This window comes from Chenopodium album, chromosome 2 (assembly GCF_948465745.1).
Source record: "Chenopodium album chromosome 2, dcCheAlbu1.1, whole genome shotgun sequence".
NCBI classification, from domain to species: domain Eukaryota; kingdom Viridiplantae; phylum Streptophyta; class Magnoliopsida; order Caryophyllales; family Amaranthaceae; genus Chenopodium; species Chenopodium album.
Window position 1 is genome coordinate 80,405,706 of NC_137835.1, and position 71,358 is coordinate 80,477,063.

Here is a 71,358-nt window from a genome sequence, read left to right on the forward strand (position 1 = left end):
TGGATTGATTGTATTGTTATGCATATGAGTCATCACCAAGTCTAAACCTGTAAATCACGTAAAGTGCAAGATGGATGAGCAATAAAACTCTGGATTGGTGCACTTCTGGAGTAATGACAATCAGGGGTTGGGGTACATGGGGTATTAGCCGTGTACTTTTCTCGAGGCCGTCTGATCTACGAGTCTCTTATTTCAAATATTTTTCAAAACTAGGAGTTAGGTGAGATCTCATACTAACTACGGTCACGGAGTCACGCCCGTAGTCGTTGGATGTTTATTGATGTTTCCAAAAGGAGGCATGGGGTTTTTCTTTTATTGATGTTCCAAATGGAGCATGGGTTGGACAACCTTGTCTATTGCGTAATCCAATGAATAAAAATAATGATTTACCTATTATTAATTAATGGAGTCTTAGTAATATAAATAGTTGAGTCGTGTGTTGAGTCTATAATTTAATGATGCATGATGATTGATTATTAGTAGCATGTTATGGATTTCTTAATTTCATTTGCAGCTTGTATGTACTCAGCTTTGCTGATTGCGTGCTTTGTGTGTCTTTCTTTGGTCATGGCCTTCGCCTTTCAATGACCCTGTGATAATCCAATTTTTACACTTGTAATATTGGGGAGCAGAATTACCACAGGTTCTTACACATGCAACATTCATCAGGGTTGTGGGATCTTGAGTAGAAAGTTGGTTGTTTGCATATTATTTCTTTTGCAAGTTTGAATTTATTTTAATTCGATTTTATTCGACACTATTTATTTTGGGTTTGAATTTATTTGAACACTGAATTTAATCACTTACTACTTTTATTGGGTTTTGAATAAGGGCCTTAATGGTTCCAAGTTGTATGACTTAATTTGGTTTCATTCGTTGGTTTTGAAACTTATTTATAACTGATTTAGTTTTTCCGCTGCTATTTTCTGATAAAGCCTTAACGTTTAAACACGTGGCGGTAGCACGCCAGTAATTCTCTTGAATATTGTTCAGGGTCCTCACAGGTTTAAACAGAGAATTATTGGGGTGTTACAATGGAGGTTCATATGGACTCATTGCTACCACCTGTCTCGATTCCCCCGGACGTGGTGGTGACGGTGAGTCCTCCAATTGAAATTCAGCGTTTGCTGAGATTGCTAAGCCATTCTTATATGACCACTTTATCTTCAATCCCGATTTCTATGGAAGATAGACTCCCAAATTTAGCTACTGATACTTTGCCTATTACTTGCATGATATGGAATGTGCAAGGAGCTGGTAATTCGAATTTTATTTCTGCTTTGAAAGAGGTTGTTAGACTAAACCAACCCAATGTCTTAGCACTGGTCGAGACTCATATGGGAGGGGAACAAGCCCTTAAAATTGCTACTATTCTGGGATACAATGGTCATGAAAGGGTAGATGCCATGGGATTTAGTGGTGGAATTTGGGTTTACTGGAAGCCAGAATTTGTGACAATTAGCCCGATTATAAAACATAATCTGCATATCACAATGGAGATAACCCGAGTTGGAGCTACTCCTTGGTATTTCTCGGCAATATATGCAAGTCCAGACCCTATGAAAAGGAAGGAGTTGTGGGAGGAATTAAAAAATTTTGCTGCCACTCATAAGAAACCTTGGCTTCTAGCTGGAGATTTCAATGATATGAGGTTCCCCTTAGAGGGCAATAAATCATGTCATGAAACTAACCGTCTATCGGCTATGTTTAATAACTGGGTCGAGGAAATGGACCTTCTTGAGGTGGAATTTGCAGGGTCAGCCCACACTTGGGCTCGAGGAAGAACTTCAGAAACTCGGCAGAGTGCTAGATTAGACCGAGCTTTGTGTAATGATGAATGGGCCATGCGTTTTGAACAGGCCTCAATGAAACATCTCCCTGCAGTGCAATCTGATCACTGTCCAATCTTTGTATCTCCAAATGGTTTTGTTCCCCTGCAAGCCATTCATAGACCTTTCCGCTTCCAGGCAACATGGATGACTCATGAAAAATTTAAAGATTTTTGTGGAACAAAATTGGGACTCACAGAGTGACTTGATGACTTATCTTTCTAAATTTTCATCTGAGTTACAAGTGTGGAATAGAGATGTATTTGGGAACATTTTCAAGCAAAAAAGACTGCTCTTGGCTCGGATAGCAGGCATCCAAAAAAAAATTAGCAGAGAAAGTTGATAGAGGCCTAATAAAGTTGGAGTCAAGATTAAGGAGGGAGCTTGATGAAGTTCTTGAGAGGGAGGAAATTCTCTGGTATCAAAAATCGAGAATAGAGTGGCTCAAACATGGAGACCGCAATACAAGCTTCTTTCACCTGAGCACAATTGTGCGTAGGTGGAAAAATAAAATTGTTGCTTTAAAGGGTGAAAATGATCACTGGATTCAAGATAAAGAGGAGATCAAAAATCACATTGTGAACTATTTCTCGACTTTATTTACAGAGGAGGGCGAACCAGATTATTTCGATGTTCCACAGGATATTTTCCCAGAGTTATCCACAAGTGACTGGAGTGGTCTGGTAAAGCCATATTCCAAGATGGAAGTGGAGGCTGTAATAAAGGAGATGGGATCCTTGAAAGCACCGGGTCCAGATGGCTTCCAAGCCTTGTTTTATCAAAAAAATTGGGAAATAATTTCAGACACAGTGTATCGAACTATCATGCCTATTTTAGAAGGTAAGGGATTGCCCGATCATCTTAATGATACATTTATAGCACTTATCCCTAAGCTTGAGAAACCGGAACTTGCCTCACAATTCCGGCCGATCAGTTTGTGCAATGTTGCTTACAAAGTTATCACCAAGGTTATAGTCAATAGACTAAAACTGGTTCTCCCACATTTGATTTCAAATACTCAAGCTAGCTTTGTGCCGGGTAGACAAATAACGGATAATATTGTCATTGTCCAAGAGGTTATTCATACTATGAGGAGAAAGCAAGGTGCAAAAGGATACATGGCCATTAAGATTGATTTTGAAAAAGCTTATGATAGGCTACGTTGGTCTTTTATAAGGGATACAATGGTGCAAATGAATCTCCTAATTTTTATGATTGAACTAATAATGGAGTGTGTGACCTCAGCTTCATTACAAGTTCTCTGGAACGGTGAACCGTCTCAAAGCTTCAAACCTAGCCGTGGAATTCGCCAAGGAGACCCCCTCTCCCCCTACTTATTTGTCATGTGCATGGAGCGTTTCTATTAAACCATTCAAGAAGCAATTATTCAAAATAGGTGGAAACCAATCCGTGCAAGTAGAGATGGACCATCCTTGTCTAATCTCTTTTTTGCTGATGATATTGTCTTAATTGCGGAGGCGAACATAGAGCAAGCCGAGGTTCTTCATGAGTGCCTTGATCGATTTTGCAAGGCCTCGGGTCAAAAAGTGAGCTTTCCTAAGTCACGAGTGTACTTCTCAGCCAATGTTAGCAGTGAGGATCAGCAATTGATTAGTAATGCCTTGAGAATGGAAACTACGCAAGACTTTGGTATGTATCTTGGCATGCCAACTTTGACAAGTAGAGTGACTAAGGAGACATTTAGCCACCTATGCGAAAAAATTGATAGAAGACTGGCGGGATGGAAGTCTAAATATCTTTCTTTAGCAGGAAGACTTACTTTGGCTAAATCCACCATCTCTACTATGGCATTATACTCTATGCAAACTGCTAAAATACCTCGCACAACTTGTGAAGCAATTGATAAAAAAACCAAAAAATTTATCTGGGGAGGACAAGAAGACAAAAGAGGGATTCATCTTCTCTCATGGTAAATGCTCCAAAAACCAAAGAGCCAAGGTGGGATTGGAATATATTCAGCTAAACAAGCAAATGCATCCTTTCTCACAAAGCTAGGTTGAAGAATGTTGACCGAACCGAATGCCCTATGGGCTAGGGTGTTGAGAGCGAAGTATTGCAAAGGGAGATGCGTTGTAGACATGTTTGAGCCTAATATTGGAAGCTCTAACGTTTAGGGTGGAATCTCAGGAAATGCAACCTTTCTAGGTAAAGGGATTCGGACTGCAGTTGGAAATGGTGAGAAAACCCTCTTTTGGGATCATTTATGGTGTTCTGACGAGCCTTTGAGCAACTTAGTTGTTCAACCCCTGCCCATGGAGATTGCGGCAGTTACCGTTGGTGAGATGTGGGAGAATGAGGGAGGATGGCGGTGGGCTATTTTTTCTCCCTTTCTTCCTACAGATGTGCTGAAATTTTTTCAAAGTTATGAACTTAGAATAGACCCGAATGCAGGGGATCTTGTCTATTGGAAGGATAATAGTCATGGCAAATTCACTATTAAGTTTGTACTTAGTATTATGCGCCATGAGACTGAGGTTATTGATGATGACTGTTGGGAAACAATATGGAGAGCTCCGGTTCAACAAAGAATCCGAGCTTTCCTATGGCTTGCTTGCCACGATCGTATCCTGGGGAATTTAAATCGGTTTAAAAGGAATCTTACAGATGATGCAAAGTGTTTTGTTTGTGGTGCAAGTGAGGAGAGTACTCTGCATATACTCCGAGATTGCCCTGCTGCCAAGAGTATATGGCGAAAAATAGTCCCACAGAATAGTTGGATGCAATTTTCCCAAGGCACTCTTAAAGATTGGATCACAGGAAATTTAAAGCAATCCAATTTTATTGATGGGGAGTGTTAGGCTACTTACTTTGGAGTAGTGATGTGGTGGATTTGGAGGTGGAGGAATTGCTTTGTTTTTAATAGAAGCAATGAAATACCGGTTGATATAGGTGCCTTCCTGCATATCAGGTATGATGAGGCTCGTAGGGCCTTGACTGAAGTTAAAGATGAACAACACCGTACCCAGAAAATTCAGACCAGTGTTATCTGACATGCCCCTGAATCTGGTTGGTATGTTTTGAACTGTGACGGAGCAGCTAAAGGAAGTCCAGGACCTGCAGGGGGTGGAGGAATAATCAGGGACCATGAAGGCCGCTTTGTGTCAGCATTTGCAGCAAATTTTGGTCACTGTTCGGCGTTCAAAGCTGAAGTAAGAGCACTGACTAGGGGATTAGAACTAGCCAAGGATCTGCAAATTTCTAAACTGGAAGTCCAACTAGATAACTTGGCTTGTGTTCAAGCTCTACAGAAGCAAGTGGTGCCAAGGGGTGAGAGCACCCATACTATTCAATACTGTCAGCAGTTGCTTAAGGAAACAGGATGGCAAGTCAAAGTGGCACATGTATATCGTGAAGGCAATAGAGCGGCGGATTGGTTGGCCAACCGCGGAGTCAATTTGGACTCTCAGTTAATTATTCTTACTATCGTTCCATCAAAGTTAGGTAGTATTTTAGAGGAGGACGCTAGGGGTGTGGCTTTACCGCGCTTAGTCCCTCCATAGTTTAGGTTTTTTTTTTTTTTTTTTGTGTTAGCTTGCCTTTTGTTTTCTTGCTTGAACTCTTCTGGTTTTAGCTCTGTTTTTTGGTTTTTTAACCTCAGTTGAATCAAAAAAAAAAAAAAAATTATATTATTGAATTTTAGCAATACTACTGAAATTTTCTTATATGGAACATAGTTTAATAAGGGTATAACACTACTATTAATAAGGGTATAACACTACTAATAAGGCTAAAACTAATAGGCCTATGTAACACTACTAAATAACATAGGAAGTATGTAGTATTAATAAGGGTATACGAGGAGCTACATTTTAAAGGGTATAATTAGGGGTGAAAGTTCGGTTTGCGGTTTGGGTTATAGCCAAAACCGAATCCAATCCGAATTAATTCGGTTTCGGAAATCTCAATCCGAATCCAAACCGAATTAAAATTCGATCCAATCCAATCCAAACCGAATTAATTTGGTTTTTCAAATTAGAATCCAATCCAAACCGAAATTTGTTCCCTTCTTTTGCAACATTCAAACCCGAAACTCGAACTTCACCCAGAAAATTCCTACAATCATTTCTTGTTAACTACATTATTTGTGAGAGAGTAAAATATTGAGAAAAGGAGAATTGAGAATTAGGGTTAATTTTAAAGTTTATATATGAAAAGGGAAAGTGGTTGGATAATTTGAAAAAGAAAATGGGCTACAAGTATTGGGTTGAAATTCAGTTTGTAATTCGGTTTTCAAACCCCAAACCGAATCCAATCCGTAATCCATATTCTTTAATTTTTCCAATCCGATCCAATCCAAATTAAAAAAAATCCAAACCGAATTACTAATTCGGATTCGGTTTTAATCCAAATTACTTTCACCCCTAGGTATAATGAGCATAAGTATATAACACTATTTATAAGAGTAATCATGGATTTTTTATAAGGTAGGAGGTAGGACCCGTAAAAAAAAAATAATATTAGGTAGGGATTTCTAGAGACAAAAGCCTACAAAAAAACGAGTGTACTTCCCACTTAAATTTCTTAATACCCGTGAAAAATGCCTAAAAGGGTCGTTCTTTTAGAGACGGATGTAGTATCAATAAACTTATACTAAAGGCGAATATTAAATGACACATGTCACTGTGTAATAGAAAATATTCCCGCCTTTTTTCTCTTTCCAAATTCTTCTTCTAATTATAATTGTTACTATATCTAAATATATTTTGATTTACCATGTTAATGGATGAATCTAATAATTTTTTTCATTTATCAAGAACTATTTAATAAAAGCGAATAAAAATTAACACGTGTTAAATTTAGGTTAGTTGATTTTCCACCAATTTTTTAATTTAGTTTTTTGCCAGATTAATTTTTAATTCACTATAATATTTTGTTTTCTAATTTACCAGCATATATATATAAATTCAAGTTAATTATTATTCCAGATCTTCAATATATTTTCGTTTCAAAAAAAAAAAAAAAATCTTCAATATATTTCATACAATGTAACATTTCCCTCTCAAATTCAATAACAAAACATTTTTGCAACAGCTTATAGCTAGAAAATTTAAGCAAAATATTATTATTAAAATAATATGCATAATTTTTAATATAAATTTGTATGGAGTTTATATACATCATACGGGCATATATACAACCTAAAATTAACTATGAAGTTAGTTTTTTTTTAATTGAATATTGATCTTTGTCATACTTTTTATAAAAAGTAAAAAAATTATCATAAAAAAAATTGTTGAAAAACTTGATATAAAATTATCTTATAAAATTTGGTAAATCTGTGCATTGCACAGGACCATAAGCTAGTATATTTATAAAACTAAAAATGATTTTTATATTCTTCATTTTTTCTTAAATTGAAGGAATCATGACATATATTTGTCTATTTGCTGCACCACGGACCACGGTCCACGAATAATCAAACCAACTAATCTAACTAACTAAGCATAATTTCTCAAAAAAAAAAAAAAAATAATAAAAAATAACTAAGCATAAAACTTGCACAATTGGGGTTTACTGGCTATTCATGAAGTCTGCTTGAATTGGAGCCTTGGAGGTGACGCCATTGTTGTTCTACCTCAGCAAAAATGAATCTTCTTAGTTCTTATCCCATGTCAAATAACATGGTAATTTTTCCTAAATTTTAACATAATTCTGCTTTTATTGTTGTTTCTATGTAGTTATACTGCGATTTAATTACAAAATGTGAAACCCTAACTTGTCTGATTGTGGGAAATCGAGAGGTTCTTTCTCAAATCGTTTAAAAATTAGTACTTTACTAGATTGAAGTCAAGATGAAGTAAAAGGGTAGTGGAGTTGTTGGTTGAAACCGAGTAATTGATATGAAATTGTTCATGAAATTTGGAATTATATGATATGTTCATACTTTCAATAAATATACTTGTATATGTTAAGACCAAGACTTATAATGTTGCCATGTTGGTCCAATTTCACTAACCCACTTAAACAAATTTCAGTACTGTATTTATTTATTTAACTACTCAGCAATGGGTTGCAATCATTAGAAACCAAAGCAATCGTTTGATTGTGTGGTTTTAATTGTAATTTGGGGTTCTGGGTTCTTCTTAAGAAGTCATTTAATACTCCATTAAAATTCAAGTCAAGGTGAAGAATAGGAAATAGTCGGTTAAGTGGGTTAAACACGTTTCGTGTTCTGGAAGTCTCATGAAAGTGTGAATTTTATGGAATTATATGTAATGTTCAATTCATACATTTTTATGAATATGAAAAGACTAAGACTTACTACGTATTATATTCATCCAATTTCACCCACCCACTCAGCAAAATTTTTAGCATATTACTACTCAGAAATGGGTGGCTACCATCACAAACCAAAGCAACCTCTTAGAAATCCTAGACGCCTGAGATTTCTATACAAACTGTATTCGACCTTGGTAACGTTGATTATCGTATTGCCTAATGCCGGGCCTATACGACAACAGTTTGGACAAGACCCCATTCTCTATGGAGATGAATTGCAATGGTGGTCACAATCCAAAGGTAGTTTCATCGCGTGTTGTGCCATTGATGGATGCTGTGGTGAAGGTCTTTTGTGTTAGTTCAAAGCCGAATTATTCTCTTCCGTGGCAGAGGAAGAGGCAGTGTAGTTCCTTAAGTAGTGGATTTGTCATTGCAGGGAGGAGGGTTTTGACAAATGCTCATTCAGTGGCACACTACACTCAAGTTAAGCTCAGGAAGCGGGGTTCTGATACTAAGTACTTGGCTACCGTACTTGCTGTTGGGACTGAGTGTGATATTGGTATGATAGTTTATCTTTCAGTCAATTGGATATTTAAAACTGCCTTGAAGATCTTTATTGGGTTTTTTTTTTTTTTTTTTTTTTATATCGATTGTGTATAATGGGTTTGGTTTGCATGTGGTGTTGCAGCTTTGCTTACGGTCAAAGATGATGAATTCTGGGAAGGTGTTTCACCAGTGGAGTTTGGTGAATTGCCTGCTCTTCAAGACGCCGTTACTGTTATGGGCTATCCTATAGGAGGAGATACTATATCTGTGACAAAAGGAGTTGTCTCACGCAGGGAAATCCTCTCTTACGCTCATGGGGGGTCTGAGCTACTAGGCTTGCAGGTTATTCATACAGAATTCTTGTTTTCATGGGGGTTAACTTTGTCCTTGATCTCATTTTATAAATTTCTTTTGCAATGATGCTGTTTCAGGTGGATGCTGCCATAAACTCTGGAAATTCTGGTGGTCCAGCCTTTTGTGACAAAGGCAATTGTGTAGGCATTGCATTTCAGTCAATGAAACATGAAGATGCCGAAAATATTGGTTATGTTATTCCTACACCTGTCATTGATCACTTTATCCAAGATTATGAGAGGAATAATGCATATACAGGTATGGTTCAGCTGACAAGTTTGGCCTTTCAATTTTGTTGCTCTGATTTTTCAAACACACCCGACAATTGTTGAAGTAACTTCATTTTGGTTTATTCTCATGTCTGATTATGTCTTATCTAATGCAAGATATGTATTCTTCTTAGGGTTTCCAATTCTTGGGTTTGAGTGGCAAAAGATGGAGAATCCTGACTTACGCATATCAATGGGCATGAAACCTGATCAAAAGGGCATACTTGTTACACGAGTTGAAGCTACTGCTCCTGAATCTGGGGTTTTGGAGTCATCAGATGTTATCCTGAGCTTTGATGGGGTTGATATTGGAAATGATGGAACAGGTAACTAAGTTTTATAACTGTCTTTCTCTCCTGTTGATCCTTTGTAGGTTCTTGTCAATGTTAGTGTTGTGTGTTGTTGCATACATATTCCTAAAATATGCTTAGTTGCTCACCTTGTTTAATCTACTTGCTTAAATATATGTCAAGATGTTGGGCTTCACCATTTATTGAAACACACATGTGTTATCCTACTTTAAGTTACCTTAGTTTCCATACACTTGTAATATAATTTAACACAACCACTTAGGTGCTATGAAGAGTCAATGTAATATTGGTGCTCATTCACTTTTACAGGATTTATTTAGTCCTTTGCATTTTGCACTTCCCTGGATCCATCCAAGTTGCATGCTGGCTCAATAATTCTATGCTCACACCTCAAGATGTCTTTATAGTTTTGATGATTGTTGCACTTTGTACCTTGTTTTATATGATGTCTCTCTTTTGTATCCTTCAATATCTCACCTACTGCACTTTTTATTAAATTCTATTCAAAAGTTTGACATGCCACATGCCTGGTTATTCAGTTTTTAAGATCAAAGAAGACTTCTAACCATGCAAATTGTAAAGCGTTAGATGGCAATCCATTCATCGTTTTTTGACCTGTTTTTAGGAGATACTAGATATGGATGTCATTGTTAAGGTGTAATGTATCTTTCTTAGATTGTTTATTTCAAATGCATTTGTTCCCCTATCTCGAGTAATCTGGGAAAATAGTGTAAATAAACAGAATTCAGTGACTTATTTGGTACCGTGCTTTGTTTCCCTTGTGCTAGGATATTCTTATTCTTGTCATTAAAAAAAGTTTGTGTTTTTGACCATATTTTGTGATCAACTCTGGTTTGATGATGAAATGTCTGCTCTAAGTGTATTTAGAGTTTTTAATGTTTGGTGGCCTATTAGTGTTTCACATGTAGCTCCTCTTATGTTATTAAGTTCCTATAATTATGGAAACAAACTAATTAACAGGGCCAACAGAGGCAACTAAGCCCCAATGAAGGTGGCATAACCAAACATTATGGATGTTGAAGTTTGCACAGCTAGTTGGTCCCATGTAATTTAGGTCTTACATATCTTATATCACCCTTGATGTTTGATTGGTGTGGATCTTTATAAAGCACAAAGTTTAAGTTTGTTACTAAAATGTCTGAATGTCAAAGTCAGAAACAAACATTTCGTAAGCTGAATGTTTTTGTCCTAATTATGACTACGATTCCTGCTTCTGTAATCTGCTGCTAACATTTTAAAAACTTTATCTTAACCTGCGATAACTAGTTTACTTAAAGAACAAAGTCCAAATCATGCATTAAAAACATTGCTTGGATATGTTGAACTGATTATTATTTTGTTTATAACATCAAATCTTGACTTTACTTGAAAGTTAACAATTATTATAGTGAATGGCTTATGCAACATTGCATCCACAATTAATCCTATGTCTATCCTTTTGTAGTTCCTTTCAGGCATGGAGAGCGTATAGGTTTTAGTTACCTTGTATCCCAGAAGTATACTGGAGATAATGCCATAGTTAAAATACTTCGTGATTCAGTGATGCACGAATTTAACATCAAACTTGATACTCACAAGAAGCTCATTCCAGTATCTATTGAAGATGGACCTCCATCATATTACATACTCGCCGGATTTGTTTTTACTGTCGTCTCGGTCCCGTATCTCCAATCAGAGGTCTAATTCTGCTTTCTCTCTCTCAGTTTCATTAGTTTACTTCTTCCCCCTCTACCTCCTCATTGTCTTTAGAGACTGCATTTGATGTAAATATTTTATCTGTACTCGAATATTAAATATTTTTGCTGTATGAACTAATAACACTATAACAGTATTCTACTCCGACTGCTGTTCCTGTCGAGCTTCTGTACAAACTTCACTATTCAATGGCACATTCAAAAGATGAAGAGCTTCTTGTTATATCTCAGGTTTAGTATCGTCCTCCTGAACACCATCTTCTTTATATAGATAGTTTATTTTAAGTTTTTTGAAATAGAAGATACTATGTGAGTATGTATGGCGTTAAAGTTGAAATCAAAGGATTTGCAAGTGAGACAACCTAAAAAAATGCGCATTTGAGGAAGTAATGATTTGCAGTCATTTTCAACTTCTCACATCACTTGCTTAAGTTTTCATTCTTGACAAACTGTGTCGAGTTGTGGATTGCATTTGTGTACCTTATCTTTTATTCTCCTTTTATATAGGTTCTTGTGGCTGACATCAACATCGGATATGAAGATTTTGCTAATGTCCAGGTATGTATTAGAATTCCATTATAGCTTACTTAGAAGTACCTTATGTTTCTGCGGGGTCTATGTTATTGTTCAAGTGAAGTTCCTCGCTCTACCTCATTTCTTCAGCTGTGAGCTTGTGAGCCTGTGCTGGCTTCATTCCTCTCTGAAAGGTGGGTGATGTATGCAACTTTATAATTTTGCTGCTTTCTTGTTAGGTTCTTGCTGTCAATGGTAACCCTGTGAAGAACTTAAAGAGCTTGTTAAGTATGGTGGAGTCCTGCACCGATGAATTCTTGAAGTTCGATCTGGAGTTCAATAAGGTCTTATTTTCGCCCTTTTAAGCTCTCTCTGGAATTACTTGTGTGATTATAGATATAAGCATGAACCCATTTGGGAGGGAGGCCTTACACCTGAAAGCAGTTTGCGATTGATAATTGTGTTTCTTATGGCAGGTAGTCGTTCTTCGGACAGAGACTGCTAAAGCTGCTACTGCAGATATTCTGGTGACACACGGCATTCCTTCTGCAATGTCTGATGATCTTAAAACATAAACTGAAGTCTGAAGCTCGCTTTTCACATATAGGTGTTTTACAGTTGTATACTCTTTTACCTGTTTATGGTGAACAAATTTACACCCTATCAAATACCTTAAACACAGCAGTCTGCAAGAGTTCAGTTTGCACGCCTCCATCATGAGTCATGCATGACTCATAAAAAATGTGTGCTCCATTGTTACTACTGTTTGATGTGAAGCCAAATCAGTAATGGGGTAGTAATCAAATATGTATTGTATTTTATATATTTATTATAATTTAGTTAACTATTTCAGCTTTTTTGAGACTGAAAAGGGGTGAATTAATTAATCTGTTCATGAACCAGTTTACCCCCTCTTACATGCATTGATTTCACTCCTGAGTTTACAATATATACATACACATTTCTTTTAGTTTGTATGCGATATATCTTGAATTTGTGGTAAGATTCCTACTTTCCAATGCAAAATGTTGTAAGATCAAGTATCAACCTTTTCATTTAATATCATGTGTTGAAAGGAAAAATGCAATGTTTTGGAGCATTGAGGCAAGGCCCCTACAGGAAGAAGAAAAAACAGAACAGAAAATAGAACTAAAACAATGAACTGCTAATCAGCAACCATCCTTGGCAAGGCCATTCGCGGGATGTCTTCATCATATAAGATAAGAACAAGTTCCAATGGTGGCACTTAGACTAATCATCTCTTCTATTTTGATTCTCACCCTTGTTTGCCAATCCATTTGCAGCATAATTACCTTCCTTGTAGCGATGATAAAGTTCTACTTTTCGATCAATCTTGACTGATGTGAGTACATTCGCCTCCATATTGTTCCGAGCTTTTAAGAGCTATCATTGCGGCTTGATTATCCATCTGTATTATGAGCCTTTTTACTTTCATTCGGCTTGCTAATTGGATACCAAAAGCCTTTACCTTTAGATTGCCCTTTGCAACACCACCTAAGTTCTAAGCAAGCCAATCGTGAGAGGTGGCTTTCAACCTGATGAATACTTTGTGTTGATGTCTTGGAATTTTACTACTTCTAGTGTCCTTATCAAGATCTTGATATCTCATTATCACGATTGTCCCATTTTACCTGGATTACCCTACAACAATTAACACATCTGACGATCTTATGATATCGAATTCTAGCATTTAGTAAACAAGAAGTAGCATCTTTCAAAAAAAAAAAAAAAAAAAAAAAAAAGTAGCATCAAACAAATGATGTATCATAAGTATGTGACTATGTGAGTAGTGAGAGACTGAGAGTTATTGATTATTGGATTAAGTAAAAAGGCAACAAAAAAATGTTAATTGCAATATGTGATGTGATAACAATAAGAGGGAAGAATTGCAATTTGGAATGGATAAACAGTATATGTGGTCAAACAAGAGTGATAAATAGCTAGAGTTGACAAAAGTTGACACGATACGAATCGGACACGAAAAAAAAAATCAAAATAAGGTCAAGGGTTTTAATACACATTTAATTATATGGGTCAACACGACAAGACACAACACATTTAATTAAATAGGTCAGATTAGTGTTGAGAATTCCAACACAAAACTAACATGAATCAGCTTGCTTTTAAAAAATGACCTATATTTTTAGTGGGGCTAATATTTTTACTTATAACACGACAACACGATATAAATCGGACATCATAAAGATAAAGAGGGTAGTGTTAAGGGTTTTCGACACGATTAATTAAATGGGTCAACATGACACAACTCGTTATTAAACGGGGCAAATAAGTTTTGAGATCCTCCATCCTAACTTTGAACACCAACACATAAATAACACGACACGACACGGCATATCTGCTAACTCTAAAATAGCGCAAGAGTCCAATTGTCACAACTTACAAATATTACTTTGTGCTAGACCTGGGGAAGGATTATTTCAGTTTGATAGCGTGCATTTTTGGTTTGTTACTCCGTATCAGTGTTTTCAATTCTAGGGTCAGGTTTGATTTTGGTTTCTTACATTTTCGGTACTGTACTCTACTCGAGTACTCGTACTATAAGTTGGTGATTTTCGGATTTTCCCCTTTTGGGGTGGCAAAAAAAATACTTAAGGGCGGCTTGAATTGAAGGTGACGCCATTGTTGTTCAACCTCAGCAAAGATGATTCATCTTATCGCTTTCCTTTCATCCGACAACGTGGTAATTCTTCCTAATTTTCGACATTAATCGACTTTAATTATTGTTTTGCACGTTTTTATGCAGTTATTTGATTTCGTAAGCTTTGTTTTTTTTCCCACTTTTGGTTTTATTTTGTATTAAAATACCCAATTTGTCAAATTGAGGTGGTGGGTATAAAAAGATCCAGTCTTTGAATAATCCAATAAATTTAAATGTGGTGAAAGAAAAGATAAGAGTCGACACAATACTTTTTGTGATCAGGTGATGAAAGCTATATGATTAGGTCATAATGTTAATTTGTTATTAATATTGACTAATTTGTTATAATATTGATTAAACTTACCGACCAACTGCCACTCAATTGTAGTATATAAGTACTCAGAAATGGGTAATTACCATCAGAAAACAAAGCAACCTTTTCAAAACAGTAGACGGCTTAGCAAGTAGCAACTAACTATTCCTTTTTTGGAATTGTATACGACCCTTGTGGTGTTAATTTTCGTGTTGTGTAATGCCGAGTTTTTTCAAAAACAGTATGAATGGCAATGCTGGTCAAAAACCGGTGGCAGTTTCCGAGCCTGTTGTGCCATTGCTGGATGCCGTGGTGAAGGTGTTTTGTGTTCGTTCAATACCGAATTATTCCCTTCCGTGGCAGAGGAGGAGGCAGTGTAGCACCTCCAGTAGTGGATTTGTCATTGCAGGGAGAAGGGATTTGACAAATGCACATTCTGTGGCACACTACACTCAAGTTAAGCTCAAGAAACGCGGTTCTGATAACAAGTACTTGGCCACTGTGCTTGCTGTTGGGACTGAGTGTGATATCGGTATGATAGTTATAATTTCAATCTTTTTAGAGCTTTGATACTTGTTTTTGGTGCATTGGTAGCTCTAACCTGCAATTCTTAGAGAGAATGCTTTGCAAATGGCTTAGATGTCTTGCTGTTATTGAGTAGTGTTGACTGTTGTAGCTGACTAAGTTTAAAATTCTTCTGGTGCTTTTTCAAATTTCAAGTGTGCATAATGGGTTTGGGTTGCTTGTGGTTTTGCAGCTTTGCTTACAGTCGAAGATGATGAATTCTGGGAAGGTGTTTCACCAGTGGAGTTTGGCGAATTGCCAGCTCTTCAAGATGCTGTTGCTATCGTGGGTTACCCAATAGGAGGAGATACTATATCTGTGACCAGTGGAGTTGTTTCGCGCAGGGAGATCCTCTCTTACACTCATGGGGAGTCTGAGCTACTGGGCTTGCAGGTTCTTCATACGGGATTCTTGTTTTCATGTTTGACTTTGTTCCTGATCTCATTTCACTGATTAATTTTTTATTAATGCTGTTGCAGGTAGATGCTGCCATAAACGCTGGAAATTCTGGTGGTCCAGCCTTCAGTGACAAAGGGAATTGTGTAGGCATTGCATTTCAGTCAATGAAACAAGGAGATGCTGAAAATATTGGTTATGTTATTCCTACACCTGTCATTGATCACTTTATTCAGGATTATGAGAGGAACAGAGCATATACAAGTATGGTTCAGCTGAAAAGTTTGGTCATTTTGATTTTGTTGTGCTCATCTTTCAAAATCACCAGATAGCTGTTGAAGTAACTTCATTTTGGTTTATTCTCATGTCTTTCAAAAAATGTCTTATCTAACGCAAGATATGAATTCTTCTCAGGGTTTCCAATTCTTGGGTTTCATTGGCAACCAATGGAGAATCCCGACTTACGCATAGCAATGGGAATGAGATCTGATCAAAGGGGTATACTTGTTAACCGAGTTGAAGCTACTGCTCCTAATTCCGAGATTTTTAAGCCATTAGATGTTATCCTTAGTTTTGATGGGGTTGATATTGGAAATGATGGAACAGGTAATTAATTTTTAAAAATGTTATGCTCTACCCTTCACCCTTACTGGATTCATGTCAACATTATATTCTTTGAACTGTTGCATATATGTTCTTATAGATGCTCAGCTGCTCACTGTGTTCAATTTACTTGCTTCAAGTATCTGTTAATGTTAGGCTTTACCATTTATTTAATCAAACATGTTTTATAGTTGCTTAAGTGTCCACACACTTGTAATAATCTAACAAAACCACTTAGTTGATATGAAGAGTCAATGTAATGTTGATGCTCATTCACTCTTACAGCATCTATTTTTAGGCTAGTTTTAAGGATATGCAAAATATGGACGCCATTGTTAAGGTGTAAAGTATGTTTCTTAGATTATTTACTTCAACTGGCATTGTTCCCTTATGCTAATGAAACTCTTGTTCTTGGAAAGTGTGTAGTTTTAATTCTTTTTTTTTTCCTCATCAACTCCGGTCTGATGATGACATGTCTGGTCTACAAGTGTTTTTTTTTTTTTTTTTTTTTTTTTTTTTTTTTGGAATTTTAATGATTGGTGGCCTTTAAATTTCTCTCATGTAACTCCCCTGAAACAATCAACATCTTATATCCATGGGAACAAATAGTTTGATAGGGCCAACAGGGGCAACTAAACTTTCCATGGAGGTGACATAACCAAACATTATGTATTTTCTTTTCCTCATGGAATTTGTAGTTTGCACAGCTAGTTACACCAATACATATTTGGTCGTATGTATCTTATATCTTTAATGTTTGTTTTTTGCGGATTTAGTTAAACTGCAAATGTTTGATTTGTTTCTGCAATTTCAAAGTCAGAAACAAACATTTCCTTAGTTGGATGTTTTTGGTCTTTGTTTTGACCATGATGCCTGCTCTGTAATCTGCTGGTGTCATTTTGATATGGTTATCTTAACCTTCAAAATTTATCAAAAATTATTTTGCTTATAGAACAAAGTCTAAATCACGCATTTTGGTTGAACAAACTTTTATTTTGCTTTTATTACCAAATTTCGACATTACATGAAAGTTTTCAATTTTAATAATGAATTGTGTACGGTCTATACGCAAAATAACCCTATGGCTATCCTTTTGTAGTTCCTTTCAGGCATGGAGAGCGTATAGGTTTTAGTTACCTTGTATCACAGAAGTATCCTGGCGAAAATGCCAATATTAAGGTACTACGTGATTCGGTGATGCATGAATTCAACATCAGACTTGGTATTCCCAAGAAGCTCATTCCAGTGTGTATTAAGGATGGACCTCCATCATATTACATACTCGCTGGGTTTGTTTTCACTGTCGTCTAGGTCCCATATCTCCGATCAGAGGTTTCACTCTCTCTCTCTCTCTTTCTCTCTGTGTGTGTGTGTGTGTGTGTGCGCGCGCTTGCTTGCTTGCGTGTGTAAAACAGATTAATATGCGTGCTTGTTCACAGTCTCATGATTAACATGTGACTAATTGATGGTGGACACATTTGATAGTTGCTTAATTTTTATGGAACACAAGCTGTAGCCATGGAATTTGGATTGATAAATTTGATATTTAACGTCTTATCACTCTTACGATTTCTGATTTAGTTTTAACCTAAATTAAGTTGTCAGTCAAAATCTGAACTGATTTGACTTGAATCTTTAAACCCTTCTCCAACTTGCTGATGTATTTTGGCAATAGGTATCCTTTGTCCAAGTTTTATATCTTTGTAATTTGCTCATGACTAGCAGCTGCTGCAGTACTAATTAGGGCGTGAATAATATTCATGGGCCTTCGGGACGCTTGTGGTTTTCTGATATGTTACTTTTATTGCGGTTGAGCTGAAAATGATGTCTGCTAAATTGCTGATACAGTTCTTGCTGGAACTTAACCCGAACTTTTATTGTTTAACTAGATGTCTAGATAACTGATGTTTCTCAAACATATGTTGGTATATTGATTGGCCAATTTAAGTTATTCCATGTCACTGTTCCCCTCTACTTCCCAACTGTAGATGTAGAGATTATATTTGATGGAAATCTTTTATTTGTACACTGGTATTAATTTTTATGGTTGTGTGAACTGATCGCTGTTTTATTTTTCAGAATGATGTTACTGTCGATATTTTGCACAAACTTCAATTTTCGATGGCACAATCAGAAGATGAAGATCTTGTTGTTATATCTCAGGTTTAGTATCTTCCTCCTGGACACCAATAAACAATTGAACATGACTGCATGAACATATGTGTGTTTTGTTAATGTTAGAAATAATTGTCTTGAAATCCTTGGATTATAATTTGTATGTATAGGAGCACTTGAAGGTATTTAGAAAAGAAACAGGATATTTATATGTATAGGAGATCAATGAGAATAAAAAAAGGCAAAAATATAAAATAAAAGGTTTTATTTTAGCTTTTGGTCAGTAGTTGCTTTAGCATGTTCAGGGAATCAGGGATTGTATACAACTTTGTTGATGATTTAATTGCATCAACTCTATACTTAACTATCTTTTTTCAGTTTGTTATTTAGATTTTAGAATTTCTATCTTCTACTCTTAGCTTCGTCTTCATTTGTTGCAACATTTGGTTTTGGCACACTTTTTTGTGTAAATAACAAATTATAGAAAAATGTAAGTGTGGGTTCCAACTTTAGAGAGATAGTAGAGAAAAGAACCAGATGTGATATGCAACTTATTTGGGTCACCCCTAGAAGGAAATTGTAGCAACTAATGTGGGATAAAGGTAGTGGTACAGTATATCAACAATAATAAAAAATAAAAAAAGAAATAGAGAATTGAGGAAGAAGAGAATTTGGGGAAATTGGATGATTGACTGTAATTTGATGCCTTTAAATCATGAAATTGGGCTTTAAGTTGCTGTACACTCTCAACAACAATCTGATGCAAGGTAAATTTCTCTTAACAAAATTCTGATTATTTTCACTCTCACCGATCTCCTCTATATATAGATTCCTCTATGTATGGATATCCAACTTCCTTTTTCTCCCCTCTTCAAAAAAAAAAAAAAAAAAAAAAAAAAAAAAAAAAAAAAAAAAAACTCTACTGAACTTATTCCCCGAGCTACTAGTTATGTTGCAATACATTGCTCTCCCTCTAGACTATCTATTACATTTGTGTTGGCTGAGGCAGGCACTACAAGACTTGCCTGGGCTTTCATCGAGACCCCTGCTTAACTCTTAGATGACTACCCGAGAATCACACTCCCAACTATCTGCTTCACATGTTTACCAACTATCGGTGCCATTTAAATTCCCAGATTTTTTTTTAGTTTGGCTCATATTGGCTTGAAAGTATCTGTTGTATTGAGTTATCTTCTTTTAATCAGTGATTTTCTTGATATATTATTAAGTTTATTACATGGAATTTACTATGTATGGCTTTTAAGTTGAAATCAAAGGATTTGCAAGCGAGACTAGATAAAGAATTGCACATCTGAGAAAGCACCGATTTGCAACTTCTCACTTGTCATTTCACATTGATGGTCCTAGTTATGTTGTCTTTTCTCATTATTGGATATGCTTAAGTTGCAGCAATTTCCCTCATGATAAAATGTGTTGAGTTGCAGATTGCATATATATATACCTTATCTTTTAGTCACCGTTTATGTAGGTTCTTGTGGCTGACATTAACATCGGATATGAAGGTCTTGCTAATGTCTAGGTATGTATTAGCTTCTCATTTAAACTTACATAGAAGTATCTTTTGTTTCTTTGGTGTGTGTGTGTGTGTGGGGGGGGGGGGGGGGGGGGGGTGGTGTCCCTCTGCCACATTCTTCAGCTGTGAGCTTGTGCTGATTTCATTCCTCTCTGAAACTTGGCTTATCAATGCAACATTTTTTTGCTGCTTTCCTGTTAGGTTCTTGCGGTCAATGGTAACCCTGTGAAGAACTTAAAAAGCTTGGTAAATATGGTGGAGTCCTGCAATGATGAATATCTGAAGTTTGATCTAATTTTCAACGTGGTCTGTTTTCTCTCTTTTATAAGCTCTCTCTAGCATTACATATGTGATTATAAATATAAGCATGGACACATTTGGGAATTGGGAGGCATCACAACTGAACGCAGTTTGCAATTGATTGTTTTGTTTCTTATGGCAGATAGTTATTCTTCGGACTGAGGCTGCTAAAGCTGCTACTGCAGATATTCTGGCGACACACGGCATTCCTTCTGCAATGTCTGATGATCTTAAAACACGCATTGAAGTCTGAAGCTCGCGTACCATACATAGTTGTTTTGCAGTTGTATACTTTGTTACCTGTCTGCAAGGATTCGGTTTACATGCCTACATCACGGGTCATCACAAATTCACAATTGTGTGCTTTATTTTTTGATCAGTAATGTATGCTTCATTGTAACTATTGTTTTATGTGCAGCCAATTTAAATACAATGTAGTAGTCAAGTTTGTACTTTATTATATGTATTGTATGAAAGCTGATTGATTCACCTTTTTTGAGAGTGAAAATGCTTAGATTTGTCATCCTTTATTTCCTTTTTCTTTATCTGCACCATTTTTTTTTGCTAACTCATATTTTCAGAGAAACAATTATCCTTAGTTCATTCGATTTCCCTAATTGGCGAAAGTAGAAGTACTCAATCGTATACGATTATAGAGTACAGTATAAAGCTATGGTGAATTGGTGATTGATTGATGATGATAGTGTAGTATTTCATATGGTATGAAGGAAAACATAGTACATCTACTTAACTCATACAAACCAACTAAAGGGTTAAAAACTCGAAATCTCACAAAGTTGCTACGAAATTTCATTGAGGCTTCTTGGTGAACAAGGACAAGGCAGCCTAATCTATGTGCATTCTTTCCAATACCGACCAATTGTTTCTACACTATCAATTGATGTGAAACGTTGACATAGTAAGGACTGTACTAGTTCTTACACAAGAAGCGAACTGTACTTATCGTACTATTTCTTGCTTTCGACCCACTTCCCATGGACCACGGCACAATGCACCAACTACAACTTAATCGGTATATAAGAACCTCAAGGATATGGGCAGTAGTAACAACTTCTACAAACAAAACAACAATCCTAACACAATATGCCTATGACGTTGGAGAAGAACTGTGGTTGTGCTAACGGGTTGCTGATGGACGCGGTGGTAAAGGTGTTTTGTATGCATACAAAGCCAAATTTTTCGCTTCCTTGGCAAAGGAAGAGACAGTATAAATCCACAAGCAGTGGGTTTATCATTGAAGGGAGGAAAGTTTTAACGAATGCTCATTCAGTTGACTACTACACTCAAGTTAAGCTTAAGAAACGTGGGTCTGATACCAAGTACTTGGCCACTGTCTTAGCCATTGGAATTGAATGTGATATAGGTATGTTGTTTAACTTGTTTTGCTAATGTTAAAACTTCAAACTTCAATGATAGCTAGTTTTGTCAAGCTTTTACTTTTGGCATTTACTAGGATCTTTTGGTTTCGTTTATCAATTAATCAATAGAACTCACTCAACTTAATACTTTTTTTTTTTTTCTTCTGGGGACAAGGTGTTAGATCTATATCGAAGGAATATAAAATTAGAGCTTTAATGTGTAATTATAAATAGTTGTATCAAAACCTACTTTTTGTTTATTTGTCTATTTATGCTTGATTAATGAAATACAACCTTGAATTTATGTTTTCTGTACACCATATTTTTCAGATATGACACGTACGTAGATTTAGATGACAATTATGACGTCTACTATATTATATCGAGATTTTAGATATTAATCTATTTAACTTTCCTTTTAATATTTATAACATTTACTATTAATCTATTATCGAGATTTTAGGTATTATTTCGTTTCATTAATGACAGATATGACACATATTCAATAGCTAGATAAATTTATATTGATATAATATTATATATATATATATATTTTTAAATCGCAGTCATTAAATGTTTAGATTTCCAATCTATATATAGTATGATATTTATGAGTCGAGTATTAATCTACGATTAATCAATAGATGAGATGGTAAGTCTTCTAATGCATATTTTTGTGGTTGTGATCTGAGTTCAAATGTCATGATAGACATTTTATTACGTTGCCTACAAAATTTATTTATTACATCATACTCCGTATTTTTTTTTAAACAATTTACTCTATTTGTTATGATTGTTATTTGTATTTTTAGATTCTTTCCCACTCGTATTTTAATTACAAGTACAATTAATTTAATAAACCATGGCATGGCTCGGACTTTTCTAGGTTAAGTATAAATAAATACTTTGGGGACACCTTTGAAGAACTTGGAAACGAGAAATGAAAATGAAAAATTAAAAATAATTACCACTCTTCCTTCTCTCTCTATTCACCGGCTAACCCTGTCGTAAAAACAAACTATAAAACCACCTTCCTCCCTCCCTCTTTTCTCCGCCATTAACAAACCTTCAAAAACCTCCATTTTTCCACCTTAATTATGGGCGACAACAATCGAAAGAGAAAGCGAAGTCGCAAACACCAATCCTCCGAAACCCTAGAAACTTCTCCTCCGGCAACCACCACTTCCGCCGCCTCTTTCGACCAATCCGACGTCGTTCTCTCCGCCGACCACTCCGACCAACCCACTTCATCTCGCCGCCGCCACCGCCGCGGAGGTCGTTCCCGGAAATCTCCAGATAGTTCCGATGAGCAGCAGCAACCTCGGCGGTCCGACGGCGCCGCCATTAATGGCGCGGCGGCGTGGGAGTTAGTTGCGAACGCGGTATCGGCTCGAGTTATGCCGGCAATGGATGCGGTTGTTAAGGTGTTTTGTGTTCATACTGAGCCGAATTTCTCGCTCCCATGGCAGAGAAAACGGCAGTATAGTTCGTCGAGTAGTGGGTTTGTGATTGGTGGAAGAAGGGTTTTGACGAATGCTCATTCTGTGGAACATTATACTCAGGTTAAGCTCAAGAAACGTGGTTCTGATACTAAGTACTTAGCTACTGTTCTTGCTATTGGTACTGAGTGTGATATAGGTATTCAATTTTGAACTTTCTATGTTGTTTGTTTAGTGAATTTGTTGAATTATTATTGTTGTTCTTGCAATGGTTTAGTGGGGTTTATTAGGTTTTCTAAATGTTGTATTATTAATAGTTGGCTCCTGAGAAAATTAAGATTGGGAGATGGTGTAAGAATGGTGTGTGTGATTATGAATGTAGTGAATTTTGTGTTTTGGGATGTTAGCTTGTTCATGTTATTGGGAATGTGCCTTCGAATTTTATAATTGTGTTGCTGATTTAAATCAATTGCCAGCCTGCACTCTTACATGAGTTAGCCAATTACTTTTTTGGGGTAGTAATTGCAATTTTTTTTGCAAAAAAATGATCAAGTTGCACAATTGAATGAGCATTTATATTGGATACTTGTGGAGGACAGGAGGAGAAACATAGCTGATGAAGCAGGAATGTAGGTTGCAGAAGTTTAATTTAGAAAAAGCCACATTAGGTTGTAAAGAATGGCGTACTACAATGTACGGAGTACGGAATCATTGGTTTGATAATTATTAGTGGTGTTGATTATGATGTTCTTGGTTAAAGAGTGTACGGATTGAATATTTGATACCCTTGATCATAAGTTTTGGTGGTGTTAATGTGTTGGGGATTTTCTTTGTTTAATTCCATAAAAGGTTTGTTGTTAATGGTGTCTCTTTGCAGTTAATGTTTAATACTGAGATTTATTTGGAACTTAGCAAAGATTTCTTTTATATTTGATTGGTGAGGGTGATAATAACGTTTGAGGTTAAAAGCGAACGAGCTTGCAATATATCTTTGTCTTGTATTCGATAAAGTCTTGTGCTTTCTATTATTGAAGTAATGGGTCAAAGTTGGAAGATTTCTAAGGCTTTTTAATAAGCAAGTTGAAAATTTAAAAGTTGGTGCTCCCTTTTTTATGTGCATAGGTGAATGATAGTTAAGCTTGTTTACTACTCCCTCTGTTTGCCCCATACTACTTTTGACATGTTTTCCCACTTGCACTCTCTCTATCTCTCTCCTCGTTGATATTTGTGTCAACCCTTGTGCACCAATTTTTGCCCAAAGCCTTAATAAAGTGAAATTATGGTTTGGGGCAAACAATTGGGGACAGAGGGAGTAGAAGCTTGTAGAAGCACATTTGTTTTTGGACTCTGCATGTTGAGAACCCAAAATAAGTATTAAAGGGGCAATTACACTTTCTCGTTAACATTCCTATTTGGCATGGTGAATCCTAAACATCAAGCTCGTAAGCCATCGAGAAGTGCTTTTTTAGATCCTCTAAAGATTTAGTGTTGTCTTTCTTTGGGGAACCAAATATACATGTTTAAATTGCTTTCTTGACTGAGCTATATTTGGAATTTAGTTTGCTTGAATAAAAATGATTTTGGCAAGAACGCATTGGGCTTGTCTTGTTTAAATTTTTGTCAGGGTTATCAGTGATCATAGTAATCCCGAATGCTCTTTTTATCCTCTGCTTTCCATTTTGGATGTCTAAAAATGATCAAACTGGAATCGATTTGTACATTACAATATCCAAATATTCCCAAATTATGAATTTCATTTATTACAGATAAAGCATTAGTCAATAGTCATATGAGAGTAAATATGGTAACCGCAGAAGATTTTATCTTTTTTTTGCCCATAGTATAATGCCCAAACAGAGTGAATAGGGAGAGTAGCTTAAATATCACTTTAATCATTTTGTGTTGTTTCTGTTTCTTTTTTTTTGCCTTTTTTGGGGGAGGCAGGGAGGGAGGGGGTACATGAGGCAGTTTCCTGTCCCATCATTTCTATTTATCCTCTATATTTTTCCATGTGGCTGATGCTTTTGCTTCTGGTAACAAGGATTTAATATGGATCTATAGCTTTTAATGTGCAACTTACTTCCTTTTACTATTACGTGTCTCCAAAAATCACTTCCTTTAATATTAGTATGAATATGTTGATTTGAGTTAGGCACCATGCATGGAATTAGTTTACTTCGGTGTAAGGTTTACTTTTATATGGATACAACAGACCTTGATTTGACCTTGTTTTGCTCTATTGTCATCTCAATTTCATGATGTTCTTGAGAATGTTTTCTGACCTAATCTTGACTGCTAGGCATAGTAATCTTACATTTAGAGCTTCGTAGTTAATATTTGGATCAATTATGAGTGGCTGTTAATGTTGTTATTGACCCAATGTTGCAGGTTACTGCATTAGGAATTATTAGGAGGCCAATATTCTTTAAGCAAATAGGTCACCTCTTCGCTGCTCAAGCAGAAAAACTTCAAATGCACTTGTTCTTGTATTTTTAGGTGAATATAACGATTGTGTGAGTGATGGATGCATTCATTAACTAGAGGATCCGATTTTGATGTATTTTCAAAAAATGCTGACCTAAATTAATTTTTCCTTTTGGAGCTTTGTGGTAGAGCATTGAACTATACTTCTGGATGCTCATATCTGGATGTTGTTGCCGTGTTGGTGCTTTGTCGCCAGTTCAGTAATGAACCTGTAATTGATGCGTGAACTGTCCGGTGGATAGAGATATGAAAGGCTAACCTATTTAAACTTTGCCTCTTGGAGTTTGGAACTAAAATTGAGCTTCTGCGCAAACTATATGATTTGGATTAGATTTTTATTATTAGTTATAATTATCTTTCTTATTTCTTCTCTATTAGGATTTCCAGTCATTTTCTTGCTTGCTAGTTGCTACCATTGGATTTCCCCATTCTTCATATTACTTTAATGATCCATTTTGTTACTTCTTTTGTCCCAAAATAACTAACACAATCAAACTTTGCACACATGTCAATGCACTAGTTTGACCTTATTTTTATATATTTAAATATTTATGAAAATTATAAAAAAGTTATATTACGGAGTATGAAACTTTATATTAATACTTGTCTAACAATATTTGTGATGAAACATGTTATTTATTTATTATATTAGTAAAAAATTATAGTCAAAGTTAATATATGAATGGTGAAAAAAAGTCCAACGACCAACGTCTTAGTTAGTCTGAGACGGAGAGAGTGTTAGGTAATGGAATCAGGATTAGTGATTAAAATTTGTCCTCATATTGGGTAGCCTTGTCTAGTGAACTTCTAAAATTGCATCTATTAATGAAATGATCTGACCTTGTTGTGAGAATGGATGTAGTAAAGCAGTGGTTTAAGTGCCTTAATGGGGTTAAAGACGCATCCAAAACAGTTTCAATTGTTGTTCATGTCTATCTGAGTATCTGTAGGAAATAGTTTTCTGTAACGTAGTGTTATTTTGCCTCCCACTGAGGTTATGTTTCTAAGAAAACAAGCAGATTAAGCCCTTGTATAATATTTATATTCCTTGGAGAACTGGTATAGTTGGACCTTTTTTGTTGTACGTCTTGAATGCTTTCCTTAACAAGGCTTACCCCTTTAAAATCACGTCAATTCCTCTCCTATCTACCTCACCTAATTTTCTAAGAAATTAGTTTCCTCATTTTTGCAATCCACATGTCCTTGTACTTGATCCTGCATCCTACTAGTCACAAGTATATCTTTCATTATACTGGGTTGAACTTGAACCTCAACTACTCAAGTGTCACAAGGAAAGCACCCAAGAGCAGGAGTAGGAGGTGAACTAGAATACTAGATCTTTTCACCATGTTAATATATTGTAGTTCTTGCTAGACTGAAGTTCCTGCATTCAGTTTCATCCTTGCTGGAACATCACTTCGTAGCTGCCAGGCATTTATACGTGCTTTAATAGGAACCTCTGAACTTGAAAATGGTCTAGGAAGGTAAGACATCGTGAAGCTCCTACAAGTATACTGCAAATTTTCTCACTGAAAAAGTCCTCCACTATGACATCATACCAAAGAATAATTAAGGGTAGGTTCAATAACAAGCATAGACATCAAATTAGCTGTTTATATTGTTTCCTCTTCCGAATCATTAAGAAGTTTAGAGAAGAACAAATCCTGTTGCACAACACCACCTTATCTAATAGTGCTTCTTTAAGGGAGGCCATTGGTGAAGAGTTAGGAATTGAGCTTTCAAGTTAAGGGTCTTTGTTATACCAATCATCAAAATTCATAAGCTTCCTATAACTGAGCTGCTTTCTTAATGGAGAATGTCTGAAGCCATTCCATTTCTGAATTTTGATAGCTTATTTTATAAGGTCTTCTGTTTCAAGTGACAGGCCTCGCTTGCCATGCTTATTTAGGCCCATGAAAGCTCTTATGACTATGGGCTGTTAGCCTTCCTCCCCCCCCCCCCCCCCCCCCCCCCCTTCTCTCTCTCTCCAAAAAAAAAAACTTTTTAATACTAGGTATTGCAGTTGATGATGCCAATGACAAGTGGAAAAATGCTCTTTATGTAGGTGTTGGAACTTGGAGCTGGACAAATGGATAGAAATTTACCTCGGAAACCTTATTCTCTGTTCCAACAATCTTATCAACTATATTCTTTGTATCCATTAATGCGTTACAATTTGGAATTATTGATGTTTGTTGGTGGTTTATTTGGCTTTACCCTCTACATCTATTAGAGCTCTGATGTGGTTTTTAATTATGCGAGTGTGTATACTTAGTTTGATTTGAGAGTTTCTGATGGACAATTAACACACATGTTGGTTTTGCAGCTTTGCTTACAGTCAGTGATGACGAGTTCTGGGAAGGGGTTTCACCTGTGGAGTTCGGAAAGTTACCTGCTCTTCAAGATGCTGTGACTGTTGTAGGATATCCAATAGGAGGGGATACAATCTCTGTTACCAGTGGAGTTGTCTCTCGCATTGAGATCTTGTCTTATGTTCATGGGTCCACTGAATTGTTGGGGTTGCAGGTATGTATACGGAATTCTTGCTTTTTTTTTATTTATTTATTTTTTTGCTTCTTTGCTCTCGTATAATTAATTTTTTCAGCATTGATGTTGTTGTAGATTGATGCTGCCATAAACTCTGGAAATTCTGGTGGTCCAGCCTTTAATGACAAAGGCAGTTGTGTGGGCATTGCATTTCAGTCCCTGAAACATGACGATGCAGAGAATATTGGTTATGTTATACCTACGCCTGTCATCACACACTTTATTCAGGATTATGAGAAGAATGGGGCTTATACAGGTAGGTTGGGCAATTGTGGCTTTTTTTTTTAATGGAGCATGGGTTGTGTCTTTTTTTGTCGCAGAGTTGCAGATGCACCTTCTAATTGTTGGAATATTATACTTCTCACTTTCTGATATATCTATCACTCATGATCACTATTCCCCGTTTAGGGTTTCCGATTCTTGGTGTCGAGTGGCAGAAGATGGAGAATCCAGACCTACGCCTTGCAATGGGAATGAAATCTGATCAGAAAGGTGTACGTGTTCGTCGTGTTGACCCTACTGCTCCTGAGTCCAAAGTATTGAAGCCATCGGATGTTATACTCAGCTTTGATGGGGTTGATATTGCAAATGATGGAACAGGTAATGACTCTAACTCCTTCCCCTTGGGAACATTATATAATCAATACATTTATATCTGTGCTATAATGGAAAGGTTCCTTAGCTAGCTTCGGAAAGTAAATTACCTCAGCTAATGGCTATCTTAGAATTTCTCACGCTGTAATATCTTGTTTGGTTTAGATGCTCACCTATCTACTTGGACTTGTTCACAATTAATGAGCATTTAGTTATTGAGGTGTTGAACTTGGCTTTCTCCGAAAGTTAAATAATTTTTCTGTGATATGACATGTCTGAATGTCCATATCCCCGGCAGTCAAATTTCCATCCTGACTGTATGTAAAACAAGAGTTTGTATATTGTGGATGCTGCAACTGTATTTTATTATACCTTGATTTCTAAAATTTGCAGGTTAAATAAATGTTGGTAATGCTCTGATTTTTGTTAGATTGGAATCAAGTGACTCTAAATAATATACTATTTATTTCTCTGGAATTAGTTGAACTGTTGAACTTTCAATAACCCTGCTATTTTGTTTATAAACTCATTGAGATCAGGTATTTTACAGTCTTTGTTACATGTTGGGTCAATCTTCGATAGCAATATGTAAAGTATGAATGTCATTGTGGTCTCCTTTTGTTTTTTTTTTTTTTTTGAGGAAAGATTTTACTTTGGTTGCAATGTATGACCTCTTTTATGTTGAGTAATTAAAGAGATTTTTCAAGACAAGGGAAGTAAGGAATCCATTGTCTTTCCCTTTTTCTTGAAGTTCTTGGTCCTAAATAATTGTTTTTTTGTGTGTAATATTTTATTTTTCTTCTGCCCACCCCCTTTTAGCATTTGAGTTGCTGATCAGTTACTGTCTGATTAAAATTTAATGTGTTCTTACTCTGTGTCTTTAAAAAGATTTTTGGTCTTAAATTGATTCTAGTCTGTAGCTGGCTCAACTGGGAAATGGAGTTTGGTTAATTGCTACTTATGTTATCATTGCTGATTTGAGGAAGGTCCCTTGATAGGCTTTGATTACTCTACATTGTTTTGTGGTCAGAGGATGCAAAGTAGGATATTGGTCAACATTGAATTATGCGTTTCTAGTGCACTATACTGCCTTTTCTGCTCTGTGCTGCTACATATCAACTGAAATTATAGATTGATTGAACCTTTTCTGCTCTGTGCTGTTACATATCAACTGAAATTATAGATTGATTGAACCAAATTTTACTTTTGCTGATAATGTCTAATGTGGCCCATGCAAGTGTGAAAAATATCAACATTAAACTAACTTTTATTATTTTGATAGTTCCTTTCAGGCATGGAGAGCGTATGGGTTTCAGTTATCTTATATCCCAGAAATATACTGGAGATAAGGCTGAAATCAAGGTACTGCGTGATTCGGCAGTGCACACATTCAACATTAAACTTGGTACTCACAGAAGGCTCATTCCTGCACATAGCAAGGGTAGACCTCCTTCGTATTATATAGTTGCAGGATTTGTATTTACGGCTGTTTCAGTTCCATATCTCCGTTCTGAGGTTTGACTTTGAACTTCCTTCTACCTCCCCTGCTCCCCATCAATATAATGCCTCTATATCTTTCTGGTTACAGAAGTAATATTTACTTTGTTTGATGTATCTTTCTGGTTATTTGAAGAATAAGCTTTCCTCAACTGTGAAAAGATCTAAGAATTTCACCCAAATAAATGGTTCATTGCTATAGTAGGATTTGTCAGGCACCTCATATTTCTTTTTCCCCGTAATGTGTGTATGTGTGTGTGTTGGGGGGGGGGGGGGGGGTGGGGGAAGGTGTTGTGCGTTACTTTTGTGTTTTCGTGGCAATACTTATTGAATCTTCCATGAGTGATTTGGTTGGAAAGCAATGATTAGGCTCTCAGTTCTTTTTGGGCTCGAGATAAATATGTGGTTCTTGGCATTTTATCTTTAATTTCCTCCATAATTAAATCTTATCTTAAAGAATGGTAAATGGTGTTTAGTGATTTCTAAAGCTTTTATAGTGATGGAATTTAATTTAAAGTCTTATCCCTCTACCCCATTGCTTTTCAAGATCTCTCTGTAAATTAAGAGGTTTATTTCTCATAAACATACGAAGCAGGTTCAAGTTTAGAGGTTGCTTCTCATTTTACGTGAAAAAGTCTCAGCTGTGTGATTATATGAAGGGCCTGAATTTGTCATTGCTTGATTTTATTGTTCAATGAAAATGTTTATATGATTGCTTGTAAAGTTTGTAATCTCTCATTTATTGTGCTCCTTGAACTACTTATATATGAAGTAATATCTTCGCTAGTATTTATGCTTATTTTATCCTTGCCCATTTCGGTACTTGTACTATGACTGTTATCCATATTTTAATGGTCTTTTTTGCTTCTGGATTGTGTTGGTCCATCTCATTCAATTTGCAGAACTCCTTACATATGATGTGTGATATATGTGAAGCCTGGGGTGTTGCTAAGACATTAGACTACGATAAACTTGCTACATGTTTTAGTCTACCCCTCCATATATATATATATTATTGAATTGCTTTAAACTGAGCTGTTTTTTGCATTTAATTTTCTTTTATATTATGACAGTATGGAAAAGAGTACGAGTATGAGGCCCCAGTCAAGCTTCTGGACAAGCTTTTGCATTCAATGCCACAATCAAAAGACGAAGAGCTTGTTGTTGTATCTCAGGTATTTTCAGTCCTCTGAGGTATAAAAAACTTTGAGATCAAAGTTGAAGCATGTGTAGACCTTGCTTATTATTTTTCTTTGCTATTAGGTTCTTGTGGCTGACATTAATATTGGGTATGAAGAAATCGTAAACACTCAGGTATACATTTTAGCTGTTCTGTTGGAGATTATTGTTTCTAGAGAGGTCTATAGCTGTTTGTGTGCTTTATTTCTGACTTTCTGTTGCTTTTTGCTGTCAGGTCCTTGCCTTTAATGGTAATCCTGTGAGAAACTTGAAGAGCTTGGCAAGTATGGCAGAGTCCTGCAAGGAAGAATTTATGAAGTTCGATTTGGATTATGACCAGGTCTCTTTCTCTGGTTCTCTTTAATCTGTCTTCTTGGTCCATTTAATAACATACACCTGGGTGTACCTCAAAGGGTGCACACACTGGCACGGGAGCACCATTCTGGGTACTCTCGGGCCTATTATATATGCAGCACATGCAGCTGTTTACATTCCACCTCTTCATGACAACGTTCAAAGTGGCTCATTTGCTATCTTTTTCTCTGTCTGCAGATAGTTGTTCTTCGAACAGAAACAGCAAAAGCTGCTACTGTAGATATTCTTACAACACATTGTATACCTTCGGCAATATCTGATGATCTTAAAACCTAAGCCGAAGAAATACTCTTTTAGTTACCAGATGATGCTTCGCGATAATAGGCATCAAAGGGAAAGCTGCAGCGCTGGACCGCTGGTTGAGTGCATGTACTCTCAATGGGAAAAAAGGTATGAACTCATCACGAGGCAGATCTTGTTGCACTCCTGCCTGAATTCCCGCCATTTTGAATATTATTAGGTCCTCATTTTTTTCGGAATTGTATTATTTATATGGAGAAATTTTTTTATTTTTATTTAATTTTTTGGAGAGACCGATATAAGTTGGACCTTGAAAGAAATAGAGATAGATAGTCACAGTTATTAGTTACAGGTGCGCAGGCGGCAGGCCAACTTGTATGTTTAAGCATGACTCGACTAGTCAATATGCTTTGTAATTGCTAGACTGTAACCTTATAAGACGCCATGTTTTTGAATTCAGGTTTATACAATATATTATGTGTTCCTGTGTTTTGCTTGGGATTTACAATCATCCTGACATTAACTATGAAATTAGGAAAAACTAAAAGTGATTTGTTACAATGGACAATGCTTAGGAGATTATTCAAAAAAATTTCCAGCGCGATTTGCATAAAAAATTGGTTTCCAATTTATTTATTTATTTAATTTTATTTTATTATTATTTTTTTTTTATCTTTGCCATTTAGTTTAGAAAACAGTCTGACTTAAGAACCTAAGTTTCTACAGGGTGACAAATTAAGTAAATCTTTTGAGGAATTAATATTTGATTTTATTTTGCTAGGCAATTTTTTTTTTAATTCTATTTATTTTGGGTATTTATTCCAATAATATTACGAATATGTGATTTACTGCCCTTCTTACCTCCATAAACTTGCAAATTATTTACATATAACTAGAATCTGTTATTATTAAAATAAAAAAAATAAAAAAAAAATAAATAAAAACACTGTTATCCCGAGTAATAATAATTTTCAGCCGATTTTTTTTTAAAAGTTTGTCATTAATTACCATAATATCTATAACTTTGCTCTACTGTGTAAGAGTCCTAATTCAACCATGATTAGGATTCTAACAACTACGAAGTATATGGATAAATAAATTACTAATTTAACATAAAACTACTCTTAATTAATCTATTTTTTTGTTAAAATAAAACTTCATAGAGATTAGCCAAGCATAGTCTTTACGTTTTTTTTGTTAGCTTTGATTGAATTTGAATACAATGGCGGAATCAAGCAGTAGCAAGAAGACAACTTTTGACGATAAATTGCCATATTTACCGCCGGAATTATGGACGGAGATCATAGCCAGGATGCCGGTAAAATCCGTAATGAGATTTAGGTGTGTTTGTAAAACATGGTGTTCTTCAATTGATTCCTCTGTTTTCATGTTTATGCATTTCAAAAGTTACAACAACAATCGCAATCAAACTTATTTGTTAGCCTCGGAGTCGGATGAATCTACCATTCATTGTATACATTCAGAAAAATTGATGTATTTTATAAAACTACTGGGTACTGCACTGTAATAGGAAGTTGTGATGGATTGATTTTGATGAAATGGTTTGGAGATATAGTATTGCATAATCCTTTTATTCGAAAATCGTTGGTGATTCCCCCTTGTCCTTTAATTTCCAAGGGATGTTATGGCATATGTTATTGGCTTGGTCTCGCTCCGTCTAGTAATGATTATAAGCTGGTTGCCCACGGGTATGATGAGCATCACGAGTTTGCGATTGCGGTTTATTCATTAAATGATCATATATGGAGGGTTAAAGATAGGTTGGATTCCCTCATTCGAGGGCTTCAGAATTACAATGAAGTATGTGTACATGATTTATATTTTAAAGGAACTATGTATTGGTTAGGATATGATGACAAATCTGGACCTGGTTCTGGTACTATGTATTATTATAATTATTACACTCATCTTGTATCGTTTGATTTTGATTCCGAGGAATTCGACTTTGTGGATTTGCCTGAAGCTGCAGTAAAAAGTTCCCGTAAACAGTTTTGTCTTAGATGAGTCAATTGCAGTTTTCAGTATGACTTATGAGCGTATCTGCATATGGGTTCTGGTGAAAGATGGTGGAGAGAAATCGTGGAATTTGTGGTTTACTGGAGATTCAAATTTATATGCTTATGAGTTTCTTGATACCAGTACTTTTACCAACATTTTCAATGTTGAGAAAAATACATTTTTGATACTAAGTTATGCTGGATTGTATTCTTATGATATTATAAGTCATAAGATGCAATATTTTTATCGTTATAGTGATGGCTATAAATCTTTTGAGCCTTATGTGGAGAGTTTAGTATTGCACAAACGAAACCAAGGGAAGATTTTGAATTTTGACATCTATCATTACCGCAAAGATCCCGAAAAAGATCGACGGATTTCAGACGATTTACAAGCATAATCTCTCAGATAGTTGTTATTATTATCTCCTTGTGCTAGATTCTCTGTTTCAGATTTCCACCTTTCATCTAGTTCGTTTTTTTTTTTAACAAGACTGTTGTAAGGATTAAAAAGTAGTTGACGATTTCTGGTTTCAACTAATTACATTCAAAAGCTTTTACATTTATATAAATGTTTAGTTGTTTTGGTATCTTTGTTTTGGTTAGCTACGGCTTACAATGTTGACTTAGCAAACTGAATTATAAAATATTGTCTTTGATCTTTTCTTTATATTTGTAGTTATTATTATTCCGTATTATTTTAATTTTTTTTTGGTGTTTTACACAGTTCACCCTTTATGTTAATTCAAATTTAGGGCTCAGTTTTAAGTGGCATGTTCCAATCCCCTTCAATTGTTGTTGGAGGGACCCTATCAAATGCAGCCCCAATTACCAGTTATCAATACACTAATAACCAATTAGTTCTCATTATAATCTATGATTAGATTTCTTTATGTTATCAGGTGTTAAAGGAATTTCCTATTGAATTGCATGCTATGAGCCTATGATGCTATTAATACCAATCTAATGTTAAAAAGAAATAAGGGACTTAACTTTTATCCATAGACCATGATGCCAAGAAACAGGGTGATCTTAAACATTTTAGGGCCCTATTCTAACCTTTGAAAACGTCCCTACTCCCTAATCTAAAATACTTAGTAAATTTTTTTACTTCCTTCATTTTTTAGTTGCTACACTTTTTTTTTTTTATGGTCGATCTCAATAATTTTTAAGGGGAGAGAGAAAGTGAGAAAAATAAAAGGGATCCATATGAGTAAAAGAGATAGAAAGTAAGAAATGTCAAAAATGGAAAGTGATGATGCAACTAAATAAGAATTTCTAAAATAAGAAAGTGTAGCAACTAAAAAGAAACTGAGTAAGTACTAGAAATTATTTGTGCAAAATTCATAATTCAATAAACTTACGTAAACCTAATTCAACCATGATTAGGATTCTAACAAATATACGTATATAATTTACTAATTTAAAAATAAAAAAGCTCTTTATAGATTAGCCACATAGAATAGTATCTCAACCTCAATTTGTGACGTTTAATGCTTCAATCGAGTACAATGGTAGAACCAAGCAGTAGCAAGAAGACAACTTACGACGATAAATTGCCGTATTTACTGCCAGAATTATGCACAGAGATCATAGCCAGGTTACCGGCGAAATCCCTAATGAAATTCAGGTGTGTTTGTAAAACATGGTGTTCTTTAATTGATTCCTCTGATTTCATTCTTATGCATCTCAAAACTTGCAACAATCATCGCAATAAATCTTACTTGTTAGCCTCAAAGTGTAGTGAAACCACCCTTCATAGTATTGACACATTCAAGAAAATTGATGTATTTTTCGAAACTCCCGAGAATTGCATTGTATTAAGAAGTTGTTATGGACTGTATTTAATGGATCGATATACCTATTGTTTAAGTACAAACATTATATTGCATAATCCTTGTATTCGAAAATCGTTGGTGGTTCCCCCTTGTCCTTTTTTTGATATTATTGGACGAGATCGTTCCATAGGTTATTGGCTTGGTTTCGCTCCGTCTAGTAATGATTATAAGGTGGTTGCCTTTGGGTATGATTGGTTTCCGAAGTTTTCGATTGCGGTTTAATCATTAAATGATCATATGTGGAGGGTTAAAGATAGGTTGGATGTCCACATTCGAGGGTTTTTAAGTTACAATGAAGTAGATGGGCATGTTGTATATTTAGAAGGCGGTATGTATTCGTTAGGGTTTGATGAGGACAAATCTGGACCACCTGGTACTGTGTGTGAATTACAGACTCTTCTTGTATGGTTTGATTTTGATTCCGAGGAATTCGTCTTTGTTGATTTGCCTCAAGCTGCAATACAAAGTTCCATTAAATTCAATTTTGTACTCGGTGAGTCAATAGCTGTTTTTGGTATGTTTTCTAAGCGTACCTGCATCTGGGTTCTGGACTTCTGGTGAAAGATGAAGGAAGGAAATCGTGGCATTTGTGGTATACTGGAGATTCAAATTTATATGCTCTTGAGTTTCTTGAAAGTAGTACTTTTACTAAGATTTTCAATGTTGGGAAAAATACATTTTTTGTACAGAATAATGGTGGATTGTATTCTTATAATTTTACAAGTCATGAAATGCAATGTTTGAATCATTATACTGACGGTCACAAAACTTTTGAGACTTATGCGGAGAGCTTAGTATTGCATAAGCGAAATCAAGGGGAGATTTTGACAACCTGCCCGGGAGACTGATGAATTTCAGACGATTTAAAGGCGGCATATAGCATAATTCTCTAGTATACATCTTTTTTGCCTTGTGCTAGATATATTACTCTGTCTCAGTTTTCTATTTGTTCTGTTTCTCATGTGTTAATGCTGTTACTTTGCACCAGGTAATAATGATAAAAACTAGTTCACGATTTCTGGTTGTGCATTACTTACATAGTTACATTTCAAAAGCTTTTACATTTAGTAATTTTCGTGTCTTTGTTTTGGTTATAGCCACAGCTTATAATGCTAACTTAGTGCAAATCGAATCATAAATATTGTCCTTAATTCTCTTTATAGTTTATAGGAAGATGTTCTTCATGGGACTATATAGAGAAATTACAAGTTGCTTCCAAATATTTGTGTTCTTTATAGTTTATATATTTGAGGCAAGTTTAGTTTTGAATAATTAGAAGGAAGATATTTATGTTTAGAATTATTCATGGTAAGATATGGTGTGACCAGTTCACATAATCACATATTTGTGATATATATATAAGCTTTTAATTTTCAAAAACATAACAACAACAACAACAACAACAAAAAAAAAAAATAAAAAAAATAAAAAATAAAAAAATTGTGCACCAATTATATAAGTCTACTTAAATCTAACTTTTTATACTCTGTACTTAATTATTTTATCAAAATAAAATAAAATAAAAAATCAAGAGCATAAAGAGTAAATTATAAGCTCTTTTTTTAAAAAAAAAAAAAAAAAAAAAAGAAGAAAAAGGAAAAATAAAAAGAGCACTTGTCAAATTATCTTGGGTAATTTTGATATCTATGATCGAATTGAATCACATCATCAGCCGTAAACTTGTTAAAATTTTCTTTAAAAAAAAAATTGTTAAAATTTATTTATTTATTTTTTTGGAAAAAAGTCCCTCTTAAATTACTATAATAACCCCTAACCCAATTTTTTTTTTAAAAAAAACCCCTAACCCAGCAAAACGTTTCTATATAATAATTGGTATTTTTGTGTCATAACCAACATTCAATCAAATCAAAGAATCTCGTATAAAACCAAATCAAAGAAACCCGAATTAATTTTTCTCCATCAATCCCTCAATTAACCGCCTTGTTCAATTGAATCACACAAATCCGTCAATGACGAATACTCGATCGAATAGCAGGATGAAGAAGACGATAAATAATTCGTTCGATAAATTACCAAGTGAATTATTCACGAATATTTTTAGCAAACTCCCTGTACAAAACATCCTAAAAGCAAGATGTGTTTGCAAAGAATGGAACTCCATTATTACCAATCAAGATTTCACGTTACTTCATCTTCAACTTCAACCTCGAAACCACTTCTTAAGCCGTCAAGTAGAGCAAGGAGCGTTACCCATTCATCGAACCGACTCCTTAGCTCAAGATGATCAGCTCATTACACCACTAATCTTCCAAGATACTGTTGTTACCCGTGTTGCGAGCTATGTTCATGGAGTGTTACTAATGTACACTACTATTCCGAAACACGAAACCGACAACTCAGATATTATACTGTGGAATCCGTCTATCCGAAAGATGTTGGCAATCCCTTGTTTTATACCGGGAGGGTGGGATTATAGGGTCAAGTTCGGGTTCGGGTTCGATTTCGTGAGTAGTACTTACAAGGTAGTATCCTTATGTCCAGTGAGATTCTCGGAAAGAACAAAGGTTTTCAATCTACGGAATCGTTCTTGGTTAAACCCGAAACAGAGGATAGCTCCAAGGCCTATGATTCATTTTACAGTATTCACAATGGCTATGAATTTTGACAACAGTATTTATTGGCTTGGAAGTATTAAAAGTAGCAACACAACAAAATTGACGCATTTTCTGTGTTTCGATCTTGATAAAGAGGCTTTTACTAGCATGAAATGTCCTGATATCGAGGTCGTGGCCGAGAAGCGGTATCTCAAGAGATGCTCGGCAGTTTTGGATAATTCTTTGGCTGTTTTGGACTACTATGATACACCTAACGGACGACATGGTATTGTATGGAAGGGAGTAAAGTCCGGTTCCGGTTCGGGTTTTTATTGGACTAAACAATTTAAATTGGATGTTACAAATAATGTTCCCCAAGGTTTTTCGCGTCATAAGGTTGAGATGTGGTTTCGTAACTTACCTAAGGGATCGATTTCGAACAACGACCTCGAAAATCATGAGGATGAATTGAGGGCGCTCTCTGGTGTTAATTGGCTGAGGATAAAGTTTCTTGATAGGTATGTGGAAAGTTTAGTACTCTTGCTTGAAGGAAATGATATTTGAGTGATCAATCAAGTGATTACAAATTGGTATTTGAAAGGTTCAACTCTAAGCTACTTTTCGTTAATAATGCTGTTTTCTTCTCAATTAGGACTTCAGTTAGGAGCTTATTAGTGCTTATATTCTTCGCTTTCAATTGATTTTTAGACATTAATTTTTTTTTCATCTTTTTGGTACTCGTAGAGTTGTGTAATTGTTGAAGATAGCACAAAATAAACAAGTGCTAAGTAGATGGGTCGCTTCCAATCAATGTATGGTTGAGTTGTTTGTAACATTTTTTTTTATCTCATGTTCCCTATTTTTTTCATGAATATTGATTGCATACTCTGTCTTTTCAATTATTTAATCGACTGAATCTGATTATATATTTTTTAGAAAAATATGCGAATATGTCATGTATTTGGAATGTAACTAAGTAAGTGTAGGGTGTAATTGGTGAATTGGTCGGGCATTAAATGTTAAGGCAATATAAAAGTTAGATGTGAACATATTAGGCAATGTGAAGCAAGGCGTCCGAAGTTCCGAACAGTTCTGAAGTATCTGAACTGAACATTTCCTTTGCTGTCTAAATGCTTAGGCAAAATGACGGATCAAATTGATTTTTGGCAATAAGTCTATTGTGCACCCTGGTCCATCTAGGATAGCTAGACCACAGGCGATTGTTCAGATTTTATTACCAAATGTTCAAAAGTTTGGACGTGGTGCAGTGTTCGGATTTTTGTACAAAATGTTTAAAATTTGCAATTGTTTAGATTTTTTTACGAAATGTTTAAAAGTATAGGCATACATTGAGATTGTTCAGATATTTTTACTAAATGTTCAAAATTTGCGAGGTTCAGATTTTTTTACTTAATGTTCAAATTTTGCAATTGTCTAGATTTTTTTACTAAATGTTCAAAAGTATAGGTGTGGTCAATGCGATTGTTCATATATTTTTACTAAATGTTCAAAATTTGCGATGTTTCGGATTTTTTTACTAAATGTTCAAAATTTGCAGTTGTTCATATCTTTTTACTGATTGTTCAAAAGTATAAGCATGGTACATTGTAATTGTTCAGATATTTTCACCAAATGTTCAAAAATTTTGATGTTCAGATTTTTTTTAAAATGTTCAAAATTTGCAATTGTTCAGATTTTGTTTACTAAATGTTCAAAAGTATCAGGTAATCGATCATAATAGATACGAATTGATCGATCGAATTCACTTCAATAAATTCAATTGATATTAGAACAATGATTTCATCTACAAATTCATCTAAAAATCAAAAAAAATACAAACAAATTAATGAGAACAGTAAAAACAATCAGGTAATCGATTACGAATTGAAATCAATCAAATTAGCTTTCACAAATTCAATTGATATTAAAACAATTATTTCATCCACAAATTCATCTCTAAATCAAAAAATAAATTTATATTGATCACAATGAGTTCATAATAACAAATCTGGATTGATATCTTTGGGAATTTAAAATTGTTCCATCATGTTAAATGCAGAAATTTAATGGAAAAAAAATCATAGAACAGAGGAGAGGGAAAATAATTTTTTTTTTTTTTAAAAGAATGAAGTAAATTCAATAAAGAAATAAAAAGAGATTAGATAAAAAAAAATTTTTAAAAAAAAAAAAAAAAAAAAAAAAAAAAAAAAAAGAGAGAGAGAGAGAGTGTGTGTGTGTGTTTCTGTAAAAAAAAAAAAAAAAGGAAACCAAATTTTGTAAAGATGGTGGAAAGAAGAAGAAGAGAATGAAGTTGTGTTTCATTTATATAGGGTTGTGTTTTAATAGGGGTTTAGCTATTTTAGATGGACCAGGGTCCATAGAAGAATTTGTAGATTTTTGGTAGAATTCGGGCCGATTTAATTGGGTGTTGGGCTGAGTTCAAAATAAGTCAAATTTGGATTCAAGTTGAGTTGAATCCAAATTGGTTATAGACCAGTGCTATATTTGGATAACAAATTAGAAGGGAAATGGAAAGGAGGGAAATAGGAGGAAGGGGAAGGAAGGGAAAGTGGAGGAAATGATGAACTCCATTTTCCCTCCAAATCTCTCCAATTTTGAAGGGATGGTCTTTATTAAAGGAGGAGGGAAAATGGATCCCTCCCTCCCCCCTTCCCTTTCCTCCCCCAACATAATCCAAACAAGGAAGTTTGTCTCCCTTCCTTTCCCTTTCCTTCCTTTCCTTCCATTTTTTGTTATCCAAACATAGCCCAGATACAAAGTCGAGTTAACTTTGAGTTGTTTAAGCCAAGTTGGGTTAAATGGTTGTCGAGTTGTGTTGACATTAGGTGAATTTGAAGCATTGCTTAAACCCAAAAATTAGTAATAGAACAAACAGAAGTGTTGGTTCATGTTTTTTTTTTTTTTTTTTTTTTTTGAAGCAAAGTGTTGGTTCAGGTTTATTACAAACAAAATCAATTATTTAGCAGCAAAAAAACACAAGAAATGTGGGAATGGAAAAAGTACTTAACAACAATTATTTTTTACATTTTTGATCGATTAAATGATTTTTGGCAAAGTTTTTATAGTTCGTATGTAATTATTTTATCAACTTCCCAAATTTTTTTTTAAATAAATAAAGAGCAAAAGAGTCACATTATAAGCTTGTAAAAAAATGCTTGTCAAATTATCTTGGGTAATTTTGGATATCTATGATCAAATCACAGAGCTAACTAGCTATAAAGTTTGGTACTTACTAAACTATTGACTTAGGGCCTGTTCATATTTACTGAACTGAACTGATTGGAGCTGAATTGAATTGAACTGAATAATTTATGAGAGAAGGAAATTAGGAGCTGAACTAAACTGAACTGAACTAATAGGAGCTGAAATGAACTAAACTGAAATTAAACCGAAGTGAACAGGCCCTCAGTTGTAAATTGGGTACTCACCTTTCACTTGTTGCAGTTAAAGTACTAAACTTTATGCTCAAGTTGTTTTTTGATAACTATTTTTTTCTTTAAGGCCCTGTTTGGTTTGATGTAAAAGGTTTTCATGGAAAATGAGTTTTCCATTTTTTTTTTCCTATTTTCCTTTGTTTGGTTTGTTAAGGGGTGGAAAACAATTTTTCCAAGGGTGGAAAATTCCATCCTTAATGATGAAAAACATTTTCCTTCCTAAAACAAGGGAAGCCACATTTTCCTCTCTCTTCCTTACCTCCTTTTTTTACTTCCCTCTCATTCATCCTTACATTTCCACTCTTATTTTTTTTATTTTTCTTGGACTTTTCTTGTATGCAACCAAACAAAGGAAAACTAATTTGCAATTGTGTTTTTTCTTGAAAATATGTTTTCCATGAAAACTAATTTTCCATTGAAAATGTTTTACATTAAACCAAACGGGGCCTAAAAGAAAACCTTGAAGTCTGAGACATTCAAATCAAGTACTAGGCATAATTGCATATTGGAAAATAATATGAACCCTAATTCCATCAAACGATTCAAACTCTAATTATCAAATTAATCTTTAAATCCAAAATGCGAAGATATTAAATTTGGGGTTCCGAGAAAAGGGGAGGAATTCATCAAAATTAGGGTTCATAATTTACACTCAAATTCCAGAAAATTGCAATTAGGTGACCTTAAAAAAAGTATGAGAAATCATATCTTTGAAAAGAATACCGCGACAAAATGAAGCAAAGCAAATTCTTGAGCGCATTGCTAAACAGGTTCAATCCATTATGCGCAAACATAATTGGCTAATTTCTATTCTGAAATTGCTCTAAGTTTGCACTTGTCTCCGGCGAAACCATTGGAGGCCTCCATAAAAATCTCAACGAAAACCGTGATGAATAGACTGCTACTCCTCCTTAGACTCGGTATTACGCTCAACTAAACTCCATTGCCAAATCATTTTGTAAAACTCAATTTTCACCTTTATTATTTTCTCACTCTAAATCTTCTAAGGTCCAAAGCAGTCTTGAGATAATCCATAATCTTCTTCAATTGATTATTTACCCACTAATGTCACTATTTAAGGTGATTCCCAACTTCTTATTTTATTATCTTGTATTTTATTTTTATTTTTACTCATTAGTGAAAATCAATTGAAGTTGAATTTGTTCATTTTATGTATTAAAAAAAAAAAAAAATTATCCCAGAATATATAAAACAATTTATACCAAAACTTGATGTTTACGAAATATTATGGATCGAAATCTGAAAATATATATATTTTTTTAAACCGGTTACAATCGGGCAACCCAGGTAATATGGCTGGAATATTCTCTCCAGCAAGTACTATTCCATATCTTGAGTACCCAATTTACAACTTCTATAGTTGAGTAACCAATTTACAACCAATGCAAGATTTTTAAGTATCCACTTCTATATATTTCACTTTCAAATCACATCATCAACCGTCAACTTATTAAATATTACGAGAAGAGAGAATAGAGAATATAGAAGAAATATAATTGCTTGCCCTTTCTTATTCCACCACCATAAATATTTATACACCACTTCTCCTTGAGCAACAAGGAAAAGATCTAAACAAATCATATCAAGCTTAGGAAAGTAATTATCCCTTCCTAAGATAAGCTAGAAATAATATCAAATAATATATTGCAAAAGATACTATCATATCTTTCCTAACAATAGCACAAAATAAACAAGTTCTTAGTAGATGGGTCGCTTCCAATCAATGTATGGTTGAGTTGTTTGTAAGTTTTTTTTTCCATGTTTTCTATTTTTTTTCATGAAATATTGATTACATACTCTGTCTTTTCAATTTTTTTATCTACTGAATCTGATTATATCTTTCTAGAATAATATGCGTGTATGTCATACTTGGAATTTTAAGTGTAGGATGTAATTGGTGAATTGGTCGGGCATGAAATGTTTAGGCGTAATGAATGTTAGATGTGGACATTTTAGTCTTTTAGACAATGTGAAGCAAGGCGTCTAAAGAATTTTGAAAATTAGATGTGGACATTTGAGGCAATACAACGGGTCAAATTCAAATCAGCTTTTGGTAGAATTGGGGTTCCGTTATTTGGGTGTCGGCGTATCGGGTTGAGTTCAAGTTCATTATAGATCGGGTACAAATTCGAGTTGAAGCATTGCTCAAACCCAAAATTAATAATTTGTACAAATTAAACAAGTGTTGGTTTAGGTTGGTTACAAACAAAATCAATTGTTGGAATTTGATTGGTATCGGAGAGAATATTTAACATCCAAAAATTTTTACATTTTTGGTCAATTAAATAAATTTAGCTGACCCTAGTGCACCAGGGCAATAAACCAAAATTTGGGTCAAATAGACTAAGGTCTCAAGTGATGCTTATAAGTGTTCTCAAAAAAAAAAAAAAAAAAAAAATGATGCTTATAAGTTTTAATAAAAAAAAAATAAAATCCGCCCATATATTTTAGAAAATCCAAGTTATAGTATAACACTGTCAGTCTGTCAGTATGTTTATCAAGCATTATTCGTAAGCGGTTTCCGTCCAATTAAACCACCCGGTTTTCCACATCAATAAAATAAATTGCCAAACTTTGGTCAAATAACTATTGACTCCATTACTTAAAAGGGTGTTTGGTAAATGGGAATTGAGGGTAGAAATGGGAATTTTAATCCCAAATAAAACAAAATCTCTTGTTTGTTAAATGGGATTGGGATTAAAAAAGGGAATGAGATTGAGAATAAATGGGTGAATTCCCACCATTTTATTACCTAGGGAGGGTAGGTAATAAATGGGTGGGAATGGGAATAAGTGAGAATTGACATTTTTGCCATTAATGAACAAAATGGAGGAGAAAGATTAGTAAGGGTAATTTTATATTTTTGTTATTTATTCCCCATCTATTCTCATCCACTACCCAAACAAAGTATTGTCATATTTTTCTATATTCCCAACAATCAATTCCCACATAAACGTGATTGAACCAAAAGATTTGTCAAAGGATAATTATTTAGTTAACAAAAAAGGTGGACCCCTTGTACCAATCATAAACGTGATTGAACCAAAAGATTTATCTCAATCTTCTATTGGAAAAAATAAGCCAGGGAAAGAAAATACAAGTTTCGAACAACCAAAGAAGAGTTTACAGAAGAACACAGAGGACATCCACGAAGTAACAAACAGAGACCCTAACAATGAATCATCACAGGAGATCACCCATATTTCCTCCACCCTCGGATATCATCCAACTAATGATCCCGACTGAGAAAATTCTATGTGTAGGACAACCGATGGAGATACCATACTTGGGCATAGCAGACCCCCTGACGAATGTTATGGAAGTAAGGATGGAGTCTTGGATGGAGCCGATTCCAGAGCCGATGGAGTTGGTGGTCACCTTGCGGATTCCCAATGAAATAAGTCGGTTGATGAGACTTATATCCGAAGCATATGTAAGTTCTTTGCCTCATGTTCCTAGTTTAATGGAAGATACAATTCCGAACTTAGCTCCGAATTCTCTGCCTATTTCTTGTATGGTCTGGAATGTACAAGGGGCGGGTAGTCGTACTTTTATTAGAGCAATTAAAGAAATTGTTAGAAATCATAAACCAAATGTGATAGCTCTTGTTGAAACCCACATGGGTGGACACCAAGCAGAACGTATTTCTGAAATTTTGGGTTACTCGGGACACACTAGAGTTGATGCCCAAGGTTTTAGTGGTGGGATTTGGATGTATTGGAAACCTGAACTAGTCTAAGTTGAGCCAATTATGCAACATAATCAACACATTACTATGAATATTATACGTACGGGAGGTGACCCGTGGTATTTTACCGCTGTGTATGCAAGCCCGGATTCTGTGAAACGTAGTGATTTATGGCGTGATCTCAAGGATTTTGCCGCAACTCATAACAAACCTTGGTTGATCGCCGGTGATTTTAATGATACTAGATTTACTCATGAACGTAGTTCTAGTTGCCCTGAAACGTCAAGACGTACTGCAAGGTTTAACGAATGGGTGGAGGATATGGATTTGTTGGAGGTAGAATTCAGTGGGCCGAGTCACACTTGGGCTCGTGGTAACTCGGTGGAAACTAGGACTAGTGCCAGGCTTGACAGGGCACTTTGTAACGGTGAATGGAGCCTCAGATTCCCGAATGCAGGAGCAAAAAATTTACCGGCTATAGCCTCTGACCATTGCCCAATTTTAATCTCACCAAATGGATTTGCACCTATCTCTTCTATTAATAAACCTTTTAAATTTCAAGCTGCATGGTTGATGCATGATCAGTTTCGGGGCTTTTTAGAGGATAAATGGGATAAAAATTGCCCACTTGTCCCCTTGCTGAAAATGATGGGTAATGAACTTCAAGAGTGGAACAAAGAAGTGTTCCATAATATTTTCAAAAAGAAGAGGAATCTGCTTGCTAGAATTGGTGGAGTTCAAAAAAATTTGGCGCAACAAAAATCAAGAGATCTTATTAAGCTTGTAGCAAAACTCCGGAAAGAATTGGATGATGTTCTTGAGCAAGAAGAGTTATTATGGTACCAAAAATCAAGAGTGGAATGGATTCGTGATGGTGACCGTAATACCTCTTATTTTCATCTTAGTACGATTGCTAGAAGATGGAGAAATAATATTCATGCAATTAAAGAAAGTGTGGACGGCAATTGGCTATATGAGAAGGAACAAATACAACAAAATATTGTAGCATATTCCATAATTTATTTTCTGCAGAAGAAACCAATTCCCTTGGTCCTCTTCCAACTGATGTGTTTCCAGAATTCACTACAAGAGACTGGGATATGCTTTCTCGCCCTTTCGTTAAATGTGAAGTTGAGAGAGCTGTTTTTGAAATGGGTGTAATGAAGGCCCCGGGGCCGGATGGTTTTCAAGCTTTGTTTTTTCAGAAACACTGGGACTTAGTGGCAGAAAATGTGTACAAGGTGGCTCTAGATGCTCTGAATGGTAATGGCCTCCCGGAAAGTCTAAATGAAACTTTTATTTTCCTCATCCCAAAGATCGATAATCCGGAGCTTGCCTCTCAATTTCGCCCCATTAGCTTGTGCAATGTGGCATATAAGATTATAACAAAAACCATAGTGAATAGAATCAAGCCAATGATGCCTCACTTAACCTCTTGTACTCAGACAAGCTTTGTTCCCGGAAGACAAATTACAGATAATATTGTCATCGTTCAGGAAGTTATTCATACGATGAAAAATAAAAGAAGTGGAAAGGGTCTTATGGCGATTAAAATAGACTTTGAGAAGGCCTATGATCGCCTTAGGTGGGATTTTATTCGGGATACCTTATATGAAATTCGGTTTCCCCCCCTTATGCTAGATCTTATAATGGAATGCATCACTACTTCCTCTATGCGGGTAATGTGGAACGGAGAGCCTACACATGAATTCAAGCCGGAACGTGGTATCCGTCAAGGTGACCCTCTATCACCATATATTTTTGTATTATGTATGGAAAGGTTGAATCAACTTATTGAGGAGTCAATTATTCAGAATTTATGGAAACCTATCTATGCTAGTAGGAACGGTCCTAAGCTCTCGAATTTATGCTTTGCTGATGATATAATTTTATTTGCGGAGGCTACAATTGAGCAAGCAATTATAATCCAAGAATGCTTGGCGCGCTTTTGTAGTGCATCTGGGCAGAAGGTAAGCTACTCCAAATCAAGAATATATTTTTCCCAAAATATGTGTACGGAAGAAATCACTCCTATCTGTCATGCTTTGGGGATTGATGAAACTGATGACTTGGGAACTTATCTTGGCATGCCTACTCTCACAAGTAGGGTGACCCGAGATACTTTTGCGTATCTTTGTGAGAAGATTGACCGAAGACTTGCAGGATGGAAATCAAAATATATTTCTCTAGCTGGTCGAATTACTTTGGCAAAAACTACTCTGACTACTATGAGCTCCTATGCAATGCAAACGGCAAAAATCCCCCGTTCGATTTGTGATGAGATTGATAAAAAACGAGGCGTTTCATATGGGGAGGGGATGAAGAACACCGCAAAATTCACCTTCTTTCATGGGATTGCCTCCAAAAGCCTAAAGAACATGGAGGCTTGGGGTTAAGATCTTCAAGGCAATTAAATGCGGCTTTTCTCACCAAGCTTGGTTGGAGGGTGTTAACGGAACCAAATGCTTTACGGGCTCGTGCACTCCGAGCTAAATATTGCAAGGGGAGGTGCGACATTGATATGTTCGAATCCAAGGCAAATATGTCTAATGTTTGGAAGGGTATTTCGGAAAATGCTAAATATATAAGTGAGGGCTCAAGGGTAGCTATTAATAATGGTGCCTCAACTCTTTTTTGGGACCATAATTGGGCTATGCCGAGTCCCCTAAGGGCTGCTGCCATTAAGGATATTCCAGAGTGTTTGGATGGTGCTACGGTTGAAGAATTGTGGGATGAAGAGAAGGGATGGAAATGGGACTTTTTTGCAGAATTATTACCGGCTAACATCTTGAGATTAATTGAGGCACATGCTCTTCGCAAAGATCCTTCAGTTGGAGATATGCTTTATTGGGGGAATGGAGTTAAAGGAAATTTTACAATAAAGTCAGCTATGCAAATCATCAAGAAGGAAGATGATATAGGGGATGATGGTTCTTGGAAACTCATATGGAAACTAAAAGTGCAACAAAGAGCAAACGTCTTTCTATGGTTGGCTATGCACAACCGCATAATGACAAATGCTAATCGTGTTAAGCGCAACTTGACAAACAACCCCTGGTGTCTAAATTGCCACAATCATGAAGAAACTACCCTGCATGCTTTGCGAGATTGTAGAACTGCTCGAGAAGTATGGAGGCAAATTGGAGGTCCTGCTGCTAACCCGGGATTTTTCCATGGTAATTTGCAACAATGGATTGCAAGAAACATTAAGGTCCAGACTCGAAGTGATTTGTCACCAGAGATTTGGCCTACTTACTTTACAATTACCATTTGGTGGATTTGGAGATGGAGGAACAATGTTGTGTTCGGTCGGGCTCAAGAAAATCCAATTGATGTTAATCAATTCTTGCTGGCACGGTTTGAGGAAGTTTGGCGTGTGCTAGGAGAGGATATTCACAGTAGCAACCGGACTACTAATGTGCGAACAGAGGCATATATTAAGTGGCAAGCACCCTCAGTTGGCTGGCTAGCATTGAATACTGATGGAGCAGCTAGAGGAGCCCCTGGGCCAGCTGGTGGTGGAGGACTGTTACGTGACTCTACTGGTAAAATGTTGTACGCCTTCTCGCTGAAGCTGGGTGATTGTAATGCTTTTATGGCCGAATTGAAAGCAGTTGAATATGGGTTGGAACTTGCTAAACGAATGAGAGCAGCCAAGATTCAAGTTCAATTGGATAGCCAAGTAGTAGTGGCTGCTTTACATAATGAAGAAAATCACCGAGGACAAGGTTTTCATGTAATAAGACGATGCAAGCAGCTTATTGATGACAACAGTTGGCAAGTACAACTACTACATATTTATCGAGAAGCAAATAGAGCAGCGGATTGGCTAGCTAACCAAGGTGTCGTTCAGAACAACAATTCAGAGTTGATTCAATTCCCGCCTATTGAACTAGGTCGAATTCTTCATGATGACATCGTTGGGGTGGCCTTGCCACGTTTAATTATTGTTTAGCTTTATTTTTGTTTGTTTCCCGGGGTTTTTTGCCCCTCATTTGCATCAAAAAAAAAAAAAAAAAAAAAAAAAAAACAATCAATTCCCATATTTTAGTCCCCAAACTCCCATTCCCACATTCCAAACGCCCCGAAATAGTCAAATGAATGAAATACCTAGTGCTCCAAAAAAAATAAAAAATAAATAAATAAAAAAAAGCCTAGTTCTCCAAGAGTACCAACTCTACCGCTCATCATCTCTTTGGCTTAATTATGTGTTGAATGGCCGAATTGAGTTGAATGGAGGGGGAATTCTCACGGGACGACAATTTGCCGGCGGAATTATTGTTGGAGATCTTGACATGGCTACCTTCAAAAACCCTTTTAAAATTCAGGTCTGTTTGTAAAACCTGGTGTTCTTTCATTGATTCCTCCAATTTCATTTCTTTGCATCTTAATCGTTACAACAAAAATCCCCAAAAATTAGGTCATCATCTGATAGCAATTGAAAGATCTGTAGGCGAGGGATGTAAATTCACAATTCGTAGTAGTGACAAATTGACTACGATTGCAGATCTTGTTGAATTTCCTGAAACACATTCAATTTCTGGAAACTGTAATGGGTTGATTTTGTTGAGATACAATAGGAATGCCGTTCGATTGTGGAACCCTTGTATAAGAAAATCATTGTTTATTCCCCATTGTCCTTTTGCGACTCCGTGTTGTTCTGTTGCCTATGCTTTTGGATTTTCCCGTTCTAGTAATGATTATAAGGTGCTTGCCATTAAGACTTTTATTCATAGGTTTAATGATGATGCCTGGATTGCTGTATACTCACTCACTGATCACCTTTGGAGGGAAAAACCGAATCCGGTCAGTAAGTCGGGTTGGGCTATATCGGGGTTTAGGAGTGAAGGAGGGTTACTTTTTGTGGAGGGGTTGTATATTGGATTAATAGAAATCGTAAAGCTAATGCGAAACTCTACTTGTATGACTTTGATGTTGAAGAATTTAGTGTTATGCAACTGCCTGATGCTGTGAAAGAAGGCGCTAATAGGTTTATTTTTGCTCATGGTGAGTACTTGGGTGTTTTAATGATGTCATCTGAAAGTAGCTGCATATGGGTTTTGGAAAAGGATGGCGGAGATAATCCATGGAGGCTATGGTTTAAGGGAGATCCGAATTTAGATGCTCCCAAAGTGTTTGATTGTTCAAGTATTGTCTATGGTCAAAAGAGCAATACGTTTTTGTTGTTCAACACTCACAATCACGTTACGATGTCTTATAACATTGCAAGCAACCAAATAAGAACTATGATGAGTAGCTGGATATTTTTCCAGACGTATGTAGAAAGCTTGGTTTTGCACAAAGGTTTTGATGAGACTCTCGCATCTTTCCTATGAAATTGATGAAGGGTTGATAATGGCTGATTCTGGAAGGTCACAGCGCGGGCAGGTAATACTTGTTCTTAATCATGTGATTTTTTTTTTTGCACTTACATCTTCTGAAATTTGTAAAGTACACATTGCGATATATTAATTGTGTTTTGTTATGCTTTAAAATGAATTGTTTAGGAAGACTTGCTTTGTTGTTCTATATAGAGATTTCTTGAACTTGTTCTTATAAAGATCTTATAACCTTTTATCACATATACCTGATGATGGTGTAGTTAATGTGTAAACCTAATAAAGAAATAAGGTTAGTAAAGTGGATATATCCTCTGGTATACTATATATCAACCATCAATGAAGGTAGTTTTTTTCATTAGGTAGTTTTTTTTTTTTTTGCAAAATCTCCACTTTATAAGGTAGTTTTTTACAATAATATATCCACCGGAATATCGTTGAAATACATAGTTCTTTAATAAAATATTAGGTTCCTAAAACAAATTTTTGCATTAGTGGTAATTAAATCTACTTAAGCTTCAAATGGAACTGATGAAGACTGACTATTAAACAGATTATTTTCATGTGATTAGTATGGCAAGTCTTAAGGAGTTAAGGGTGTAATATTTGTTGAAATATGAAATAACATAGTGATCTATCTTGTTTATAACACAATCATATAGTGATTGTTGTTATTATATACTAAGTATACAAGGGTTGTTGGCATTTAGCTTTGAATTTCATGTACATGATACAATACTATTATCTGTTGCAGTCTGGTGGATGTGGCATTAATATTAAGTGGTAACTTTTAGGGCTCTGTACTTTTTATTTTTTTGTTTATTTATAGTGTTGGCAGGGGTAATGATGACGATGATGTGACATAAGGTAATATGGTAATTAGTTTGTCATCATTTGTGTCTATTCTTGTCGTGAAAATTAGGTTGGTAACTTGGTGTTAGCATTCTCAATGTAAATTAGATCCTAATTAGTAGAATTGAACGTGGGAGGTTTGTGCTGAAAAATCAATACCAAATTCTGAGTCAATGCTAGTGACATGCTAAGTATGATCCTCACCCATCAGTCTTCACTGTGGAGTCTTGATCACCCACCTAGCACATAGTGCTTTGGAGTATTACGAGTGAATGAAAACCCCTGGTGTATCTTAGATTAACAGTTTTTATATATGATCTTAATTATTTGCGGATTTTGTCTTAAGCTTTGATTCTGTTGAAACTCCCAAGTTCTAAACATGTTTATCTCCATACCAAAATAAGAAACGTGAAAATAGCAACACTTTACCACAATAAGCAGATCCCAAATGTTTCCAAAATAGTCTAGTAGTCAAAACAAGGAACTGGAAGAGGAAGCATCTGGTGAATACTTTTAGGTAGACATGTAAAACCATGAAGTTTTGGAGGAAGGTCTGTCAGGGTTGCCAGTGAAATTTTCAAATGTGTGTGTGTTAAACATGAAGTTTTCTAGACTGTAATTGATTCCTTAGATTACATTTCTGTGAATTGTAAAATGAAAGTAAACAATTGTAACACACATCTGCTTGCCATTGCATGTTTAAGCTGTGCGTGATGTGCATAGGAAAGCTGCTCATATTATGAATAATCTATAATTCATATTTTCATACTTTTTTTTTTCTTTGCACTATTTTGGACCGATGCCTATATAGAAGCCAACCTGAGACTTTGAGAGGATGATACAAGACTGTAGAACCCCTGCATGGGAAAGTCCTTGCTACTTCCTCAATTGTCTTTTTCATTCACTGGTATTCAGATAATTATACAGTTGTTTCCTTTGGGGTTTCAGTTGTGTCAATGTAATTTATCTACTAAATAGTGATATGTGGAGCATCAAATTCTGATAGGATAAATGTTATTGATTAGCATGAATAGCATCTATAAAATGGTGTTGGGTACTTATTCTTACAATGCTTTGATGATACCTAATGTATTTAGAACCAAGGGACACATCTTTTCTCCAATTTACTCTGATGTCAAAAAGTATAAGCTTTGTGAAACTGCCAGTCGCTGCAAAAGATATTAGAGTCAGGTCTAAAACTTCTTCCTCTGTGAGTCATTAGTAGTTTTCACCTTGTCTTCTTAAGGAGCCTTCATACAGGTTGATAAAAAGGAGGATGGAGAGGATCAACGGGGATATATGGTCTACCTAGAGATTATAGGTGATTGCTAGTTTCTTCCATACACTTTTTTTTTCCCATAAAGATTACAATTAAGTGGATTCATGGGGAAACAGAATTCTTTAGTAGATATCTTTGCGCACTGAAAGCAACATATTGCAAATCTGTGGACTATAAGCCTTGTACAGTTGTTTGTTCAAGTGCTAATGTTATTTTTGGTATGACATAAGGATGAAGCTCTGTAATAGTTGTGCTTTGCTATCAGATTTTGGTTGTTACATTTGTCATTTAATATCTGCATTTTGTCCATTATCAACTGTCAATTTGTCATAGACCTTTTTTTTTTTTTTTTAAGAAATTGCCATACTGTAAAATTTGATACTGACTGGATTACTTGTTCTTTACAGAGATGCATACTATTAGCGCCCATTGCCTGAAGTTGCTAAATGCTCAGTTTAATTTTCTGTTGGTACTGCCGCTCTACCATGGTGTAATATGCTGGTGCGTGCCTAAGCCCACATGTGAGACCGTGAATGTATGCCTAAAGCTCACATGTAACTGATGTAAGAGCTAAGAGTCATATTTTGGCTGATGTATTTATAGCCTGTATCAGTTCAGTCCAAGTACATGCAAGACTGTTAATTAGTACTCAGTACAAAATATATGTTGTTAATGTAATTTATAAGTACACTACAAAATATATTGGTCTGTTTTATATGTATATCAGGTGTGCTATTCAGGGACAATTCTCCATAGCTTTTGTTCAACCTACTTGTTTTTCATGGCCTTATGATTTATGATTAAGAGGATAAAGGCATAACAGGTCTTGTTAGATTCACATCCATTTAGTCATTACCAAATACAATACAAAATATTCCGTATTCATTATAGATTAAATCTGATTGAATTTTTTCCAACGGAATGCATGATTTCCATTTTCACTTTTTTTTTTTTTTTTTTTTTTTTTTTTTAAATACTTCCTCCGTTTTTATTTAGTTGACGCGTTTGATTTAGGCACATATATTAAGGAGATGAGAGAGAGTGAGAGAGAATAATAAAACAAGTGGGGTTGCTTGTGAATGCAAGGTAGAAAACTTACCCCAAAATGAAACGTGTCAACTAAAAAAAAACTTCCTAAAAAGAAATAAGTGTCAATTAAAAAGAAACAGAGGTAGTAATTCTTTCTCTTACATAATTTACTATATTAGATCCTATTTGACTTTTTCGAAATTATATTTCATATAAAATTTACCATTAAACGTTACATACATGTTTTTTTTAGGAAATATACACTTTAATAATCCCAACTATTGCCGATTTACCTACAACAATCCCAACTAGGGTTTATTTTTTAACAATCCTAACTATGCACCCAGTTTTCCTCCAACAGACCCAAAAACCGGTTACTTGTTGAAAGGCTAAACCTTTTTTTAAAAAACATTTAAGCGCCACATGTCAACACATGATTGGCTGCATAATATTAAAAAAATTACAAAAAAAAGGGAAATTCTCATTGGTAGCCGCTTACTTTTGCATATTTCCAATGGTAGCCACTTTGTATATGAATTATCTTTGGTAGCCTCCTATTTTTAAAATGTTACTTCCATGACCTTATTTAGCTAAAACCGTTAACTGGCTGTTAAGTTTAACCGAGGTTAGTGTTATAATAACTAAAAATACTTAACTAAGGTTAGTTATCGTAATTTAATTAATCTTTAAAAAAAAAAAATAACCACCCCTCCCTCAACCAGCCAGCCACCCCCTTCCCTCTCCCCCTCCACTGTTGGAGTCGGTACCGGCACTGAAGCTCAATTTCCAAGCCCCTACTCCCTCACGCACCAAGTCCGCAACACCAGCAATCGGGCAGTTCTCCATGACCACCACACACTGAACAACCAACCACCGTCACACCAACCTGCAACCAGCATCACCACACCGCCTCACTACCGAGTAGCGCCGCTAGCCCATAATTTATAGTCGCAAGCTTCAATTTTAGCCCAAATCAATTGATTCAATTAAGCCAACTACCATGTTTTTTTTTAATTCTTGTTGATGATAATGCTAACTGACATGATGGTGACGGTCAGCGAGGACAATTGATGATGGTTGATTGGTGAAGATAGTGAGTAGCAAAAGAAAGGAAAGAAGAACGACTTTGGTTTTGGGGATTTTAATTTCATAAAAACAGGGAAAGTGTATTGGTGGTTGTGGTAGATTAGGGGGGGGGGGACGAGGAGGGACGATTGAGGGTTGGGGAAAGGCAGCCAGTGTAAGTGGGAGGGGCAGCCGGAGCGGCGCCGCCGGAAGTAGAGGGGGAGGGGGGACTACGGGAGGGAAGTGGCTGGGCTAGTGGTTGGGTGGAGGAGGGATGTTTTATAATTAAAATTAATTTTTATTTTTTATGAAACATAAAAAAATACTATTAATTTAATTAAAAATAATTCAGTTAAATTTAACACCCACTTGACGGTTTATAGTAATTAAGGTTACGGAAGTGAAAATGTTAAGAGTATGAGGCTACCAAAGATAATTCATATACGAAGTGGCTACCATTGGAAATACGCAAAAGTACGAGGCTACCAATGAGAATTTCCCAAAAAAAAAAAGAAAAAAACAAATTACCAAAAACCATCTCAGCCACCCTCCTTCTCCCTTCACCCACCATGAAACCTTAAGCCAACCACCAGCCACCCCAAAACCACCGGTCAACGAGCCCTCCCAACCCCCAAAACCACCGGCTACGCGAAAACCTCCCAACCCACAAAACCACTGGCCACGACACAACAGTTACTCCTCCAGATCGCCAATCATGACCCTCCCAACCCTTAAAACCACCAGCCACGATCCAACCTACTCTAACCCCTAATCGCCGCCTGGTTGCCGCAACAACAATAACAACTACAATACCAACACAGTTGCCTCAACGTCATCAACACATAAGCAGGCCACCAACAATTCAACCGGCCTCCAATAATCGGCGCGTTGGGGAGTTTCTCTAGCACGCGGATCTAGGCGGAGAAGGAGATAAGGAGGGAGGTTTAGGTGGTTTCACGAACAGAGCTAGGCGGAAAATGAGGGAGGTTGGGGTGGTTTCGCGATCGGGTAAACAAGTGGGAGGTTGGGGTGGTTTTGCGATCGAGCAAACAGGTGGAAGGGGTGGTGGTTTCGCTGATGGCTGGGGGTTTAGGTTGGTTTGAGTTCGCGAATGGCCGACAAGTTGATGGTTGGTGGTTTAGGGTGGCTTCGCAAATGGCCGACGAGTTGATGGCGGAATCCGGCTAGGCTACGGGGGATGAGGGTGGCAGTGAGGGAGGAGATGTTTTTTTTTTTTAATTATTATTATTTTTTTAATTTTTTTTAACCACTTATGTGATGCCACGTGTCAAAGGAACCTGTTATATTAGGTTGATGACTGGCTGGGTCTGCTCTAGGAAAATTGGGTGCATAGTTAGGATTGTTAAAAAATAAACCTTAGTTGGGATTGTTATATGTAAATCGGCAATAGTTGGAATTATTAAAGTGTATTTTTTCCTTTTTTTTATGTATTAAACTCAATTGCTTCAAACTTAGGGCCTGTTCATATTTACTTATTTTCAGTTCAGTTCAGTTCAACTCCAATCAGTTCAGTTCCAATCAGTTCAGTTCAGTTCAGCTCTTAATTTCCCTCTCTCATAAAATATTCATTTCAGCTTAGTTCAGTTCAGTTCAGTTCAGTTCCAATTTTTTCAGTTCATTTCAGTTCAGTTCAATTCAGTTCAGTTCAGCTCCAATCAGTTCAGTTCAGTTCAGTTCAGCTCAGTTCAGTAAATATGAACATGCCCTTAATGCTAGAATTAATTATTGGTCAAGTTAAGGTTGTTGCAACTTGCAAGTCAAGTGAAAGGAGAGTTAAACTTTTATTGGGCCAAATTAAATCATTGATTAAATGGCTAATAATGAGAGAACCAATGAAAAGTAAAATACATGCAAATACAAATTATATATGCAATATTTTCCTAATACTACGTACTATAAATTTGGGCTTTCATTTTTCTTGTAAGTTGTAATACATATTGACCTTATGTCCTTATTGTACGGGATATACCGGTAGCATCTATAATATGTCGGTAACATAGTGCCGTGCAGTTTAAAGCCCTCGTTAATCATTGAATAAATCATGTCCTTACCGGCATAAGTCTCTGCCACGTGGAGAGCTGCTTCTCGTAACGTGGCATGTCCCTCTGGTACGTGGAGAGTTGCTTGGTGCCCCGTAGGCACCTGCTATTTACAAGGTCGGTGTATAGGTGGCACCTGCTTGGTTGTGTTCCTATAAATACCCAAGCAAATCCCCATTTCAAAGGTAGAATCTCTCTATCTCTCTCTCTCTAAAAACACTTTCTCTCTCTTCTTTCACTTTCTTCTCACAAATGTACTGACTTTAGCATCGGAGTGGTTATTCCCGGATAACCCCCGGGCTAGCTAATATGTATTGGCTGTGTAGGTGAGCAATTGGACAGTAAACCATTACCACCCCTCGGACATTAACGGAAGCAGAATTCAGCAGGAACAATTGGCGCTAGAAGGAGGGGATAGTAATAACTTCTATCGTCCAACAGGACCTCTCACAGTCATGGAAGGAAGTAAGGAAACTACAGTACCAATACCAGAAGTTGATAACCGGCAATATGATAACAGTATCTTTAATGCTAACGCGAATAAAACTGTAAATAGCCTACCAGAAATCGTGGTCAAGGATGAAACTCATCTCCTTCACGGTAACACAACGAACATGCCCATAACGCCTGACCGCAATAGAGCAGTAACCCCAGATCCCTTGGAGGGGTTTACCCCGGAGGAGCTAGAGATAACGGCTAAGGTCATGCAGGCTATGTCTAAAAAAAGAAAGGAAGCCGAGTTAACGGCAGGGGAGATATTGGGTGATGTACCGACAAAGCCGCTAATAGTGAACCTGGAGAGTCAGTTCAATCAGGCGGGACAACAACAACCGTTAAGGAGCCGGGGCCGAGAGACCATACCGGCTGAGCGCCAAATCACACGAGGCGCCCAAGTGGGGGATTCAGGTTCTTATCGGCATGAGGTTTCCAGTGGATTGGAAAGGCGGACAGCCAGGGCGATCATCAGGCCCAGGATATCTCCGTTTACGCAAGAGGTACTTGACCAACAAATGGAGAAAATAAAGATGACGTCCTGTACTTATGACGGTAAGGGGGACCCTAAGCGGTATGTAGCTGCTTTTGAGAGTCACGTGTTGCTATATACCGACACCAATGCTGTGTGGTGTAAAGTTTTCCCTACGACTCTTACCAGGGCAGCTTCGGATTGGTTCTCCAATTTAGAGCCGGGATCAATTGACTGTTTTGAGACCCTGGTGGAGTTGTTCACGGGTCAATACATAAGTAATAGTGCGAGACAAAGGACATCTGGCGAGCTCATGGCTATTCAGCAACGAAAAGAGGAATCGCTCAGAGATTTCATCAGGCGCTTCAATAACGAGGCTAATACCATACCAAAATTGCAGCAAGAAATTGCCGTGATGGCGTTGATGAATGGCTGGGTGACAACGATTTTAAAAAATACATGTCGCGGAAGTCATTCCCAAATTTAGGGGTAGCATTTTCCAAGGCTCACGAATACATAAAAAGTGAGGAACTGCTGAAAACGAGCCGTCAGATATCGTTAGCAGAACCCTCCAGGAGGCAAAGTGATAGTAGCCCAAACGCCCAGATGGGTGGGATAAGCAGGTTACAGCCGCAGGTCAGCAAAGATCTGGAAGACCGGCAAGGGGATTGGGCCGTTATAGCAGCTATACGCAGTTAAATACCCCGAGAGCGGCAATTTATTCAATAAACCAGAATAGAGAAGATTGGAGTCGGCCGGCACCGATGATAACGAAGGGCCGGGACGTGAAGAAATATTGCATGTTTCATGGAGATGTCGGTCATTACACCGAAGAATGTGTTCAATTAAAAGAGAACATTGAAGATCTCATAAGGAAAGGGCGATTGTCTCAGTATCGTACTCAAGCAGGTCCCAGCCGGCAGAAAAATGCACAGCCCAGGCAAACCGAGTACCGAAAGCAGGGAGATTCATCGATGCAAGATGATGCTTACAGACAGAATCATGCGAAAACATCCCGACAGGGAGGTAATCCGACAGGGCGCAAAATAACAATCGATGTTATTACGGGAGGACCAGTATACGGGGGTTCCGTAAGCGGGGCGAAGAAGAGTTTGTCGGAATACCGGCACCTAGTGAACGCATTGAGCGTAGAGGAACGACCTCGACCTTCTCCCATGCTTTCGATATCTTTTTCGGAGGAAGACGCTAAGGGAATAGTCTTCCCTCATGATGATCCGTTGGTGCTGATATTGACGGTAAATGGAGCAGATATCAAGCGGGCACTCGTTGATGGCGGGAGTTCCGCCAATATCCTGTTTGCTAGAGCTTTTGATGCCATGAGAATTGGCCGAAAATACTTAACGCAGTGTCTTATCCCGTGATAGGTTTCAACGGATCAACGGTAAGACCTGAAGGTAGTATAGTTCTTCAGGTTCGAATGGGAGAGGGTCCGACAGTAAGAGATGTCATGGCGGAGTTTTTGGTGATTGATGTGCCATCCGCTTACAACGCCATTGTCGGTAGGCCCTTAATTCATGACATGCAGGCTGTGGTGTCGACGTACCACTTAACAATGGTATATGTATCCAACGCGGGAACGACAGAGCGCGTACGGGGTAGTCAGACTATGGAAAGAGAGTGTTATGTTTCGGCACTGAAGCAGCCAAGCCGACGGCCAACTTGTGAACAGACACCAACCAAGCGAGAACGAGTTCCCTCCACACATGATTTGGCCATGGAAAATTTTGATACCCGACCGATAACTGCGCCACGCCCTTCCCCAGGAGGCGAGACCGTAGAGATCGAATTGCAGCCCGGGGTTCCCGGAAGGGTAGTGCGTGTTGGATCCGATATGGATGTCGACACGCGCTGCCATTTGGTGGAATTGTTACGAGAAAGTGCTTATGTGTTTGCTTTCTCGGCAGACGAGATGCCTGGGATACATCCCGACGTTATAGTACATAAGCTGAATGTCGACAGGAGAGCAAGACCCGTTCGACAGAAGAAAAGGAACTTCTCAACAGAGAAAATCGAGGCTATTCAATCGGAGGTAAATAAATTGCTAGCGGTGGGTTTTATCGAACCCTGCACGTATCCAGAATGGTTAGCAAATGTGGTTATGGTTAAGAAGTCGTCAGGGAAGTGGAGAATGTGCGTGGATTTTACGGACTTGAACAGAGCCTGCCCGAATGATTGCTATCCCTTGTCGAGGATAGATAGATTGGTAGATTCCACTTCCGGTCACGCACTGTTGAGTTTTATGGACGCTTTTTCCGGGTATCATCAGGTCAGCTTATATGAGCCAGATCGAACCAAGGCGGCGTTCATTACCGATTCCGGGGTTTTCTGTTACCGGGCTATGCCGTTTGGATTAAGAAATGCAGGGGCTACGTATCAGAAGCTGGTCGACAAGGTATTCGCGAACCAGAAAGGAAGGAATGTAGAGGTATATGTGGATGATTCAATTGTAAAGAGCCGTTTGGCTACAGATCACGTTGCCGATTTGAGAGAAACTTTTGAAACTCTTCGGCGTTACCGGATGAAGTTGAATCCAGAGAAGTGTGTGTTTGGCGTTTGGTCAGGAAAGTTCCTCGGGTTCATGGTGAGCGAAAGAGGGATAGACGCTAACCCCGATAAGATCGAGGCAATTCTTAGTTTACCGGAACAAAAGTGCATAAAAGATGTGCAAAAGCTCACTGGTCGAATGGCTGCGTTGACGAGATTCATCAGCAAGTCAGCCGACAAGGCCTTACCATTCTTCGTGATCTTGTGCCAGAACAAGCTGTTCGTATGGGGGAAGGAGCAATCCAAGGCGTTCTAGGCTGTGAAAAATCACTTGAGGTCCTTACCCACTGTCGCAAGACCGGAACAAGGAGAAATATTACAGCTTTATATCTCCGCGTCAGCAAAGACGGTAGCAGCGGTGCTCCTAGTAGAACGACAAAAAACCCAACTGCCAATTTACTTTGTAAGCCACGTTTTAAATGCTGCAGAGATATGGTACCCGTTAGTAGAGAAGATCGCGTACGCAGTAGTTGTGGCCGCACGAAAGTTGCGTCCTTACTTTGATGCACATGCAATTGATATCTTAACGAATCAGCCGTTAGAGAAGTCTTTGCAGAAGATGGAAACGTCTGGCCGCCTGCTTAAATGGGCGATTGAATTGTCTGAATATGTTATTACGTATAAACCAAGGGTATCCATCAAAGCCCAAGCCTTGTCTGACTTCATTGTAGAAACGTCTTATTATGAAGAGGAGGAGGGTACCGGCACATGGAAGGTATCAGTTGACGGCTCGTCTGCTTCAACCGGCTCAGGGGCTGAAGTAATTATGATTTCTCCCCAGGGAGATGTGTTCGAATATGCTGTCAAGTTCAAGTTCAAAGCCTCGAATAATGAGGCAGAATATGAAGCAGCGTTGGCAGGGATACAACTATGCATATCTGCGGAAGCAAAGCGTATTGAGATGACAACTGACTCGCAACTAGTAGCAAATCAGTTCAATGGAACTTACGAAACTCGAGAGCCGAGCATGACAGCATATTTGGCAAAACTCAAGAGTGTTACATCTGGTCTGGAATATTTCGAAATCAAGTTGGTTCCTCGAGCAATGAACACACAGGCAGACGCACTGGCTAAACTTGCAAGTTCGAGCTTCAACGACTTAGAGAGGACGGTTATGGTAGAGGTGTTGAAAGAAAGGAGTATTGATGAGCAGCCTCCTAAGGATGTATATTGTACAACTGCAGGTCGAGAATGGTATGACGATATCTTGGCTTACAAGGTACATAACGTCCTTCCTGCCGATAAGACGGAGGCAAGAAAGATCCAGAAAGATAGCGTCTGGTTTATTATGTTCCGAGGCTTGTTGTACAAACGGGGGTTTTCGCTACTGTTGCGAAGATGTATAACAGCGTATGAGTCGGCAAGGCTGATAGAAGAAATACACGAGGGTGATTGCGGTAATCATGCGGGGGGTCGGTCAATGTCCTTGGAGGCAATGAAGCGGGGCTACTATTGGCCGACAATGAATGCAGATACCATGGAGTACGCTAAAAAATGTGATAAATGCCAGAAGTATGGGCCAGTGATTAATCAACCTCCAAATGATTTAACACCCATTCTTAACCCAATTCCGTTCGCTCAGTGGGGAATGGACATTATCGGGCCGTTCACATCGGCAACAGGTGGCCGTAAGTTTTTGATTGTAGGGATAGACTACTTCACCAAGTGGATAGAAGCTGAACCGGTAGCAAAGATTACAGCGAATGAGGTAAAAAAGTTCATCTGGAAGAGCATCTTTACACGGTTCGGATTGCCGACAGCAATGGTGTTTGATCACGGATCACAATTTGACTGTAGCCCGATAAAGAACTTTCTAAGCATATACAAAGTAAAGTTTGCGTATGCGGCGGTATGTCACCCGCAGTCAAACGGCCAAGCTGAGGTCGCTAACAAGCAGATACTAGGGGCAGTTAAGAAAAAAGTAGAAGATGCCAAAGGCTTGTGGGCGGATCTGATACCTGAGATTTTGTGGGCGAACCGTACGACAACAAGAGAAACTACGGGGGAATCACCTTTCAACCTTGATTTCGGCTCAGAAGCAGTGGTTCCGGCGGAAGTGGGACTACCTACTTTCCGGGTACAGCACTTCTGCGAAAGTTAAAATGATTTGTTGCTTCGACAACAATTGGATTTTCCACCGGAAGTGAGGCTGACGGCCGCCATAAAATATGCGGCATACAAAAACCGGATGAGCCACGCTTATAATCGGCGCGTCAATTATCGACCCATGGAAGACGGTGATTTAGTTCTGCGCAGAACGGCCGCAACCGGCAAAGGGAACGTAGAGGGTAAATTTACTGCAACCTGGGAGGGGCCTTACCAAATATATGAAACACTCCGACAAGGGTCTTATCGGCTAATGACCCTAGAAGGAGTACCCCTGAAGAATGTTTGGAACGCTAGTGTGTTAAAGAAGTATTTCATGTGAAGTTTAAATGTATGCTATTCTGTGTAGTATAAATTTTGATGACATGTTGTCATACGTATGTTTATGGTATTTACTAGCATTGTAAACTGTTTTAATACCTATGAAATACAGTAACTCTACCTACTTTCGATACGATCTGATCACAGCCTAGCTAGCTGACTCGGTCGTTCAAGTGAGGGAAAAAGAATGAAATGGAATAATGGACCTCATGGGGAGTTGAAAGTGCGGTCTGATCCACTGCCTTTGCTCGGCCTGACAAAGGTTGGATATGTAATCTCGGTATGTTTCACATACGATATTTAATACATGCATTACAGAGTTTTCCCAAAAATTTATTTACGAATAAATTTTGCCGAAAAACTCGGGGAGTATTATTTGGTTTTCCAAAATTTTATTTACAAATAAAATACCAAAAAGCGTAACTTTAAAATGCCGATGACGTAAATTTGTGTTAAAAACCGAGAGAATAACTAAAAAAAAGACGATTCAAGATATACATCAAGTGTTAGTTAAAAGGTAAGTAACGACCATAGTATAAACAAACTACGCACGCTAGTAAGAATTATGGTAAAGAAACAAATAAACTAACAACTCAGAGATAATTGTTTTAAGTACAGACGTACACAGATAATGTATTCAACGTTAAAAGAAAAATGTTGCATAATACAGACAAATATAATTGTTTGAAGCACAGAAAACAGATACAGGCAAATATAAAAACCCAATGATGACTGCCCTCCTTGTTAATTCTTGTAGGCCTCCGTTGTTGTTTCAGCCGCGTTAACGGGCTCTTTCACAGCTTCATTGTTGGAGGGACCGGCAGACCCATCTTTACCAGCATGAGTGGTAACAGGGCTACTGATAAGGGCGTCATCAAACTCCACTTCTGGCAGTTCACGTGGGTCTAAGTTTGTTATCACCGCATGTGGTGGGAGCTCGTCAAAATATTCACTCTCATAGCTGGTAGGAGAGTGGTTCATTTCTTCATTAAAAGCCTCCTCGACGGCCTGCCATTTCGTCGAGTCCCACCCCTCAGCTTTGCACACGCAGCGATGCGCAGAGACCCAACCGGCAGTATACCGGTCAACCAGCAAGTTAGCATAAAGGTCGGTCTGCAGGAACCGATTAACGGCTCGACGCCTGATTCCCGGCTTATCACGCTCCATTTCCTCAACTTTGCTGGCCAGCTTCGCCCTAGCCTCCCTCTCGTCCTTCAGACTCTGCTCGAGGCTGGCTACCTTATTTTGCAGCTGCTCCTGGTCCGTCAGCTTCTTGTTTAGCTCAGACACTTGCTTTTGCAAGGTCTTCATGTCAGATTTAACCTTATCGCGCTCCTTGATGACGAGCTTACAAGCGTCGTCAACCTTCTTCAGCTTGGTCTCGGCTTTATCGGCGGCGCGCTGATAATGCTGGTACATGTGTACCACTTCAACAGCAGAGTTGACGGTCTAGTTGACGATAAACAGAAATTGCCGTTAGTAAACGCGATTGGTAGGCCTGTCGGCTGGAGTCGCCAAAAAAAATAAATATATATAAATAACACAGAGAATATAAAATAGAAATAAATACGTATCTATAAAAATAATGTTACAGGTAAGAACGTTGTCTTACCCGGAGCATATTGTTCATCAGTTGACCGCAGGGAGCAGCAACGCGATTGGTAGGCCTGTCGGCTGGAGTCGCCAAGTCCTTGAGCATCCTCCACCCCATGCTCTCGCCAGTGCTAGGGTCGTCACAGAGAACGGACTCCCCACGATTAACGTTGATCCGGGGATGCCATGGGTCACCGGCAGCACCAAAAGGTACAACCAACTCCTCAGCGACTTCTTCCGGGATTCTAACATACGGAATCTCGATGAAGTCACCGACAAGAGCAGGGACGAAAGCATTCTTGCTGGGACTGCTAGAGCGCGTCGAGAGGACCGTTGTAGTCCCCTTGCTCGGAGGCTTGTCGATGTTGGCCAGCTGGTCGGTTCTGGCCCCGCTACTGCCGACCCCAGGAACAGTCGGGTCCCTTAAGGTCACTGTCAGCTTTTTCGGCGGATGGAGATCGGTCTCGTCCTCCAAATTAACGACCCCTTCCGGCCAGGTCTCTTGTGCATCCTTTTGGAAGGGTGCCGCATAACCATCATGCTTCTTTTGTTTTTTCTGTTGCTCTCGGTCGGAGGACTCAGACGTCCTCTTAGACGCATTCCCTCCACCCCTTTTCACAGCTAGGGTGCGGGGTTTGGTAAAACGTTCGGTAGGAGCCATATCTTGTCGTCTCATTCTTTTTCTTTTCAAGGCTCTGGTGGCGAAAGCGGGAAGGGTGTCGTATGACTTCTTTGGCCGATCTGGGCACTGTTGCTTCACTCGCCCGTCAAGATGCAACCTTAGCCGGCTGAAGTCGAGTTTGTCAATACCTGGCGGTAGAAACACCCGATAAGAAACATATATATAAAAAAGAAAACAAGTTTAAGTAAAATATACGCAGGCAGGTAAGAGAATCAGCAGGCAAAGCACTTGTCGAAAGTATTTCCAAATACAAAGTGCAAGTACAGTAAAGATAAATAGAAATAAATGTATATAATTTATAAACATTTCCATACCAAATGCATCGGTATGGCAGAGACCGACATGAGATAGAGGGGCGTTGCCCAGTATATAATTACAATGGGGCAGCCACACCCCCGGAACATTTTTATTCTTCTTACCAGCACTAACATATGTACAGCTAAACCACTTAAAAGCTTTTTTCTCCATCTTTCCTAGTGCTCTCGGCCGTATGGTCTCGAACATACTGTGAGGGTGGTGAAATGTCCTACGGACGGTAAAATCTTCGGGAACACTCATAAAATAAAATTCTGTCTTTCAGTTCTTGCAACTGGTCAACTTTGGCCACACAGTGCATTTCCCGGGAGTAGTAAACAGAGACCACCATCCAGGTGACTGACTATATCTCTTTATCCAGTGCAACCTCCGAAATAGGTTCAAGGTAAGGGGAAAGTCCATAAATATCATAACCCAGACAAGAGAGACTATATTTCGGATGGTTGGAGGCGTTAACTGTGCAATTGATACATTCCAAGCCCTGAATATTTTTTCAATATAGTGATGAAGTGGAAACCGTAAACCGAATTCAAAATGTTTGGCATACACAACAATGTGGCCGGAAGGACAGTCCAAGGCCATTTGACCTTCACCTGGTAATCTGAGTTCATACCCGTCAGGTAGACGGTAGAAGCGTTTACCATGCTGGCAGTAGTCTTTCTCAGTAGTTGTCTGCAACCATACCGGATCCACAACACATTCATTTATCTCATAATTGTTAGGGATTTCTTGGGGTTCTAGGTATTTCGGATCATCCTTATCTGAATCATATTCCTCGTCGAGACGTTCTTCTTCTGCAATCTGAGCAGCAAGATTGAAGTCTGCTCGAATTTCTTCATCGGTCTCGTCGTCTTCTTCCTCATCATCTCCCCCTTCCCCAAGCTTTTTCGATCCCTCTGCATCGTCTTCATTACCGATGCTTTCACCCCCACTTTTTTGCCGTTCTAGGCTATCCTCAACTGACCGGATATCTTCTTCTCTGATATCCGAAGCTTCATGCCCAGGGTCAACATCTTATTCATCAACAGAGCGTCTACTGCTCTCACCAACCTCACGTTGGTAACTGGTGTGTTTCGTTCTCGGCATCCTGTCATTATTAGTGCCGTATTGATTAAACAAATCCAAGTTTGATCTCAAATGATATTGAACGCTAATAGGCTCAACGTCAGCAATCTCTGTGTCCTCTGGGATATCGGGGTTGGTAGGACGCAAAGCCTTCTCGGCGTCAGCCAGAAATTTATGACGGTAATAAGCTTCTCTTTCTTCCATAGAAGTTAAGGGTGTACAGAGTTCAGCCTCATTGGCTTTACCCGTATTCGCATGCATTCCAGACCCAGACATTTACAAATAATGAAATAAACGCAATATCTACTTAACCACAAACCAGTGAGAAATCGAAAAGAAAGTTAGGGTTTGTTACCTCTTTTGAACTCAACTCTTGAAAGCGTAACTCCGGAATTAAATGTCCTCCGTTTACAAAAGTTGGTCACAACGCAGCTGAACAAACCTTCAACAATTCGACTCCTGAATCGCAGAAATATGTGCGAAATACGAGCACAGTGAAGTGAAATTTTTTTCGAAATTTTTTCGCAATGAAGATGAAGGGTTAAAAGTACGAAAATTGCTATTTATACTGTCCAAATGAAGCGGTTGATGTGTCATTTACTGCATGCAATCCAACGGCTGTAATAAAACGCCTTTTCAAAAACACCCTACTTTGATGACTGACACGTGCCCCATTATTTTATTACATTTTCCCGCCAAATCCTGGGGAAAAAATTTCAAATAAAGTGAAACCGTATTCACTACTATTTTCGGTTTTCGTTTAAATTGAGCAAAGTACTATCGTCAATTTGCTCACATGGGGGGCAAATCGTAGATTTTTTCATTTAAATTGAGCAAAGTACTATCGTCAATTTTCTCACTTGGGGGGCAAATCGTAGATTTTTTCGTTTAAATTGAGCAAAGTACTATCGTCAATTTGCTCACTTGGGGGGCAAATCTTAGATTTTTTCGTCTTAAGTTTAGCAAAGTACTATCGTCACTTTGCTCACTTGGGGGGCAAATCGTAGATTTTTTCGTTTTCTCATCATTCTTGTATGCTGTATTATGCATACGAGCACCATGTCCCATCGCAAGTGAGCACGTCAGTTTTACTAACGTCCTCACTTGGGGGGCTAGTTGTACGGGATATACCGGTAGCATCTATAATATGCCGGTAACATAGTGCCGTGCAGTTTAAAGCCCTCGTTAATCATTGAATAAATCATGTCCTTACCGGCATAAGTCTCTGCCACGTGGAGAGCTGCTTCTCGGAACGTGGCATGTCCCTCTGGTACATGGAGAGTTGCTTGGTGCCCCGTAGGCACCTGCTATTTACAAGGTCGGTGTGCCACCTATCTGTATAGGTGGCACCTGCTTGGTTGTGTTCCTATAAATACCCAAGCAAATCCCCATTTCAAAGGTAGAATATCTCTCTCTCTCTCTCTAAAACACTTTCTCTCTCTTCTTTCACTTTCTTCTCACAAAGGTACTAACTTTAGCATCGGAGTGGTTATTCCCGGATAAGCCCTGGGCTAGCTAATTTGTATTGGCTGTGTAGGTGAGCAATTGGACGGTAGACCATTACCAGCCCTCGGACATTAACGGAAGCAGACTTCAGCAGGAACAATTATCCTCTAAAAACTCTTTTAATTTTGATCTGATCTAAACCGACAATTTTTATATCAATTTTACTATAGTAGAGGTGTTAAAAACTAATTTCACTAACCGATTTAATTTGATCCAATAAAAACCCAATATAGAGTTTGATTCCTATGAAATAGGAATGACAAATGATCGGATCTAAATTGGATCTTACTGAAATAGTAGATCCAAATCTCTTTTTAATAAGTAGATTTGGATTCACATGAAACTTTTTACACCTTCAAAAAATATTAATAATTTTTTTTTATTTTTTCAAACAAAAATTTGATGATTAAAAATATTATCAATATGTAGAGTTGTTAAAAGTTGACCCGACCCGAAATAACGACTCAAACCCGATTATTAATCCACAGATCTTAACCCGAAAAAATGGTGACCTAAACCCGACCTGACACCAACAATAGACCCGAGTTGACTCGAGTGTGTGAGACCCGAACCTGAACATGAACTGACCTGGAGATGACTCGACCCGAATGTAACCCGTAATTTATTGACCTGAACCGAACCCAGCTTGAACCGAAATTGACCCAAACTCGTTTTAACACGCCAGAACCCGAATTTAACCCGACTAGTTACTAACCTGATCTGAATTCAACCCGACATGTTCTTAACCAGACCTGAATTTAACCCAACCTGTTACTAATAACCCGACCCGAAATCAACCCGACTTGGTATTGACCTGACCTAAATTCAACCCGACTTGTTATTGACCAGGCCCGAATTTTACCAGACCTATTACTAACCAGACCCAAAAATTCAACCCGATCTGTTACTAACCCGACTCGAAATCAACACGACTTGTTATTGACCTGACCTAAATTCAACCCAAATTGTTCCTGACCCGATTTCAAATCACCTTAAATGCAATTTAGACCACCTTATTATTGTTTATCAAAGCATTTTGTCGAGGGAGACCAAGTTGGTTTAGGCTATAGTTCCCTAGTATATTGTCATATATATTATAGTCAAAGGAAATAATTAGCTTGATAAAAATGATAATTATCTATTTATAGTTAGTTGAACCCAAATATGACCTGACTTGGAGATGACCCGACCTGAGTGATTGTAACCTGCAAATTATTGACTTGAACATAACCTGACTTGAATCCGAGAATGACCCAACCTGATTATAACCCGCAAATTATTGACTTGAACTGAACTCGATTTGAAAATGACCCGACTTGATTATAACCCGCAAATTATTGACTTGAACCGAACCCGACTCAAACCCGAGAATGACCCGACTTGATTATAACCCTCAAATTATTGACTTGAACCGAACCGAGAATAAAAATTGTCGAAATGTTTACCACGGACCCTAATATCCTCCGGGAGTCCAATTGGCTAGGTGGAACTATCCAATTTGCCTTTAAACGACCAATTTATCGATTTACAACTTGCACTAATTTCATTAAGTCAAGCCTACCACGAACTTTATGTCAACAAATAATGATCATATATGGTTCCAAATGGAATTATACGACCCAAAGATGTATCCCCTAAAATCTCAAGTCTTTTCGTCAACGGGCCCCGAAAACTCCAAAAATTCTCAAAAAGTGTGTGAATATTAGACTTCAATTTTGGAATTTTTTGATATTTTTTTTCGCCCGGAAATAAAAATTGCCGAAATGTTTACCGTGGTCCCTCATACCCTCCAAGATTCCAATTGGGTGGGTGGAACCATCCAATTTGCCTTTAAACGATCTAATTTAACGGTTTACAACTTGCACCGATTTCAATAACTCAAGCCTACCACGAACATTTATGACAACAAATAATGATCATATATGGTACTAAACGACATTATATGACCCCGTGATATATCCCATATAATTTCAAGACTTTTCGAAATTGGACCCCGAAACCTCTAAAATTTCTCAAAAAGTGTAGATATTAGCCTTCAATTTTGGAATTTTTTAACTTTTTTTCGCCCGAAAATAAAAATTGGCGAAATGTTTACCATGGTCCCTTATACCCTTTGGGAGTCCAATTGGGTCGGTGGAACCATCCACTTTTCCTTTAAACGACCAATTTACCGAATTAAAACTTTCACCGATTTCATTAATTCAAGCCTACCACGAACATTTAAGACAACATATAATGATCATATTTGGTTCCCAATGGTATTATATGACCCCGAGTGTATCCCCTAAAATCTCAAGCCTTCTCAACACCGGGCCCCAATATTTCAAAATTTTGTCAAAAAGCGTGGATATTAGCCTTCAATTTTGGAATTTTTTGACTTTTATTCGCCCGAAAATAAAAATTGCCGAAATGTTTACCATGGTACCTAATACCCTCCGTGAGTCCAATTGGGTGGGTGGAATCATCCAATTTGCCTTTAAACGACCAATTTACCGGTTTACAACTTACGCCGATTTCATGAACTCAAGTCTACCACAAACATTTATGACAACATACTATGATCATATATGGTTCCAAACTGCATTATATGACTCCGAGATGTATCCCCTATAATCTAAAGGCTTTTCGACACCGGGCCCCGTAACCTCTAAAATTTCTCAAAAAGCGTGGATAAGTGTTCAATTTTGGAAATTTTTTACTTTTTTCGCCCGAAAATAAAAATTTCTGAAATGTTCGTTTACAATGGTCACTAATTTAATATACTCCGGGAGTCAAATTGGGTGGGTGGAACAATGTAATTTGCCTTTAATTAAACGGCCAATTTACCGGTATACAACTTGCACCGATTTCGTTAACTCAAGCCTACCACGAACATATATGACAACAAATAATGATCATATATGGTTCCAAATGGTATTATATGACCCCAAGATATATATCCCCTAGATTTCAAGATTTTTCGACAACGGGCCTCGAAACCTCTAAAGTTTCTCAAAAAGTGTGGAAATTAGCCTTCAATTTTGGAA

At 37.3% G+C, this 71,358-nt stretch overlaps 6 protein-coding genes, 1 long non-coding RNA gene and 1 pseudogene across 9 annotated transcripts; all 8 read left to right on the plus strand.

Moving 5' to 3' along the window:
* Positions 1–1,034: 1,034 nt before the first annotated feature.
* On the plus strand, positions 1,035–5,350 carry LOC145577070 (uncharacterized). Its single transcript, XM_081634754.1, has 5 exons — positions 1,035–1,967; positions 2,141–2,994; positions 3,226–3,479; positions 3,978–4,643; positions 4,887–5,350. The coding sequence occupies exons 1-5, from the start codon at positions 1,035–1,037 to the stop codon at positions 5,348–5,350; spliced, it is 3,171 nt and encodes a 1,056-aa protein (XP_081490880.1).
* A 1,919-nt stretch (positions 5,351–7,269) lies between these two features.
* LOC145589382 (protease Do-like 9) lies at positions 7,270–12,747 on the plus strand. Of its 2 annotated transcripts, none has more exons than XM_081645925.1 (10): positions 7,270–7,474; positions 8,312–8,628; positions 8,758–8,957; positions 9,047–9,227; positions 9,373–9,564; positions 11,015–11,247; positions 11,400–11,495; positions 11,772–11,822; positions 12,017–12,121; positions 12,254–12,747. In XM_081645925.1, the coding sequence occupies exons 2-10, from the start codon at positions 8,334–8,336 to the stop codon at positions 12,350–12,352; spliced, it is 1,452 nt and encodes a 483-aa protein (XP_081502051.1). In that variant the 5' UTR covers positions 7,270–7,474; positions 8,312–8,333; the 3' UTR covers positions 12,353–12,747. The 2 variants fall into 2 exon arrangements, with proteins under 2 accessions (XP_081502051.1, XP_081502058.1); XM_081645932.1 differs by having other exon boundaries at positions 7,271–7,474; positions 8,460–8,628.
* Positions 12,748–14,193: 1,446 nt separating this feature from the next.
* On the plus strand, positions 14,194–20,805 carry LOC145589393 (protease Do-like 9; annotated as a pseudogene). Its single transcript, XR_014101667.1, has 10 exons — positions 14,194–14,496; positions 15,013–15,302; positions 15,528–15,727; positions 15,814–15,994; positions 16,145–16,336; positions 17,433–17,665; positions 18,413–18,496; positions 19,938–19,988; positions 20,184–20,288; positions 20,425–20,805. The product of XR_014101667.1 is annotated as a protease Do-like 9 (transcript).
* Positions 20,806–22,568: 1,763 nt separating this feature from the next.
* Positions 22,569–32,503, plus strand: LOC145602719 (protease Do-like 9). Its single transcript, XM_081658888.1, has 9 exons — positions 22,569–23,299; positions 27,911–28,110; positions 28,207–28,387; positions 28,540–28,731; positions 30,008–30,240; positions 31,296–31,397; positions 31,486–31,536; positions 31,637–31,741; positions 31,954–32,503. The coding sequence occupies exons 1-9, from the start codon at positions 22,759–22,761 to the stop codon at positions 32,050–32,052; spliced, it is 1,704 nt and encodes a 567-aa protein (XP_081515014.1). The 5' UTR covers positions 22,569–22,758; the 3' UTR covers positions 32,053–32,503.
* A 735-nt stretch (positions 32,504–33,238) lies between these two features.
* Positions 33,239–34,041, plus strand: LOC145577080 (putative F-box protein At5g62060). Its single transcript, XM_081634762.1, has 2 exons — positions 33,239–33,357; positions 33,501–34,041. Exons 1-2 carry the CDS (start codon positions 33,239–33,241, stop codon positions 34,039–34,041), a joined length of 660 nt encoding a protein of 219 aa, XP_081490888.1.
* Positions 34,042–37,842: 3,801 nt separating this feature from the next.
* On the plus strand, positions 37,843–38,991 carry LOC145577090 (F-box only protein 8-like). The gene has a single exon (XM_081634771.1). It carries the CDS (start codon positions 37,843–37,845, stop codon positions 38,989–38,991), a length of 1,149 nt encoding a protein of 382 aa, XP_081490897.1.
* A 10,727-nt stretch (positions 38,992–49,718) lies between these two features.
* On the plus strand, positions 49,719–53,807 carry LOC145589401 (uncharacterized). The gene is made up of 2 exons (XR_014101673.1): positions 49,719–50,979; positions 53,469–53,807. It is a non-coding gene; the product is annotated as an uncharacterized LOC145589401 (long non-coding RNA).
* Positions 53,808–58,943: 5,136 nt separating this feature from the next.
* On the plus strand, positions 58,944–59,561 carry LOC145577124 (uncharacterized). The gene has a single exon (XM_081634781.1). The coding sequence runs from the start codon at positions 58,944–58,946 to the stop codon at positions 59,559–59,561; it is 618 nt and encodes a 205-aa protein (XP_081490907.1).
* Positions 59,562–71,358: the final 11,797 nt, after the last annotated feature.

Excerpts from the sequence above, each read along its gene's own strand:
- LOC145577070 (XM_081634754.1), top strand. The coding sequence starts at position 1,035 with ATGGAGGTTCATATGGACTCATTGCTACCACCTGTCTCGATTCCCCCG. Across the intron at positions 2,995-3,225 it reads GCTTATGATAGGCTACGTTG|GTGGAAACCAATCCGTGCAA; the intron begins GTCTTTTATAAG and ends TATTCAAAATAG. Across the intron at positions 4,644-4,886 it reads CAATTTTATTGATGGGGAGT|CTAAAGGAAGTCCAGGACCT; the intron begins GTTAGGCTACTT and ends GTGACGGAGCAG.
- LOC145589382 (XM_081645925.1), top strand. The coding sequence starts at position 8,334 with ATGGAGATGAATTGCAATGGTGGTCACAATCCAAAGGTAGTTTCATCG. Across the intron at positions 8,629-8,757 it reads TGGGACTGAGTGTGATATTG|CTTTGCTTACGGTCAAAGAT; the intron begins GTATGATAGTTT and ends GTGGTGTTGCAG. Across the intron at positions 9,228-9,372 it reads GAGGAATAATGCATATACAG|GGTTTCCAATTCTTGGGTTT; the intron begins GTATGGTTCAGC and ends TATTCTTCTTAG.
- LOC145602719 (XM_081658888.1), top strand. The coding sequence starts at position 22,759 with ATGGGCGACAACAATCGAAAGAGAAAGCGAAGTCGCAAACACCAATCC. Across the intron at positions 28,111-28,206 it reads CTGAATTGTTGGGGTTGCAG|ATTGATGCTGCCATAAACTC; the intron begins GTATGTATACGG and ends ATGTTGTTGTAG. Across the intron at positions 31,742-31,953 it reads TCGATTTGGATTATGACCAG|ATAGTTGTTCTTCGAACAGA; the intron begins GTCTCTTTCTCT and ends CTCTGTCTGCAG.
- LOC145577080 (XM_081634762.1), top strand. The coding sequence starts at position 33,239 with ATGGCGGAATCAAGCAGTAGCAAGAAGACAACTTTTGACGATAAATTG. Across the intron at positions 33,358-33,500 it reads AAATCCGTAATGAGATTTAG|AAAAATTGATGTATTTTATA; the intron begins GTGTGTTTGTAA and ends GTATACATTCAG.
- LOC145577090 (XM_081634771.1), top strand. The coding sequence starts at position 37,843 with ATGACGAATACTCGATCGAATAGCAGGATGAAGAAGACGATAAATAAT.
- LOC145577124 (XM_081634781.1), top strand. The coding sequence starts at position 58,944 with ATGATAACGAAGGGCCGGGACGTGAAGAAATATTGCATGTTTCATGGA.